The sequence below is a fragment of the Erigeron canadensis genome, chromosome 9, assembly GCF_010389155.1.
Source record: "Erigeron canadensis isolate Cc75 chromosome 9, C_canadensis_v1, whole genome shotgun sequence".
NCBI lineage: Eukaryota > Viridiplantae > Streptophyta > Magnoliopsida > Asterales > Asteraceae > Erigeron > Erigeron canadensis.
In genome coordinates this window covers 20,244,731-20,316,819 of record NC_057769.1, presented here as the reverse complement: position 1 = coordinate 20,316,819, position 72,089 = coordinate 20,244,731, and the positions used below count along the sequence as shown (strand labels likewise).

Here is a 72,089-nt window from a genome sequence, read left to right as displayed (position 1 = left end):
CTGCAAAAATCCGTATAGCCGCATATCAACATCAAGTAACAAAGGCATATAAGAAGAACATAAGGATCAGAAGATTCAAAATTGGAGATTTAGTATTGAGAAAAGCATTCAAAAATACTACAAAGAAGTCTGACGGAAAGCTCGCACCAAAATGGGAAGGTCCTTACTTCATACATTCAGAAGCAGGTAAAGGATCTTATTGGCTTCAAGAGCCAGAAGGTAGATAGCTCCAAAGAGCATGGAATGCAATTCATCTTAAAGCTTATTATTAGTAGGAATTTATTGTTTTCATGTGGTACTAACTCTAGAGTCGGAGTGGCATTAGTCAAATTGATTAATGTCTATTCTTGGTGTGCAAATTATTTTGATTTATTTGGGCAGAATAACGTTCAGGATCCTGGCTAATGAAGATCATGAGTTGCTACCTAAGGTACAAGTCAAGACAACTCCTTACGAAGCTAGAACTCCATAGTTAGGTTACAGTGGGTTGAACATTTCAATCCTGGGTTGAAGAGTACACCTTCCCAAACGCTGAGGTTTAACAGTACACCTCGTTTCGCCCGGTTCGCACGTTAAAAACTCTTAATTGTGGGAAGAACCTCACAATTAGGATGTCAACATAGGGTTGTTGACTTTTCAGTCAGCGCAAACGGGTTCGTGATCTCTACAATCATTCAAACGAGAAAAGGGATAACATCTCTATTAGAAGAAGAAACGATTATTAGGACTAACAAACGATTTAATCAATAAACTTCCTTGTCAATGTTTTTTGTTTTGCAACAGGGAAATGAAGTTCTATAAATTATGGTTTATTGCGAAGGTATGTGATTTTAAAGGTTTTCATATCTTTGTAATTTGCAGGAAATAACTCAAAGCTTGGAAATGAGGTACGATATTTAAAGTTAGAAATTATTATAATTCATTAATGGTTAATTACAAAAGCTATATGTACATATTACTACTAGATTAGAGCCAACTAGACTATGACCATTACATTTTTCCATACTTAATCCTAAAAAACCCTAGAAATAGGAGCCTCCATCAAGAATCTCGTCAGCAAGACTGGCGTTGACGTCAGGGAACTCTTTCTTCAAGGAAACCACCACAAATATCAAAGAGGTGATTTTCTTCTTGGTCTTTAGCAGTTCATCTTGAGCAGTATTGATTTCGACATAAGTTTGAAGCATCTCATCTTTTAGAGCTTGAAGATCATTGCCCCATTTGTCAATAATCTTTGTGGTGAGATCTTGTTGAAGTATGCAGAGGGATTTGGATGATAGATAGCATGAGATGATGTCTTGAAGCAGTTTGCTATGAAGCCTTGACTGTTCATCGCAGCAGGTGGAAGTTTCATCGAGATGCTACAAAATAAAGGAAAAGAATAAGTAAAATAAAAGAAAAATGAAAAATGGAAAGAAGAATTAATTTTTACCTTGTCCATCCAGATCGGCGAAGAAGATGAAGATGCCATTTTTTGAAACTAAAGAATATTTGGAGAAAAGTAAAACTTTGAAGATTGTATGAGATAAGATTGATGAGGAACGGTTGAAAATAAAAGGGAATATATATAGGCGGAGTAATAGGAGTCATGGTGACAAAGGGATAGGTTAAACGTCTCGTTGCCAAGTAAATTAAAGGTTTTTCCATGATTACGTTACTGTAGCTCTGCAACGCGCCTTTTAGATAATTAATGGGAATAAATCATTTGGATTCTAGAAACAATAATAAATAAGATATATCTAAGTTAAGAAATTTATATTTACTTAGGAACAAAGTTAAATATAAGTTTGGGTACAATTGTTTAGGGTCAGATTTTCTATAACTATGATCCTGAACAATTATATCACTAACATAATTTTCTATTGTACACGATAATATCTTGATGTTTTGCAGGATATTCAGGAAATGGCTAATGGTCAAAAATGTATCAACACTTATGCAACAGACTTAACAAGAGAGTCAATATGCAATCCCTTGAATATCGGAACAGAATGGAAGAATAAACGTGTCAAAGAAGACTCAACGTCTATTTTCCACTTCAACACGTTGATTAAACAAGACACGGAAGATCCCGGATACTTCGGATAGTTAGTTAGCTTTTTACATTATAAATATCGAGTGATTGATCGAAGTCTAGGCACTTAGCATTCAGTAGTCACACTTGTATTCACACACACTTTCTCACTGCTTTATTTTCATAACTTCGATCAAATCACTTACTCATCCATTGTATTGTAATCAATGAAAATAATAAAAGAACATAGGAAGGGTCAATTGCATCCTCCTGGGGTTTTTGTACCTAAGATCACTTAACTGGATCAAGGGTTTTTCTTCGTCAACAAAATTCTGGTGTCTTTACTTCTATTTGCAATTTCATTAAGCTTTTACGTTATTTTATTCTATTTTATATTCAACTGTTTTCTCATTTACTCAAAGTATTTCGATCTCAAAGATCTTCTCAAACTTGTTTTTAGTACAAACTCTTAGTTTATTTATTTTTGATAACAAAACTTTCCTTTTTATTTGAAGATCCTTGAACACCAAACCCCACTTACAAATTTTTGGTTGATTATTAATCCAAAATCCTTTCTAAAATTATCTTAGGTAATTTTTGACCGAAACACATACTCAACAACATTACCTTCATTTCCTTTTCATAAGATTCATGCAATAAATACATTCGACTACCATCATATCTTAACTTATATATAGCACTTTCATCACACCTTAAGCATTACCTATAGGGTATTCACATATAACACATCAAAATGAAACTATAAGTACGACTTTCATCGCCATGAGTAAACAATTCCACACATCTCAGGCATCCCTATCACTAGAGTTATAACACGGTGTTTGTTTTGGTCAAAAATTACCTAAGATAATTTCCTTAAAAGACTTAGATCAATTGTGTAACCAAACTTTCATTCGTAAGGTTAAGGACTTGTAAAATATGCTTAAAGTTCAAAGATGCGTTTAATAAGAAAGATTTGATGAACGATTATGTCGACTAAACAAGAAATAAGATGTGAAGCAACAAAGGTCAGAATAACTAATATCAAAATAGATAAAATCACGATGAATGATGCTAATGAAAGTAAAGAATTAATAAATAATGTGAGTAAAGTAAAGAGTAAAGAACAAGATCACCGAGATTTGTTAACGAGGAAAAGCCCTTAATCCTTTATGGATTGCCGGCATAAAAACACCTGGAGGAAGCAATCGTCCCTGCCTTTGTTCTCTTATTAATGATTATTGAATGTTTACAAATGGTGGAATTTGGTTGATCGATGTATCTAAGTGTATAAAAGAAATACGAGTAGTGTGTGTGTGAATACAAGTGAGTTGAGAGCAGAAGATAGAGTAAGATTAGATGCCTAGATCGATCAGCCTCATTCGTTTATATAGACCTAGGATCTAACTAACTATCCGAAGTTGTAGGGATCTTCCAGGTCTTCGATTATTGAACGTTGGAGCGTATCTTGACTGATCTTGTGGACGTTGAAGATATTCTCCTCATGCTGAAATCAACTTGAAGTCCGATTATCTTGGCAGACCAAGTCTTCTTTGCGTGTTGAAGATTTGTTCCATGTGTGTAATCTTCTTTTTACCATTAGAGGTATTTTCCTTAGCCTTATATCGAATATTCCAGAACCTGCATGCTTATCTCACATGGAAATAACAATAATACTAAAAACATATCGTTAGCAAAGTATTAATAAGTAATCAGAATATCATACTATGTCAAGATCCTGGGACGTCAAGATCTTGGACCTTCTGGATATTGACACCTGAACTTTTACCCATAACAATTATCCCCAAAGTTATTTAAATAAAATTCATTTTGTTAAAATAACTTTAATTCTTCTAGAGAAAGCTTTGACCGAAGTCAACTAGTAAATTTTGAAACTTCCCTGAGGATAAGACGCGTGTAAGTAGGATAACCAAGAGTCTCGATTTGATAGGTAACTATTTGACAGTTCATTTCTATAGTTTCACCCCTCTTTATAAGGCAATAGTTTTTCATTTCGAAAATCACAAATCTCTTTCATTTTTCATGCTTAAAAAGATATTCATTATTTTTTCAATTTCCATAAACTCCCATAATATCTAAATGTCTGAAGTTACAAGCGGCGAATCTCATCTACAAATCCAAGATCCTCCCAGGGTCGACTGGGGGTCAAAAAATTTGAGAAGAGACTTCTTCATGTAAGATAAAAATTTTTGAATTAATTTTCATTTTATAAAAACTGAATTTTATCTTTTTCTACAGTGTTTTTCCCAAATGCGATATGCACACATGGAAATCGCAAGGATCAAGGATGAAGAACTGAAGAGCCGGAATCAATACATTCAGTGGCTCCTTGAATCAAGGAAAGCTCAAGCGTCAAGAATAAAAGAGTTAGAATCAGAGTTGGCTAAAACCAAGGAAGAACTCCAAACAGCGAAAGTTGACTTGATCTACTCAAAGGTCGCCAAAAATTTGAAGCCTAGTATCTTTGAATAAAAAGTCTTATATGGGCGATGAAGGATAAGATGTAAAGGCCAGAGCCCATGAATTTTGACTCTTGTGTTATTTAGGATGATGAAACTACTTACGAGTAGTTATTTATGTAAATATATTTCGAATGAATGAAAAATCTTTCTTTTGATCTTTTTTATTTCAAATTCGAGAATCAAAAGTGTTATTAGGGGTAAAAACGGAAAATGACTAATCAATTTAATAACGTCATATGTCAGTTAATAATTACACTTGACTTATTCGACTACATCAACATTAATTAATCAAATCGAAGCAGTAATTAAAAAGTAAGATACATGCACCTTATACGCAATTAAGATCCCACTTGTAGGCTGTGATCTCTAGTTTGCTGCATCTTTAATTATTGTCAGCCTCCACTTATTCCTATAAAAAATAATATGTGTGGGACTAAATAGATTTTTGGAGGTTATTAAACTTAAGAAGGGAATTCTTAATTTTAAGATTCTCGTAGGGACATTGGTGTTCAAGATATAGGGGGGTCTCAATATCTTGAACTTGCTTGGGAGGCATGGTTAGCCTTTTTCGTATGTTTTGTGTAATGGGTGGCGTGGTTAGCCAATTCGGGAGATCGATGGTAACACCGATAACCAACAGAGTTAATTTCAACGACCTTAGAATTTAACCCTTCAACCGTGAAATTAATTAACGTGCGACACGGGCGAATTTAATAGAAGGTGAAAACCTTCAACCAGAAGTTGACGTGAAAGCCAAAAGGTGAAGACCTTGTTCCACGATGTAATGCGTATGATTGATGATGCTGATCATCCTTTGAGATCTACAAAGCAGAATTATTTGAAATTGACGGTAGCCATTTGGCTAACGCCACTCTAACGCTCAAGTTAATATCATTATTGTGAAAAATGAAATAAGAAATAGAAATAAAAGTAAAAGTAAAAATAAGAAATCATACCTGATTTTGTCAAAAGACAAAATAAATTACACGTGATACGTTTTAAGATGAATAACGTTCGAAGCTCTTGGAACTAGTCTACCTTGTAAATCTTGGAGCCAATAAGGACCTTCCATTTTGGATTTAACTTGCCATCTGGCTTGATTAAAGCTTTCTTGAGAACCAAATCACCAACTTGGAATCGCCTTAATCTTAAATTTTTGTTGTAAGACCTAGCGATTCGTTGTTGATAAGCTGCTATGCTTATCTTGGTTCTTTCTCGTAATCCCGTCACAGCTTCCAAATCTTCAAGTAGCAATTATTTATTCTTCTCATAAGTCAATAAACTAATTCTAGCAGTAGGTAAATCCATTTCAGTGGGTAGAACCGCCTCAGTTCCAAAGAAAAGCGTGAACAGTGTTTGTCCAGTAGCAGTCTTTGAGGTTGTTCGATCAGCCCATAAGACAAATGGCAACTCTTCAGCCCATTTTCCTTTGGCTTGTTCCAGTCTTTTCTTCAAATTGTTCATTATAATTTTGTTGCTCGATTTTGCTTGACCATTAGCTTGTGGATGAACTGGAGTAGAAGTAATCATCTTGATACCCATCTTTCACAAAAGTTTGTGGTCTTTTTTCCAATAAATTGTAACCCATTTCACAAATTATCTCCGCTGGAACTCCAAATCTTGTCAATATATTTCTCTTGATGAAAGATATGACAAGTGATTCCTGAATCTTGGCATATGCTTCAGCTTCAATCCATTTTGAAAACTAATCTGTCATAGCTAAAAAGTATTTCTTTCCAGCTGAAGATTCCGTCATTGGCCCAACAATATCCATTCCCCATTTCATAAATGGCCATGGTGACAGAACTGGATACATAGGTCCTGCTGGTTGATGATGAATGTTGCTATGTCGTTGACAAGCATCACATTTCTTTGCATATTCTTCAGCATCTTGTTTCATTATTGGCCAATAATAACCTGTCCTCGAGATCTTTGAATATAAAGATCTTCCAGCTGTGTGATTTCCACATTCTCCTTCATGTATATCCTTAAGGACATCATTGGTCTCAGGACGTTCTAAGCACCTAAGATATGGTCCCCCAAGAGATTTTCTATACAAAATACCATTTATCATAGAGTAATGTGCTATTTTCATCTTTAGGGATTGTCCCAGTATTTAAATATTCTATTATTGGTGTAGTCCAAAAAATTTTATTATCCTTAGAGCTTTCAACTTCTGTATCTTGAACTGCTAAGATATTAGTTGATTCTTTTTCTATAGTTGGATGTAATACATGAATTATAGGAATCCTAGTTTCTTGTGACATCTTAAGTGTTGATCCTAGATTTGCTAAAGCATCAGCCTCAGTGTTTTCTTCTCTAGGTACTTGTTCTATATCAAATAAATCAAAGTTTTCGGTTAATTTTTTCACTATTTCTAAATATTGCGTCAGTTTTTCACCTTTTGCAGCATATGTCCCATTAAAATGATTAGCTAAGAGCAATGAATCTACATATACCTTAAGATTTCTAATGTTCATATCTTTAGCTAATTGCATACTAGAAATTAAAGCTTCGTATTCTGCCTCATTATTAGTAGCTACAAAATGATAATTCATTGCTTGGGGTATAATATCCCCCTGTGGCGATTTTAGTACGATACCTAATCTTATTCCTTTAACATTAGCTGCACCATCAGTATATAAAATCCATTTTTCAGTAGCTTCTTCTAACATTTTTACCTCTAAGTCTACTTCCGGTTGGGAGTCAGTACTAAAATCAGCCACAAAGTCGGCTAAAGCTTGAGATTTTATAGCAGTCCTAGGTTCATAAATTAAATTAAAAGCACTTAGTTTTACAGACCATTTAGCCATTCTACCAGATACTTCAGGTTTTCTAAGCACACATTTTATAGGATAATTAGTTTTGACATATATAGCATGCATTTTGAAATAATATCTAAGCTTAGTAGATGCCATAACTAATGCAAGTATAAGTTTTTCGAGATGAGAGTACCTGGTTTCCGCATCAATTAAACTTTTACTTACATAGTAAACAGGATGTTGCTTACCTTCTTCTTCCATTACCAAGACAGCACTTACTGCATCTGATAATACTGCCATGTAAAGCTATAAAAGCTCAGCATCTTCAGGCTTGGCCAGCGATGGTGGAGTAGAAAGATATTTTTTGAATTCTTGGAAAGCTACTTCCTGTCTTTCTCCCCATTCAAACCTTTTATTCGTCTTCGAGATGTCGTAAAATTCTTTGCACCTATCAGAAGATCTTGATATAAATCTGTTCAAAGCTGCCAATCTTCCTGTTAATCTTTGAACGTCTTTAGCATTTGATGGAGATTTTAGGTCTAAGATAGCCTTGATATGTTCTGGACTTGCTTCTATTCCTCTTTTAGTGACCATACATCCTAGAAATTTTCTAGCTCCTACTCCAAAAGTGCATTTTACAGGATTTAACTTCATCTTGTATTTATCCAGGATGTTGAAGGCCACTTCAAGATCTTTCAAGTGATCTTTAGCTTTCTTTGACTTCACAACCATATCGTCTATGTAGACTTCCATCGTATCCCCCTGTTGGTCTTTGAACATCATATTAACCAACCTCTGATATGTTGCACCTGTATTTTTAAGACCAAAAGGCATAGCAATATAACAATAAATACCTGTCACAGTCATAAAAGCGGTGGCTTCCTGATCTTCAGGTTCCATCTGAATTTGATGAAATCCAGAAGAAGCATCCATAAATGTGAGCATCTCATGTCCAGAAGTTGCATCTACCATTGCATCAATATGTGGCAGTGCAAATGGATCTTTTGGGCAGGCTGTGTTGAGATCAGTGAAGTCCATACAAACTCTAAATTTTCCATTTTTCTTTTGCACCACCACCACGTTCGCTAGCCGTTCAGGAAATTTTACTTCCCTAATCATATTTGCCTTTAATAATCTCTCCACATCTTCTTGGATAATTGCATTTCTTTCTAGAGCGAATTTTCTTCTTTTTTGTTGAATTGGCTTGAAACTTTTATCAATTCCAAGCTTGTGTGTAATCACGTCTTTAGATATTCCAGTCATATCTTCTTGATTCCAAGCAAAAGGCTTCATTTTTCTTTTGAGGAAATCAGTGAGTTTGACCTCCAAATCTTTAGATATCTTTGCGCCTAACAATACTTTAATATTAGGATCTTCAGGAATCAGAATGACTTCTTTAACATCTTGCTCCTCTAGTTCATCGACATCGAATATCCTTTTCTGTTATTGCTATTGTGAAGTTGGCTTTGCTGCTGACTTCATGGTGGATGTATAGCACTCCTTAGCTTCTTGTTGATCTCCTTTAACAGTGATCACTCCCCAAGGTGTTGGCATCTTAACACATTGGTGATATGTTGATGGCATTGCCTTCATTTCATGAATCCATGGCCTTCCTAAAATGATATTGCAACTCGGAAGAGTATCGACCACATAAAATTTTTGCATGGAATTTACCCCTCCAACATATACCAGTAGCTTAATTTCACCAACTGTATTTTTGGTTTTGCCACTGAATCCAATTAGTGGAGAGGCTTTGCCAATGATATTATCTTCAGAAATGTCCATTCTTCTCGGGGTCTCCAGCTTGATTATATTTACTGAGCTTCCATTATCTATCAAGATTCTGTGAACATAATGGTTAGCAATAAGAGAGTAACGACCAGACCGTCATGGTGAGGCTCCAGTATGCTGTCGAAGTCATCGTCTTCAAAAGAGACAATATCAACATCTGAAATTGAAGCTTTTTTAACGCCTTTTCTCCTTTTTCTGTTTTGCTTTGTTTTGCAAATCTCTTGGCTGCTGAATATGTTGTTCCACATACTTCTGATCCACCAGAAATAGTGTTAATTACTCTTGCGTCTAGAGATGGAGAACCTGATTTTTGAGTTGAATTAGGCCTTGCAAATTCTACGCCTTCAAGATCCTTAGCTTTCTTCCTTCTGAGAAGTTCCTTAAGATATCCTTTGGCCAGAAGAGTAGAAATCTCCTTTCCCAACATCTTGCAATCTTCAGTAAGATGGCCAAAATCTTCATGATAAGCTCACCATTGGCTAGGATCTTTCTTTTTGAAATAAGAATCACTTTTATTTTGTGGCCATCTCACTTTGTCTCCAAGATCTCTGAGCGCCTTTATAATGCCAGGGGTTCTTACCGAGAAGCAGTATGTTGAAAGGGCAGGATATTCAACCCCATCATCTTCTTAGACCGCATTCACTTGGTTATCAACATGTCTTGTGTAAGGTTTATTCCTTGGCTTAAACACTGGAGTTTCTGCTTTCCTAATTGGACGGTCATACGATAAAGCCTGTTTTGAATATGTCAGCTCATTGTCTTCAAGTCTTATAAATCTTGCCGCCCTTGCAACCTCATCCAGATTTCTACATGGCGTCATTATGAGATCCTCCTGAAATTTGGATCCTTTGTGGAGACCTCTCTGCAAAGCTTGTATAGCAGTTAACATATCTAATTTAGGAATATTAAGAGATTCTTAAGTAAATCTAGTCATAAAGTCCCTAAGTGATTCGTGTGGTTTTTAAATAATTTTATAAAGATCATCGGTCAATTTTTCAAAGTTCTACTGCATGAAAATTGACTATAAAATAAATTTGTTAAATCAGCAAAAGAGTTAATAGTTAATGGAGGCAAACTCTGCAGCCATTTTAAGGTTGATCCTGAAAGTGTAGATCCAATGCTACGACATAAGCAAGCTTCCTTCAGATTGGATGGAATAGGTACAGTTTCCATCTTCTCCAAATATAATGCTATATGCTCTTGTGGATCAGTGGTCCCTTCATATGGCTTCATATTTGGAACTTGAAACTTCTTTGGGATCTCTACATTCGCGATCCTGTCACCATATCTATTAATAAGATAGGACGCATGATTGACCTCTGGAATTGGATTACAAAATCCAGGAACACTGGAGATCATATCTTAATTCTCTGAAACTCCCCTTGCGATATATTCGTTTGGTCCTTGTCCCTGTGACGAATTAGCAAAAGCTAATGATCCATTATAATTATTAGAATTATGTAAACCTGCGCCCATAGTGGCAGATGTCCCAGCAGCATGAGTATTTTGTGGAATATTGCTCCCAAAATTTGGAGTTGCAGTTGGGAATGACGTGTTTGAACTCGTTACTTTGATCAGCAAGTCCTTTGTCTTTGCTTTGATTCTGGATTCGAACAGAATTATTCTTGTTTCTTCGATTTCCTGGAGGAGGAGGCATCATAGAAGAAGAAAGAGCAGGAATATTTTGTGAAGAGTTAGTTGGTTGAGTCGACATTATCGGAATTAATTTCGAAAAATTAGTTTTAATAAAAAATCAAAAGAAATTTAATCGATTGAAAGCACCTTTTGCCCCACGGTGGGAGCCATATTGTTTTGGTCAAAAATTACCTAAGATAATTTCCTTAAAAGACTTAGATCAATTATGTAGCCAAACTTTCGTTCGTGAGGTTAATGACTTGTAAAATATGCTTAAACTTCAAAGATGCGTTTAATAAGAAAGATTTAATGAACGATTATGTCGACTAAACAAGAAATAAGATGTTAAGCAAAAAAGGTCAGAATAACTAATATAAAAATAGATAAAATCACGATGAATGATGCTAATGAAAGTAAAGAATTAGAAAATAATGCGAGTAAAGTAAAGAGTAAAGAACAAGAACACCGAGATTTGTTAACGAGGAAAAGCCCTTAATCCTTTATGGATTGCCGGCATAAAAAGCCCGGGAGGAAGCAATCGTTCTTGCTTTTGTTCTCTTATTAATGATTATTGAATGTTTACAAATGGTGAAATTTGGTTGATCGATGTATCTAAGTGTATAAAAGAAATACGAGTAATGTGTGTGTGAATACAAGTGAGTTGAGAGCAGAAGATAGAGTGAGATTAGATTCCTAGATCGACCAACCTCATTTGTTTATTGTAACACCCGTCGTTTAAAAACTTAGATTTTTAAAAACTTTGCTAAACGGCGTTTAAAATAAGCGGAAAGGATCACTTTTGCAATCTGCCCTATCCGTAATGGATGATACCTTTAAAATTGGTGTTACTATTAAGAATCGTCAAAACAATTAAAGTAAATCCAAGTATGGCACTAACACAAATTCCCATTATTACAAGTCTTAACATAATCAAAATATCCGAAAACATAAGGCTATAAGGAAGTCTATGCATTAAAAGTCTTTGCTAAGCTTCTTTATTCTTTCTACCCAAGTCTCACCAAGCTAACTTTCGCCTAGCTCAATCTTGAATATCCTGAAGGCACAATATTTTCAAATAACAAGTGTTAGCTAATAAAATTAGCTAAGTAAGATAACATAGATTTGAAAACATTTTCCAATTAAATATATTAACGAAATATGTGTTTTAAGTTAATATCACATACATACATACATAACAACATAACATACACTTTAGGTTCATCATGTCCTAAAATGTGCCTACACTTTCTTTCTTTATCTTTTTTTCTTTATTTCTTTGTCAAGACATAGGCTAAGTGTTAGAGATACAAAAATAGTGCTTAGTTGTATTTAACTTTATGAACTTTTATGTAGTAATTGTAAGGTTGAGGGGGAGCTTTTGAAAGTGTCCTTAGGATATATAAACCCCTCAATCCTTTATTCCAAATAACCTTTTGTAAGATACAAAATCATTTTGGAAGTAATACAGAAAATATATCATTTCTCTCACACACCTTTCTCTCTCAAGAACACACACTAACACACCATAACCACCATTGTTGATCACATAACTTCCGCATCAAAACATGAATATTTCTACAATTATCATTTGGTATTAGAGCAAAACAACAATCTGTTGAAGATCCAGAACAAATTCTGTACAGATTTGTGTTGATTTTGTTCAAAAATTCAAATTTCGTGTTCAAACAAAACCGTCTCTGCTCTTCATCATTTATACATCAATATTCACTCAATTTTCTTGTTTTTGTTCACAGATTCATTCTAAGTCATCTCAGAAAACATCCTGTTAAATTTCAGAATCCAATTCAAAGTTTTCAGTGAAATCCGAAATTTGTGGAAAATAGACTAGATTTTGGGTTTGAGTTTGAGTTGATTAGAGCTATAATTTTGTTTCTAGGGTTGTGCGCGATCGAATTCTGAGCATTTCTGCTTTTGAATCAAGTTCTAACTCTCAGAATTGAGTGAAAAAAGAGCAAATTTCAGTTCTGAACGACTATTTTGTCGTTTTCTGGTGTTCTTGAAGAAAGTACCTTGAAACGATCTTCTTTTAGACCATTTTTATTAAGTTGCTTCTGAAACGATCTCCCAAGATCGTCCTAGTGGTTTTCCTGGCATCAGTTGTTAAGACGATCTTCTCAAGATCGTCCTAGCATCTTTTGGTTCTATGTGAACTGTGTGTGTGGTGATTTGAATATTTGAAGTTGTTGTGATTGGGAATCACACATTTCATGGGTAACTAATCTCATTGAGATTGGGTTTGCTCAACTTTCCTGAAATCATAACCATATTCTGTCCAAATTTCCAAGATTTTCTGTACTTAGAAAATTTAACCCAAGTTCTTCTGAGACGATCTTCTCTCAAGACCGTCTTATTTCCCTTAACAAATTTTTCTAAGACGATCTTCACCAAGACTGTTTTACCTTCCTGTCTTTCATACTTAGTATTTTTTCTACTTCTTTTTCTAACACGATCTTACCCAAGATCGTCCTACCTTTCATTCCTCAATACAATCTACATCAAGATCGTTTCATCCTCCAAATCTCAAAATCAACAAACACAATTCTTTGTTCATTCATTTCAATGACAACAACCAATTCTTCTCAAACTACTTCACAAACTACAACAAGTGTGGTAGATTTCATTTCTAAATATGATTTCCTGTTTGTCCAAACAACTGCTGATACCTTGACAAAGGAAAACCTTACTTTGAAAAACAATTTGAAAATGGCTAAACAAGAGTTTGATAAAATCAATGAAAATTTTTCAGAACTCTCAATAACTCATGAAGCCCTCAAAGTGAATTATGATTCTTTAAAAGAAATGCATTTGTCAAGTACCAGTTCTCAAGTTGTTTCTCCCAATGCTCATTTAACTAACAAATGTCAAGACCTTGAAGAGACTGTCCATTCACTCAAGCAGACCATTGAGACCCTAAAGCTTGAGAAAACAAATGAATGGAGAAGAGCAAATGCAAGACAAGTTGATGTTGAGTTTCTCACCAATAAAATGAAAGATTTTTGACCCAACTGTGAAAAACATGAACGACAAATTTCTGATCTAAACAGTACTTGTTTTCTCAAAGGAGTTGAAATTGAGACTCTCAAAAACAGATTGAGGAGTTGAAAGAAAATATTTTGTTCTATTAAGAAAAAATCTATAAAATTGAACAAAATCCTCTTCTGAATTTCACTGCTTATTATAACAAGTCATAGATTGATAAATCAGAACTTCTTCTTGGTTTGGGTTATGAGAACCTAGCACACTTGGAAAAAGTCCAAAAAGAAGACCTTGGTCCACTTTATGATGAAAAATGTCTTAGACTTGGCATGATTCAAGAATTCATTAGACCATCTGAGAATGATTTTGAGTCAGATGATGTTGAAAGACCAATAACAAATCAGATTGGAATTGATTATGTTGCTCTAAATGATACATACAAGAAAACTCATAAAAAATCCATCTATGAGTTAGAAGAAATAGACAACATTTCAATTCCTGAAAATGATTCTCAAAAAGATTGTTTAAAACCAATTTCACAAAGAACTTATATTCCAACTACCATATTGGAAAAAGAAATTGAAGGTTTAAAACAAAAAATTGAATCTCAACAAAAGGTCATTGAACATCTGAAAACTCAAGATCATACTCCAAAGGTAAGTGAGACCACCCCTACCAAAATGTTGCATATGTTTAATTTTCCTGATTGCTCCACTCAGTCCAAAGAGTGTGAAATTTCTAATAAAGTTGTGCAGGCTGAGAAAATCTCTCCTCAAGAGATTCATGATATGTCTACTTCAATGCTATCATCATTCTTCCAAATTGAAGAGAAAGTTCAAGCTTTGAAAGCTAAACATCTTGCTTCTGTCAAGAAGATACTTTCCTTTGATACCCCTGTGACTATCCCTGTTGACAAAAAGAAAGTGAACTTAGAGCAAAAGATTGAGACTCCTAAAGATCTTAAGGCTAAAGCAAAAACATTAATTGAAAAGTTGACAAACAGAACTGTTTTCAAGCCAGAAGTTCAAATAAAAGTTCCAAATTTTACTGTTGAAAAACTTGATACGTTTTTGGAAACTGATCATGTTTTTGTACCAAAAGTTGAACAAGAACTTGGAAAAATGTCACACAAAAAGCCTAAGGTTGTACCAAAGAAGGAATATCAATCAAAGATTGCTCCAACTTCATTTTATTCACCCAAAGGTCGGCATGCACCAGCTGTCAAAGGTAAGAAGCCCATTCCAAATACCAAGGTTGATACTTCAACTGTATCTAGAACCATTGCTCCTAAAGTTGACTCACAATCTAGTTTTTTACCTAAGATGTCAAAGTCTAACAAAGATTTTCTAATTACAGATACATCTAATGGTAAAACCATATATAGAGATCAGTATGGTTGGTTCACTGTTGGTAACCCAAAGAAACAGAACATCAAATCTTCCAAGAAAACCAACAATCAAAATGTGTTTTTAACTCCTAGAACGAATTCTAAGAATTTATTTGTTGCAGGAGAAAAGAGTTTAGCTAGTAACCATAAGTGGATTCCTAAATCTTCATTGATGAAAACTACTAACTATGCTAAAACACAAGTGGCTATTAAATCACCAGTTAGCAGAAGTTGGATAGCTAATGATTACAAGAATAAAGTTCCTAATAGGAAATTTGATTCAAATTTGAGTAATTAAGCTAAACTATGGTCTGTAATAAATTCCCAATCTTCTACTAAGATTTCTAAACCAATGAATTGTTGATTTTAAGGGGATTGTGATGAATTTTAAGAATAAACCTCTTGTTTGAAAACCCCATTTGTATACCTTGAATGTTTCCACTAACCTAAAAGGACCCATTCAAAAGTGGATACCTAAAAAGACTTGATTGTGTTTTTGCAGGTAATAAAGGTCTGTGTTTAGCATTTCAAACCAAGATGCTTTTCAACACATGATCCTGGAATGAGTTTCTTTTCAAAGAAACAATCTCAAATAAGTGCTAATTACCAATGCACTTACTTGCCTATGCATGTTTTGTACAAATCCTTCATCTCTTTCTCTTTCATTCATTATCTGTCAAACATTCATGCTATGTTTATGTGCAATGTACTTAAATATCATGCAATGTTTAAGGGGGAGAAAAAGGATAAATCATGTATCTAGGGGGAGTTGGTGTAATTGTATTTGCACTATTAGAAGAGAAACTTATTGATAAGCAATTAGAAAAACAAATAAAAAATTGAAAAATGAAAAATACATAAAAAAATAATAATAAAACAACAAAACAAAAACCAAAATTTGTCTTTGATTATGTTAATTCGTTATTTGTTTTGATATTTCTGTTTAATTGTTTAGTACTTGTTTTATTATGTGTTTTGTTATGTTAACTCCATTTTTTTTTTAAAAAAAAGAAGAATTTTCAAAAAGCCCAGTACTGAAGCCCATTAACAAAATGTTTAGTCCAAACCAATTTCAATCCGGGTCAATACCCAGTGGACCTGACCCGACCTACTTTCTTCATCAAGAAGAAGGAGGGAAAGTTTTTTCTTCTTTCTTTATCCAATTTCATTTTCCCATAAACACACAAATACACATAGTCAGACACACACTCAAATCACTTTAAAAATCTTTTGGTCTGATCATTGAATCAAAACAAGGGTTGTGTTTCTTTTTCAACGCTGATCATTTCATTCCATATCATCATCATCTGAAAATTCCATCTTCAAGTAACAATTCGACTTTGAATGTAGATCTCATCTTTTTCATTTTATTCGAATTCCAAGCATCTGTTAATGTTTCTGTGTTTTTGGAATAATTTAGAAGCATGTTTAGGTTATGTGTGAATGATTTTTACTTGTTTAAATGCTTGAAGTTGTGTTTTTGAAAATTCAAATATAAAAACCTTTGTTTCAGTGAAGACGATGACCTAGAACGGTCTTGATTTGGTCTAGGTTGTTTTTGATAGTTTTTGTGATTTATGTTAGTGATAAGTGTTTGTTATGAGTTTTGACGTTAGTTTGAATCATTTTGTGATATATTCGTTGTATGTTAACTGATTGGAGTTAAAACAATTTAGGCAAAATCTTCGCATTTTCTTGTTTGGGTTGGTTCTGAGACGATCTTGTTCAAGATCGTCTTGGTTCCAAAATGACTTGGAAATGAGACGATCTTGTCAAGACCGTCTTAGTTCCATCTATTTGTTTTTCCCTTTGTAAACCCCTGAGACCAAGACCAAATCGTCTTAGAGTCTGTACGCTGTGTGGTTTGTAAGAATTTGATGAAATCAATTGAATGGGTAACTGATTTTGTAACATCCCAAACGTTTTATGTTTGACTATTTGACTTTCCGTTAGTTAACGTTAGGCCCGTTATGTTTATGTGCCCTATATGGAATTATGTGATTGAATGCCTATGTGTTTAATATTAAATGACTATTATGAGTTAATTAAAAGCAATCAAAAGTAAAGTATGAAAGTCAAGTGCTTGCTAGGTTGTTAAGTGTCCCAATTAATAAGTTAAGCTAAATATACGATGTTTAGGAAGTTGAGGGACCTAAGATGATTAAAAGAAAGTGATGGCCATGGGGTTTAAGGGTTAATTAGGTTTTTTTAATTCCCTTAATCTGCATTCTTACATGACAAAGAACCCTAAGCCACTCCCTTCCCTTTTCCTTAGCAATTCTTCATCAAATCACTCCTTTTCTAGGTGTTTCGAGCAAGTTTTGTTAAGATCTCTCATCCTCTTGATTAAATAACAGGTAATATAGGATATTTTCTCTTTGATTTGTGATCATATGAATCAATTATTCCTGGTCTTAGGGTTTGGGTTGGATTCAATTACGTTTATAATCGATTTTAGGTCATTACGGGTTTTAAATCGATTGTATAAGGTTGGTATATGATTCATGGATCAATTGGTATTTTGGAGGTGTCAAATGGGTCTTATTTTAAGTGTACTTGATGTTCATAAGACCTGGAGATTTGTTAAAGTCTTTTGGAATGTGTTTGGTTAGGTTTTGGAGTTGTTTTTCACGTCTAGTCGTTGTAACTCCCGTTACGATTGTGTAACTCCCGTTAGCTGGGTAACTGTGATAACACCTCCACTGTAACTCCCGTTACAAATTTTCGTAACCCCCGTTAGGCTTGTAACTCCCGTTACAAATATTCGTAACTCCCGTTAGGGACTGATTTTGTTAACATTTTTAAAAGGACATAACTTTTGAACCGTAACTCAGTTTTTGACAAATAAGCTATCCACGAAATCGTGAGAGAGTCTAATTTCTAATAGTAATGCTTTCAAAATATGATTATGATGTCAAGTTTCCTGAATGGTTCATTTAGTGAGGGAATGTCAAGTTCCTTCGGGTTATGTAAGCTCTTAAGTATTAAACGAACCTCCGATGCATCAAGTCTTGTCATGGGTCATGTTTATAGGCATCTAGTCTTGAGTCATGACCATAAGTAGCAGGTAATTGATAACTCATTATTTTGTTCATTGATTATAGGTAGTCGGGAGCACTTAGCAAGCACTCTAAGATACTCTTAACTGGTTGGTAAGCTGTACCGAGGTAAGACAACATCTTTTGTCACCTGGTGGTACAACAAAATACGTTTTCATAAGTAAAACCTTCTAAACATTTATGTATGATGGAAAGTAAAGTAAAGGGGATTATGGGAGGTTGATATGGGATATGACACTTACATTTCTATGATGAATGACATGTATATGCAGGTTGCAAAGGCATAAGGTAAGTTCTCATATCATGGATTGATGATATGCTTATAAAATGTGAATAAGATATGATGCCATGTTTATGTTAATATGATCATGAAGTGATGATATGTTTATGATAAGATTTAATGTGTGGCTTGATCACCTAGTCACTAGTCCTTTGATTAGGATTGTCATGTTCACGTGCACGTTAAGGGCCCTAAAGTAAAAGATGATTTGTGATTAGCTTAGGTGAAAGTGTAACCTAAACTAATATAAAGATTAAAGTCTTGAGCATTATGTAAAGTTTTGTGTTAAGCTTAACCCGTGCTAGCTCCTCGGGGTTGGTGCGCACGTGGTCACTTGAGTTGCTCCTTGTGACATAGTTATGTTTGTTTATTCCGCGTGGAGTAACTAACCACCAATGCGTAAAGGCATAAACGGTTTATTCAGTTGGATTGACATTGTCTTTCCTTAACGACGCCGATGGACCACCTTATGGTTTACCCATCATGTCGGGTGTGAGGACTCCATGTATGGTCTATGACCGCCTACACACAACCCCACATCCCTATGTACGTGGCATAAGTCACTTAGCCTATGTCTTGGCAAAGAAACAAAGTAAAGAAAGAAAGAAAGTTATGAAAGTAAAGATAGGCACATTCAGGTGTATGATGATCCTAATGTGATATGTTAAAGTGTGTTATGATGTTTATGTGATATTAACAAGTAATGATGATTTTGTTAATATATTTAATTGGCAAATGTTTTCAAATCTATGTTATCTAACTTAGCTAATTTTATTAGCTAACACTTGTTCTTTGAAAATGTTGTGCCTTCAGGATAATCAAAATTGAGCTAGGCGAAGATTAGCTTGGTGAGACTTGGGTAGAATGAATAAAGAAGACTAGCAAAGACATTTGAATGCTTAGACTTCCCATTAGCCTTCCGAAATTGATCGAGCAAACCCGGTTGTTGAGCAGATTCCAACTCAAGCTCAAATGTTTAAAGAAATAAGGGCTATCTGGGCACAACTTCTAAGAGCTGAACAAGAACTTGCCCAAGTGAGAGCCGAAAGGGAAGCTAGCTTGCAACGGGATGAGCATACTGATGGAAATTATTCAAATCACTCAAACCGTGCTGAGCCATCTAGTGTAAGGTCACAGGTTGCTCCTGAAAATGTTGTTGCTGAAGTGAATGGTGCGGGAAATGTAGGGGAGCCTCGTGCTATGGTTGCTCCTCGTGTCCATAACTTCAAATATGAAAGCTTTAAGAAGTGTGGTGCCAAGGAGTTTGATGGCACACTTGATGCAGTGGGTACCATGGAATGGCTTGTTGATACTAAAGTGGTTTTTGCTTCATGCTACTGTCCCGATGATATGAAGGTATTATGTGCTACTCGGGTGTTGACAAAGAATGCCAGGAATTGGTGGAGATCTGCTACTGTATCATTGACTCCCGAGGTACTTGCTGCTATGCCTTGGGGTACATTCAAGGAAAAGTTTTTGGAAGAATATGTGGGTACTCGTGAGTTGAGATTGATTGCATAAGGAATTCAGAGCTTTGACCGCTAAACCAGGTGCCATAGGCGAGTATGCTCGCTCTTTTACAGAAAAGCTCCAGTTTGTAGGTCGTATGGTACCCAGGATGAGTGATCAGATTGAAGCATATTGTGATGGTCTCCCTGCTAGTTATCGTGGCCTTTGTAGGCAACATACTACATTGTCTGCTGTGATTAAGGAGTCCAAGAGGCTGGATGATGACTTCAAGAGTGAAAAGGTTGCAGTAAAAGCTAATGATGATAAGCAATCACGTTCAAAAAGGAAGCATGATGGATCAAATGGATCAAATAGGAAGTTCAAGAAAGGTTCATCTTCAAGGGGCGGGGGTAGCAACAATGCAAAGCCGAAGAATTGGTGTGGTACTTGTAAAGCACCCCATTCGGGTCCATGTTCAGATAAAACCCGAAGGTGTGATACTTGTGGTGGTACAGGTCATCCTGCTTCAGAATGCAAAGACAAGCCAAAGTGTTACCGGTGTCATCAAACTGGTCATTTCATCAAGGACTGTCCACAAGGAAAAGATGATGGAAAGAAGACGGCTGCCCAAAAGCCTAAAGCCCGAGCCTTTCAGATGACAGTTGAAGCTGCCAAGGAGAATGATGAGGTAGTAAGTGGTACTTTTCTTGTTAATTCAAAACCTGCTTCTGTTCTTTTTGATTCAGGTGCAAATAGGTCTTTTGTGTCTACTTTATTTGCTCCTAAGCTCGAAAGAGTTACTACTCCCTTGATTGTTCTTTAGAGGTTGAAATTGCTAACGGTACTATTAGTGACATCCGTGTGGGTTATGATGACTGTTCTATTGAGATTGAGGGTCGTTCTTTTCTGGTCCAGTTGTTGCCTACTACTCTTGCTGGTTTTGATATAGTGATAGGCATGGATTGGTTGTCTCAAAATGATGCTACTATTATATGTTCTCAAAAGGTCGTGCGTTTATCTTCTCCGGATGGTAAGATCATTTCAGTTTATGGAGATAAGAAGAAAGGGAGCATAAAGATCATTAATTTGATGAAGGCTCTCAGTTGCATACGACATGATAAGAATCATTTCCTTGCTTATGTTATTGATACACGAAAGGAGAAGTCTTCCATTGCTAATGTTGATGTGGTTTCTGAATTTTCTGATGTATTCCCGGAGGATCTTCCCGGTATTCCTCCCGACCGTGAGGTCACTTTTCAGATTGATCTTGTACCCGGTGCTACGCCTATTGCAAAAGCACCATATCGTTTGGCTCCTACAGAAATGAAGGAGTTAATGTCTCAGCTTCAAGAGCTACTTGACAAGGGTTTCATACGACCAAGTTCCTCGCCATGGGGAGCTCCAGTACTCTTTGTCAAGAAGAAAGATGGTTCTATGCGCATGTGCATAGACTACCGTGAGCTGAATAAGCGAACAGTTAAGAACAAGTATCCTCTCCCGCGTATTAATGATCTCTTTGATCAGCTCCATGGTGCTTCTCACTTCTCAAAGATCGATTTGCGGTCCGGCTACCATCAGTTAAAAGTTGATGAAAAAGATGTAGCCAAAACAGCTTTTCGTACACGTTAGGGGCACTATGAGTTCCTTGTCATGCCATTTGGGTTGACAAATGCTCCTACCACTTTTATGGATCTAATGAATCGGGTATGTCGTCCATTCTTAGATCATTTCGTGATTGTCTTCATTGACGATATTCTTATCTATTCAAAGTCTGAAGTTGAGCACCGTGAGCACTTAAGAGCTGTCCTTGAGGTTCTTAGGGAGAAAAAGCTATATGCAAAGTTCTCAAAGTGTGAATTCTGGCTTCGAGAAGTTCAATTTCTCGGGCATGTCATCTCTTCTGAAGGTATTAAAGTTGATCCCGCCAAGATTGAAGCTGTCTCTAAGTGGGATCAGCCAAAGACACCCACGGAGATCAAGAGTTTTCTCGGTGCTAGGCTATTATAGAAGGTTTATTCAAGATTTCTCCCGAATAGCTAAGCCAATGACTGAATTGACGAAAAAAGGGGTGAAGTTTGTATGGACGGAAGCTCAAGAAAAGGCCTTTCAAACGCTTAAGACAAAGTTATGTAAAGCTCCTGTCCTAGCCTTGCCCGAAGGTACTGATGATCTTGTTGTATATAGTGATGCTTCTATTTCAGGTTTGGGTTGTGTACTTATGCAAAGGGACAAAGTTATTGCATATGCTTCACGTCAGTTGAAGCCTCATGAAAAAATTACCCGACCCATGATCTTGAATTGGCTGCAGTAGTGTTTGCTCTGAAGCTATGGAGGCATTATCTATATGCCATAAAGTGTACCCTGTACACTGATCATAAAAGTTTGCAATATGTGTTCTCACAAAAGGAAATGAATGTAAGACAAAGGAGATGGATGGAACTTCTGAAAGATTATGATTGTGAGATTAAGTATCATCCCGGTAAAGCTAATGTGGTGGCGGATGCACTGAGTAGAAAGGTGCAGAATTTTTCTTGTAGATTGATGAGCATGGTTGTTCAAGCCAAGTCGGGGTTACTTGATCGCATCAAGGAAGCCCAAGTTAAGGCTTTATGGAAGGAGAACATTGACAACGAAAGTATCGGAAAGAAGAAACGCCTTGAGATGGAAACGAACAGCCGTGGTTTCCGGACATATAAGGGTCGAATTTGGGTACCATTGCTTGATGGTAACCGAGAATTGATCCTAGAAGAATCCAACAAAACAGCTGCATGGTTGCAGACTCAGAAAAATGGGAGGATTCTGATGTGTCTTCTGATGATGAAGAAGAAGTGAGGGACATGTGTTTCATGGCTCGTGAAGATCAAGGATTCTGATGTGGAATCTGGTCGCTGGGTGGATATCATCATGAAAAAGGTTAGTAGCTTTGGTTTTGAAAAAGATGAAGAACAAAAATTGGACCTTCTAGTTCTTATTGAAGCTGATATTTCTTATGTTGAAACTGTGCGTTCAGAAAGTTTGAAAATGTTTGAAACTATTACTTCTGAACTGAACGCCAGTCAGGTAAGGCTAAAAGAACTAAAAGATGTTCAATTGGCTTTAAAAAGTTACCAATCTCTGGTCTCCAAACTTGAATTAGAAAAGGAAGAATTAAGGATTATACTTGAAAAAGAACAAAAAATAATTAAATCCTTGATGAAATCACCTTTTCCTAAAGCTGCCATTAAAAAAACTTTTGAAAATCAAAGAATTGCATATGGCACTGGTGATCTTCATCTTGCATTTGTTATAACCGATTTAGATGCACTTCCAAAAGAAATGAGACCAGAGATCATTTTTAAAGATCTTGGAAAAACAAAAGAAGTAACTAAGAAAGCCCAGGAACAACCTGAGGGAAAATCTGAAGCACGTCAGACCAGTTCTTCAGACAAGAAAGCTAAAACCAAAAAGCCTTCTCCTCAGTCTTCATCCAAGGCTTCTAAAAACCAAAAGAAGAAGAAAAATGTCTCCCCTAATGAGCCTTCTACTTCAGATTCTGGTAGGGCTCGTGTGTCTAATGAATATCTGTTTTGATGAGGATTGAAAATCAATTTCAAATGTTGGCTAGACAAGTGCAGAGTTGCAATGCACGTTTAAAAAATGTTGAAAGCACTCCCATGAATCCTAAACAAAACCCAAAACCTTTTTCAAAGAAAATCAAGCAAAATAAAGAAAAATTCGAGAAGAAAAAGGTTGAAGAACCCATCAAACCAACTATTTTTATCTCATCTGTAATCATGACTGACATCCCCTTTGATCCTTCTGTTCCTTATGTACCAAAGAAATCTGAGGCTGCTAAGGGAGAGCCCAGTGGACCCATCAAAAGATGGGTTCCCAAGAAGAACTAATCTTTGTGTATGTGTAGGGAGACCGAAAGAAGTATATATGGTATCTGGACAGTGCTGCTGGCAGAACCATGACTGGTAACAAAACCCTGCGGGAGGAATATAGGGTGCAAGAGGGGCCCTCAATAACTTTTGGGAATGATGGCAATGGACAAACTGAGGGATATGGTGTTTTGAATAATGGACAAGTCAAATTATAAAAGTTGCATATGTCAATGGTTTGAAATATAACCTGATCAGTGTCAGCCAACTTTGTGATGATGGCTTCAAGGTTTTATTTGATGTAAGTCAAGGCACTATATTCAACAGAGATTGGAAGGTAGTATTGGTTGCACCAAGAAAAGGCAACATTTATGTCATTGATATGGAAAGTTCACCCAGTGAACAATGTTTCTATACAAAGGCAGATGAGGACACAAATTGGTTGTGGCATAAAAGATTATCCCATCTGAACTTCAAAAATATAAATAAGTTGTCAAGAAAACAACTGGTTGATGGGATACCTCCAATGTCTTTCAATAAAGACAAGCCATGTCCAGGTTGTGAAATGGGAAAGAAGAAGAGAGCATCCTTCAAGACCAAGCAAAATTTCAGTATCACTGAACCACTTCATATGGATCTATTTGGTCCTGTGAACGTTCAGACGAGAGCTGGGAAGAAATACACCCTTGTGGTAGTAGATGAATATTCAAGATATTGCTGGGTGATCTTCCTTAGAACCAAAAGTGAAGCTGTTGCTGAAATTATTGCCCTCATCAAACAAATTGAACTCAAGCATAAGCAAAAGTACGTCAGCTCAGAAGTGACAATGGCACTAAATTCAGAAATTCCACTCTGGAAACTTTCTGCACTGACATTGCCATATCTCAGAACATCTCCTCAGCACACACACCAGAACAGAATGGTGTTGTAGAAAGAAAGAAGCGAACGCTGATAGAAGCTGCCAGAAGTATGTTGAATGAATCAGCTCTTCCAAAATGTTTTTGGGCTGAAGCTGTTGCAACTGCTTGCTATACTCAGAACCGATCAATTTATGTCAAGAGACATAAGAAGACTGCCTATGAAGTACACAGAAAAAGAAAACCTAATATTGGATATTTTCATGTATTTGGATGTCCAATATATATTCTGAACGATTCCAGCAAGTTAGGCAAGTTTGATGCCAAGACTGATGAAGGATACTTCTTAGGATATTCAACAACTCGCAAAACCTTTAGAGTCTATAACAAAAGACTTGAAAAGGTTGATGAGTCAATTCATGTTACCTTTGATAAATCAAATTCTGCAATCTTTAATAAACCAATTTCTGAACCACCCTCAGAAAGTCCTATCAGTTTTGGTGAATCTGATCACAATGTTCAATCTGATCAGTCACCTGAACGTGTTTCTGATCATCTCAATTCAGAACCAGAAAATTAACAGCAAAGCAACACTCCATTTTATCCTTCAGTCACTTTCAAACAACCTTCTGAAATGACTATTGGATTAGATGTGCGTGCTGCTACTCCCCAAATGTCAGTCTCCACTGAAATACCTCAAAATGAAGAATTTCATGATGCAAATCGTGATTTACAAGATGATGAAGAGACTGAAGTAGTCTGTTCTGAAGCATCCACTGAAGTAAGCCAGAGAATTTCTTGAACTGATATCATTGTTTATCCTGGTCATTACTCTAAATGGACTCGATCACATCCAATTGATCAAGTGATTGGAGATCCAAGTATAGGGGTTCAAACCAGAAGAGCCACGAGCGATCAATGCTTAAATGTCAGCTTCTTATCATTGATAGAACTGAAGAAGATTGACGAGGCTATGAAAGATCCAAGTTGGGTTAAAGTCATGCAAGAAGAGCTTAACCAATTTGAAAGGAACAATGTATGGGAACTTGTTCCATGTCCCAGCAATCTGAAGAAAGAACCAATTGGGACAAGATGGGTCTTTCAAAACAAGGTGGATGAAGATGGCCATGTAATCAGAAACAAGACAAGGCTAGTTGCCAAGGGTTATGCTCAAGAAGAAGGAGTTGATTTTGATGAGACTTTTGCACCAGTTGCTAGACTAGAAGCTATCAGAATATTCTTAGCTTTCACAGCTCATCATGAGTTTAAAGTCTATCAAATGGACGTTAAAAGTGCATTTATTAATGGAGAATTGGAAGAAGTCGTGTATGTTTATCAACCACCAGGATTTGAAAGCAAAGATAAACCTCACTGGGTGTATAGGCTGAACAAAGCTTTATATGGTCTGAGACAAGCACCTAGAGCCTGGTATGATACTCTAACTCGACATCTTTTAGATAATGGTTTTAAACGGGGTGCAATAGATAACACTTTATTCATCTTGCATGATAAAGGTGATATCTTACTTGTACAAGTTTATGTTGATGATATTGTGTTTAGTTCTACAAATAAAAAATTGTGTAATAAGTTTTCTAAAATTATGTCTTCTGAGTATGAAATGAGTATGATGGGTGAATTGACATATTTCTTGGGTCTTCAAGTTAAACAAACCAAAGATGGTATTTTTATAAATCAAGAAAAATATGTCAGAGATTTATTAAAGAAATATCAATTTGATTATGTTTCATCCAAAGATACTCCAATTTCTGCACCATTAACTTTGGACTCAGATCCTAATGGAAAACCTGTTGATCCCACAAAATATCGTGGTATGGTGGGATCACTCATGTACTTAACTGCAAGTAGACCAGACATAATGTTTGCAACATGCCTTTATGCAAGATTTCAATCTGATCCCAGGGAAGCACATCAGAATGTTGTGAAACGTATATTGAGATACCTTAAAGGTGTCCCCAGACTAGGTCTTCGGTATCCCAAAGGCTCAGGTCTAGATCTCATGGGCTATTTAGGTTCTAATCATGCAGGTTGTAAGATAGATAGGAAAAGTACCACTGGTGGTTGTCATTTCCTTGGTGGCAAGTTAGTTAGTTGGACAAGCAAGAAGCAGAATGCAGTTTCTTTATCCACAGCTGAGGCTGAATACATTTCTGCAGCAAGTTGTTGTGCTCAGATTTTATGGATGAAGAACCAACTAACTGATTATGGTGTTAAGTATACAAGAACTCCAATCTTTTGTGATAACACAAGTGCCATCGCAATATCTCAAAATCCTGTCATGCACTCCAAAACCAAGCATATCGACCTCAGGTATCATTTCATTCGTGATCATATTATAAAAAGTGATATTGAAATACATTTCCCACTGATAAACAACTAGCTGACGTATTTACAAAACCCTTAGATGTTAAAACTTTTAAACATCTCATCAGCGAGTTAGGAATGCTAAATCCTGTGTAGCATTTAAGGGGGAGTTGACAAAAAAAATTTTGCAAGTAAAGGAAATTTTTCTCTGAGGGGGAATTTTTGCCTCAGAAAATATTTTGTCTGAAATGGCTCAGAATTTGAAATACTTCAGAATATTTGAAAATGAGATGGCTCAGATTGCACTTCCTGACCATCCTCATAATTTATTGAGCAAAATCTGAAGTCAATCAGAACCTTTTATTACTTAGTTGATACTTGGTTAGTATGTGGACACGTGATTTTACTATATAACGATACCTTTTTGCTGACGTGTCACACAAGTTGTGCCGTAAAGAAAAATGATCATTGCTTTTGCATTAAAAACGGTTGAATACTTTTGGAAAATGTGGGGTCATGGCCGTTGTTGCATTAAATGCGGATGTGTAAACAAAATTATTTCGGATTTCAAACCCGATCAAAATTATCTTTTCTTAAAATATCATTATATTTTATTTGGTTTGAAATTCAGAATTCTTTTTATTTATTTTCATTGGAAATCCTTTCGTATTCCTTTCGAAAATATAAATACCTATTTTCCAAAAATATTCCTTCATTTACTTCATTTTTCATCTACTCCCTAATCATTCATTCTCTCTCACTCTCTCTTCCGTCAAAACTCACAAACCCTAAATCACACTTTCTTTTTCCATCTTCATCAAATCAAATCAAATGGCAAAACAACTATCCCAAGCAAAATCTCTCATTAATTTTGAATACAATCCTCCAAAGCCTGCAGTCAAGGCCAGTTCAAATTGGCCAGAAAAGTTTGAAACCAAGGCCATTCGATTCAACATGAATAATTTTAAAGCCGCCCTTAATGCCAAAAATAAACTCTCATGGTTCGAATCAATAAATATCTTGAGGAATGTCCTCTTTCTTTTGCCTTGACTGTAGATCCAGAGATTCTCTTCCATAGGTACCTCTTAGAATTCTGGTATACAACCGAAGTGAGCAAGGATGATAAATCCATTGCTTTCACTCTCAAGGATGGCACAAAGAAATGTGTCATCACTTTGGATGGATTCAGAGAGGCCCTCCATCTGAATTATCTACAAGAACCTGCTGCATTTGCAAAAAGGTTAAAAGGTGTAAATTTTAGAAAAGTGTTGGTGGAGATGGGGCATGATAACATGGTGGATGGTGATGGTAATCTGAAAACCTCGGGGCACATTTTTATTTTGGGGTTTAAAAATTGTTGGAGGTTTTTCTGGACTCACATAGTTGAGTGCCAAGGTGGTAATTATGGTGGCTTGGACCAGATCTCATTGGTCCAAGTGGAGATGGGTTATTATTTATGGAATGGGATAAATGTGGACTATGCTGAGATGCTTTTCTCTCAGCTGGTGGCTAAATTGAAAGGAAAAAGAAGTCCACATATCTCATTTCCCAAAATTCTGAGCGTCTGCTTTATGCATATTCTGGGAGACGCATATTCTAAAGGGGGACCTGAGCAATCAGCCACAGAGTTCAGCAAGGATCTTTCAAGGCTTTCCACATCTGATCCAGAACCTGAACTTTCTGCTTCCATGGCTCAAGTATTAAATAAAACTAAAACAACACGACCGGCTGACTCAGAAAGATCACTGGGCGGGTCGCAAAAGAATGCGAGACCCACCGGTGCATCTAGTGACAAATTATTGAGGTTGTTCAAACCCAAAACAACCTCAACCTTCCAGTCACACGATCCCCCATCCAATGACCAACCTGAGGATCTCCCAAAAGATCCTTCAGGATCTCCAAAGGGCGTTTTAAAACGATGAAAATTTAAGAAGTCCTCATAGCCCAAGGACATTAGCACCAAGGCACACCCTTCTGGTACCTTCCAAAAGGAACCAGAAGAACCGAGTCAAAGGGAAAACCTACAAGCAACCATCTCCAAAACTTCTTTAGGAGGAGATGGTGAAGAACAAAGTGTGTCAGCCCAACACACATTAGAAGTTGAGTCTATACGTGCACTCCCTGTAACTTCACAAATCTTACACTTTTCTTTTGCACAAACTATTATTATTTCTCAGGTGACACCAAGAGAGATTGAAGTTTCAACTTCTACGGCCGATGAAGAGGTTCTTGATGACGGTACAAGGATCACTGAGGCAACTCGTGTCTGCTGTTACTGGCAAAGACGCTTCGGCTGAGCCAACTATTACTGAAGCTGGTAACGATGCATCTACTCTTGAAGTAGTTGTTGAACCAGCATCTGGAACTGGCACCAGTGGTCAGGACCAGGGCATATCTGATCAGGGTGAGGTCTTGACTTCATTCTGGGATGAAGATGAGCCAACTCAGGGGAATCTTGATTCCCTTGCTGACTTTGAGTTTGACAAGGACTTATTGAAGGAGAATCAGTCGCCTGATTCTGAGCCAACCTTTAACCTCGCAAACGTCCAACCTCCCCCTGAAAATCCAAATATACTTGTTGAACAACCATTTCGCCCACCACCTATTTCACATAAACATCCTTTGTTTCCTAAAGACTCAACACCATCATATATCACCTCTCCAACTTTTTAACCACAACTACAATATCTTCACCCTCAGTTTCACCAAGTCCCAGAGCCCATTAATTATGATAAAGAAGCTGAGAAGGAGTTGGACTCTAAAACAGAATCTGAGAGTCCAACTGAAATGCAAATTGATAATGTTTTACATGGGCTTGGGAAAATTACATTTGTTGCTTCTGCTTCTGCACAACCACCTCCTCCTTTGAGTGTGGAAGCACAGTTAGAGAAACAAAACGCCGAAGTCCAAAGCCTACTTCTCAAGGTAGAGGACTTAACAAAATCTTTAACTGCCAACACTAGCTCCATTGCTGATATGAAGGGTGCTCAGATCTTCCTTGGAACTGAGTTGACCAAAGTTGCTAGAAATTAGGGGCTAGTTAGTGGGAAGCTGAATGAATTGGTGATGGCTTGTAATAACATCAACTCAGCCATCAGAGAAGCCTTTAAACTGACCAAGAGGGGTGTGCAGAATTCTGTTGTTGCCAATCTGACATCCAGTGTTGAATTGATGAAAAAAGAAGTCTTGGCAGTTGCAAAAGAGGTGAATGAGCTGGTTAAGAAGCCTGGGGTTGATGATGTTATAGAGAAGGTGCACTTGGAGTTGTCTCAAAATCTGGGGGCACAATTGACAACTGCCATTGCATCCGGATTTGAAGAAAGGGTTAAGGAGATGGTTGATGACTTGACAACAAAAGCAAATGCAAGGGTGGACAAAGTTGTTGAAGAGATTTAATTTTGTGTCCATCCTTGACAAATCTGTCAAGGACCAGTCTCAGAAGTTGGATGAGATTTTGGTGTTGCTGAGGAAAGAGCCTGCAGCTGTTGTTCCTCCTCCCCCCTCATTTTCTGAAGATGATAGAAAGGTGATGAAGGAATTACTGGAGCATGAGAAGCTGAACTTGAACTCCTCATTCAGATTAAGGGATCAGTTTTCTACCATATCAAAGGGATTTTCTGATAGCCTTACACAACAAAGTTGGGAACCTCTTAAAGGCATGCAATCTGCAATTGAATTGTATTCGAAAATGTTTGCAGAGGTCCCCAAAGGGGGAAGTGGAGTGCCCATTGGCTTGATTACAAGTTCCCAAGAACTAATTGAAGCAACAAAGAAGCAATTTGAAGCTGAGGGGGAACTTTAGAAGAAAAAGGAATATGAGATTGCCAAGGTTGATAAAGGCAAGGCTCATATGGTAGAAGAACCCAAGTCCAAGGGAAAGAATGATTCTGGACTTGTGGTTGGTGAAACGGTTGATTAGCAAGGCTTTCTGCTAACTGACCCAAAAGCTGATGAAAACAAATTGAAAGCCTTGCAAAAACAAGTGTCTAATCAGTTCATTGAAGGAAATCAAGCAGAAAGAAAGAGAACAACATCAGAAGATGGGGACTCCTGATCACATTGATGTTGCAGCTCTAGGTCTTTCATTAGAAAGATATCAGAAAATTAAAGAAGATGCAAGAGTGCAGAAGGCGTTGGCTGATATGACTGAGTATGAATATGGGGTTAATTACTCTCCTCTGGAACTAAAGCTAGACCATCTCACCTTTCAGATGTCTAAGGAAGACTTAGTGAAAAATAGAGAAAAGGAGATGGCAAATAAAAAGAAGGAAATTCTGGCTGGCGTTCTGAAGGTTGAGAAAGAATTATCAAGGCCACCATCAAAGCCCAAGGTGACTGGACCAAGGACTTCAAGGAAAAGTACTCGTGATGAAGATCTTTCAACCTTTGTGCCACTTTCTGAAGATGCTGTTGCAGCTCAAAAGAAAGCTGAAATTGCTCAGTATGAGCATTATCTGAAGCATCGATCTCATCCTGCCAAGATCACTGATGTAGAAATAACAAAGGAGGATGGATTGAGGCTTTTTGATATGGTGGTTTCAAGGGAAGGAAGGGTCCCATCAGACTACAATCAGGTTTCAGTGCACGAGTTCGGGATCTCAGAACACAAGGAAATGATCCTAATTGTGAGGGCTAAGCCAAAGTCTCATTTGATAGGAGCTTTCTTGTCAAAGATTCAGTAGAAGCTGCAAGCAAAGAATGAGATGGAGGCAAGATTGTTTGGGAAGAAGGATTCCCCACTGAAGAGGAAAGCTACTGATGCACCTTCTGTCTCAAAGGCTGCAAAGAAGTAGTTTACTCTGAAATTTTCATGTACTTATAAATACTTTAAACTTTTATGTACTTGTAACAAATTTTGAGATTCTGTACTGTATATATGTTACAAGTCTTTCATTACAAGTAGATGATAAGGCTAAGTTAGAAATCACAAGGCAAAATTCTGAGACATCAATGATATATAAGATGATCTCAGAAAACTTTTATAACTTAAACAAAACTTGTATTTTAGACTTACAAATTTGTATAGATAGAAGTCTAAACATGGATGTAATATTTCAGAACAAATAGGGGGAATTTGTTAGGTCGAAAATCGACCAAGTATAATTTGTTCAGAAATATCTGAAGTTCAGAGAAGATACTTGTACAGAAATTCTGAGGAGTCTCTCAGAATTAGTTCTCTGAAACTTCGCTTAGATCAAGATCAATACATCTGAAGACACTCATTCTGAAGTCAAAGACTGAAGATTGAAGAAGAGAAACTTCTGAGAAGCAGAGCTCTGAGAAGATTCTATCTGATTGAAGATCTGAAGCCGCTCAGTGAAAAAGTATTTACAACACTTTTTCACTGATTACGAGGAAGTCTTTTTGCAACACTTTAACTACCTTTACCTGGTTAATAACATTATACCTAGTATCATGCTAGTTTAAGTAAAAGGTTGGGAATAAAGTATGTAATGTCACATCAAAAGAAACTTACACACTTTACTCAAAACAAATGTCCTACAAATCCATAAATGCACCCAACCATATTTGTACGGTTATTCGCCATGTCATCAGACAGCTTGGCCTATAAATATAAGACTTCTCACACTTGCAAAAATGCTTGGAACTTTGGCATTGCAACGTGTGATATATACTCTAAGTAAACTTACGAGTATTTCCTTGTTGTTTAGATCATTTGTATTTTAAGGTTGTTTAGATATTATCACTAGTGTGATTATCATTGTTCCGCAACAACCTTTGTATTTTGTTTATAGAAATAAATAAAATACATTGAAAAATACATCTTGACTCCTTGCCTTAATACTTGATTATATTTAGTATTTATATAGTTTCAAGCACTTGTTCTTTATCTTACTTGTTCATATCCATTATCTGGATCGTAATTCTAAATTAGTCGTTATCTAGATTAGAATTACTTGCCAGTCGGGTTACTTGATATACTTGTTATTATTGTTATATATTTGTTATATCTTGTATTCGATCATCTTGTGTAGGTGGACTCACATAAGAAACCTGATGACATCATCATTGATTCTGACAAGATTAGAATCAATATGCATAACTGGATGGCAAAGCTTGCCGGAAACCATGGTGCCCAAACAATCATCGGACGATTAAATTCTTTCTTTCTTAGTTGCCCATTATATAGGGCTCTCACCATGAACCCAGGAAAGATGTACCATGGATATTTGTGTGAATTCTGGTATACGGCTCATTTCAAAGTTGGTGATGAAAACACCATTCACTATACTCTCAAAAAGGGAACTCGCCCTCTTCGATTAACTGTCGATTCTTTACGAGAGGCCCTTCGTTTAAATTATTTCGCTGAAAACGAGTTGCCTCTACAACTTCCATCTGGCATTAATCACAGGGAAGTGTGTAGAGAAATGGGTCATTCTGACATTCTTGATGAACAGGGTGTTTTAAAAAGAAAAGGGACAATTTACATGTCAAAACTCACTGACTCCTGGAGATTTTTCTTCACTCATATTGTTGAGTGCCTTGGGAGTGGATCTGGAGAGCTGGACCAGATCAATCAGACTCAACTGCTGATTGCTTACTGTTTATGGTATGGTCTTAGAGTTGATTTTGCTGAAACTTTGTGGAATGATCTCGCTGAAAGAATTAAGACTCATAAAAGGAAAGCTCATGTTCCTTTTATTCGATTTTTGTCTTTAAATTTTAAAAGAGCTTTGGGCGACCAGTATGATTACAATACCAGTCATTATTCTATGGCTGAATATTAGAGGGATCTCACCAATTTGGTGTCCAGTGAGAATGAAGTTGAGATCCTAGAAGCCATGATCCACAATTTTAGAAGAGAATTAACTAATGCAAATGTACAAGTTGATTCTGAAGAAACTCAAGCTGGGCCTCAATACAATGAGGGACCCCATGGAGCTTTCATTACTGAAGGGCAGTCACCAGAAACTAAGGTGATCTCTGACCAACAACAGGCTATTCAAACAAGACCAAGAAACACCAGATGTTTTCGAAGAGAAGGATTACTGGTCAATCCTATCAGTGCTGTACATAGCCAACTGGATAGTGGTGCAAAAACTGTAACTGCTGGTGACATTATGAATGAAGATGGGTCTTTGATCTTTGAACAAGTTGTTGCTCAGGGACAAAATATTGTGCAGGAGAGTGTTTATTCTGAGCAGATGAGTGAGCAGATTGGGCAGGAGGCCCAGATTGATTTAAATGGTGAGGCTGGTCAGCAGTTGGTTGAAAATGTGCTAGTGTGGGATATTGAATCTCCCATTGCAGAAGAAGATTTCAATACTTCCATGGATTTTCTAAATGATGATGTACATATGGAAGAACAACCAGCAGAAACTCTTGTTGCATCTGTCACCCCTCTTCCTGAAAATTCAGAAATGCCACCACCACCAGAATCCTCACCTCCACCACCACCGGAATCTTCAAGTCCACCACCTTCATCCGATCAACCACCACCACTTGAAATAAGTTATGAACACCATCTACTGGACCCAACTGTTGTCACATCTGAAGGGGTCCATACACAAATATCGTTGGTGGTCAGAATGGCTTCAGATCTGGCACCGCCCAGTGGTCTCTCCACTTCTTCTTCCACCAAGGTCCAAGACCTTTTTAATAAGGTAGCGAACCTGGAGAGATCACTTCAGTCTTCTTACCAGGTTGATGCAGATTTTAAATCTTTGTTATCTAACAACCTTGCTTCAGAGATGAATTTGTTTGTTGGGAATGAAAAGCTAGTATTTGAAAAATTGAATGAGCTGGTACTGGCCACCAATAAAAATTCTGAAAATATCAAAGTGGCAGTCTAGGGTTTGGAAGAAAGACTGGTGACTTCTGTTCAGTCTGCTATACAATCAAACATTGCTCAACCTTTGGCAGGACTGACAGAAGAACTTCAGAGGTTGACCACCCGAGTTAGTAGTTTGGAGAGCAGGCCAACCCTTGACCAGAATTCGGTTGTCAGCAGTATCAGTGATGAGGTTACCAGAAAATTTAGAGCTGATATGCTGAAGACAATTACTGAGGAAATTCTGGTTCCGTTCTCAGATGTTTACAAGATGGGTTGTTTCCACATGTGGTCAAAATCATTAAAGGAGAGCTGCCCAAACACTTGCCACAAGAACTGGAAATTGTTAAGAAGGAAGTTGTGGCTCTAAGAAAAACTGTCAATATTACAACTCCAATAGCAGGCAGAACCTTCGGTCTTCAGATAGACATACTCTTTACCAGATATGGAATCATCTCTCGTCCCAGACTGGAGATCATTCCAAAGGGGGAAAATCTGGTGATCTTCAAAGAAAACTTGAAGTATGGATAAAGGTGGTTGAAAAGAATGTGCCTGGTACTGATGCCAGTGCACAAGAAGCCCAGAAAGCACTTGGTACTGAAGCCACTGTGCAAAGTGAAGAGGTTATCAGTACTGATACCAGTGCCTAGGTTGTTGTACAAGAAGAAGAGGCTGCTGGTACTGATGCCAGTGAGCCAGTTTTTGAGGACTTCCCAGACATCCCAACCACATTGAAAAGTTTCAGACGTAAACATGTGGTGTCTGGTGAAGAGACTGAAGAGATGGACAGCACACTGCCAAATGTTGATAATGACAACTCTAAAAGACTGGAGCAAGAGTGCATCATGATAGAGATTTTCAAGAAAAATCAAAAAGATGAACTCTTACAACGCTGGTAGATTGGGGATTCAAGTTGATATACAAAATGATGAAGGAAGACCCCAGAGTTCACAAATGTCTTGATGCACTGGATGATGTGCATATTCGCTCCAGGTATTCCCAAGAAAAACAAATGTATGATTCTGAAACATATGGTGTAAGTGTGCTGGAGCTCATTGCTCAGAGGAAGGAGGAGTTAGTTGAACTCCAGAATCGTGTGAGGAAGAATGCTGCAGCTTTAGAAAATGAATACCGAAAGAAAATAAAAGGTTTGTCCAAGGCACCTGCCAGACAAACCAAGTCCTCCAAAGATGCAGACATCAGTAATTTCATTCCCTTGGATACTTCCAGAACTATAAATAGGGCTCAAGTTAGAAAGGTCATTGAACAAACCAAAGTATCCAGGGAAATTGAAGAAATAATCCAGCTGGCCAAACAAAAAGAGAAGTACAATGAACTAATGGCGTTCAGGGCAAATGCCAGAAAGATCACGAGTGCTGAAATTAAGTTGGCTGAGAATGATGAAGGAATGAGCAAGTTTGAAGTGAGGCTGACCAGGGAAGGAAATTTTGTTGATGAAAGGAAGAATGCCTCAGTCAAGTCATTTGGATGGTTAGAACTGAAGGAAATTGGCTTAACATTCAGGGGGGAGACTGATGTGTCTCCAGATGTTAAAGCATTCTTGAAAAGAATTAAGAAGGTCTGGAAGCTTAAGCAACAAATGAAAGTGTCTCTTGGAATACGCGTTCTAGAGTCTTCTCCATCTGCACTTGCTGCAAAGAGAAAGGCCACTGAAGAAGCTTCAGGACATGCTAAAAAGAGAAGGGCCTAACTCTTTATTATGTACTTGTATTTATTTTATGTAAAGTTGTAACTTCTCACCAGTTGATGTATGTATATATAAGTTGCAAGCTTTATTTCCACAAGTATTTGATCAGATTAAGTCTAGCAAAAGTTAAAATATATAAACTGGAAACACTGATGATCTATAAAGTGTTTTCCAGTAACTTAAATCAGACTTAGTCAAAAGTTCAAGGATTTTTCAAGCACAAACTTGTATAGATAGAAGCTTGAGAATCCTTGCATAATTTCTGAACAAATAGGGGGAATTTGTTAGGTCCAGACGTGAAGACTGGAGCTCTACTAAAGATTTGTCCAGAAATAATAGAAGGCCAGTGAACTTCTTACTTGTACAGGAATCTGGATTCCACCAGATTGGTTAACTGGACTTCACTCCAATCAAGATCATCCCACTGAAGAACATTCTCACTGAAGTCAAAGACTGAAGTCTGAAGAAAGAAGACTGACAAATGGCGGAGCCTACTGGTAGTCTTACCAAATCTCCTGACAGGAGTCCTTGTTAGTGTTCTAGACCTTACAAGTCTGAACACTGATTACAAGGAATTGACTTGCTTACCTTTACACGCTTCTATCCGGATAATATATTTGTCCCTTGTTAAAAGTCTTACATGCGTGTAAAGGTGGTTGGTTAAAGTATGAAAGGTCACATCAATGTGACTTTATTCTTGTACTTTAATCAATACATTTAAGGAATAAATATTATATTCTTAAATGTATGAAACTTTATTTGTACGGAAAAAATAATTAATATTAATTCTTTTGCCTATAAATACCAAGTCATTTCCCTTGTCCAAATTACTTTTTGCAATTTGGTGAATTTGCCTAAATACTCTCGATCTTTCGGTTAGACTTCACAACTTTAAGTATTTCGATCAAAGAGATTATTTAGCAAATATAGATCACTTGTAATTCATAGATTGTTTAGATACTTTCATTTGTATTATCTAGGTTCCACAACAATCTTGTATTTTATTTAACATCAATAAATAAAATACACTTGAAAATTACATTGTGTCTTACCATTGACTTATTTACTTATTTATTGCTTTAAGTCTCGTATTACTTTATTTATCTACTTGCATTATATTTAAAGTGATACTAGTCCTTTCTAGTTCAATACTTGACTTATCATTCTACACTCGTGGATTAAACCATCGTGTGAGGGGACTTCACAACTATTATTATCCTTCCTCTTATTGGAATTAAAAGTGATAGTTAGGTAAACAACTTCATGGTTGGCCTACCTTGAGGCGACATTTTTCTTGTACACACATTGAGATTAGTTCACTCATTGACGATTTATCCTTCATAGAGTTATAGTTAATTTTGAAGGTGTCGAAATGAGTAAGCAATGAGGTTATTATAAAGTGCGCAAGAAAACTGTCAGAGACTTCCATTTTTAGGACTCTTAGACTTATGAGTCATGTCAGTCATATTCATTATGTGTTCACAAACACTGCTATTTCCTCTTAGACGTTTACTTGAACTGGTAGCTTATCGGATACTGAGATTACTGGAGTTCTTGACTGTTGTTAGTGACAAGCGATTCGCCTTATCGCACTTTTCAATATTCGCTTTCTGAGCTGCGAAAGAGTTAGCAGTAATAGCAGTGAGTTCATTATGGCGAATGACACAGTCAAGGTCTAGCATCTCCAAAGTTAGAGATAATTAATCTTTTCATGAAGCAAAATTTGCACCGATAAGGGATTCAATGCCTAAGTTAGGTACTATAGTAGATATAAGGAGGATATAAATTTATGATACAAGTGATAGAAGATTATTATAGTAATGCCTATAATAAGTAGGCCTAATAGTAATGTTCTTATAGTGACATGATTAGCTATCTAAAGCAGACTAAGTAATGTATCTTAAAGTAATGGAACTAAAGTAATACCTAAAATAAGTAGGCCTAATATTAATGTTCCTTATAATAATGAGACTATGACCATTATTATAGTAATGAAGCTAGTGATAGGTAAGCGTATTGTAAACACCAAAACAATATGCTTATAAGGCTCTACTTAGATGTTACATCACCTTTGGGCAGAAATAACTAATATCTAAGTGAATATGAACATTAAGGTCATGCAACACAACGCTTATCTTTTGACCTTTGGGCACAAAACTAAAAATCGTGGATACTATGCATGAAAATAGTCCTTTTGACACACAAAGCATATTAAATCACCTTTGGGCAGAATTAATATACTTAATGTTCATTATGCATAAGGAACAAAAACGCAACGTGAGAATCACATTTGACCTTTGGGCACAAATAATGAGACTACGTACATTAGTGCGAAGCCCCTAAGTTACGGGGGTCTGGGACGGCAGCCCCTGGCGACTAAATCAGATTTCATTATTGAATTATTTTGTGCTGACGTCATCCCGGACAAATGTTCACTTCGTGCTGACGTCATCATGCCTTCTGCTTATGTTCGCGCTTACGTCATCTTCGTGCTTATGTCCTCTTCGCGCTTATGTCATCTCACGAACTTCAGCTTAATTTCATACACGACTTACTAAAAACCCGTGCTTACGTCATCACGAGTTTATGACTTCATCGTGCTGACATCATCACGGATTTATGACATCTTCGTGCTTACTATTCACGATTTAGATGATGTTTTCGTGCCTATGTCATCACGACTTACTGATGTCTTCGTGCTTACATTATCACGAACTATTACTTAACTTCGTACTTACTTTATCATACGTTATTACTTAAGTTCGTATTATACTTAAGACGATCTTAGCTGATGAATGTGTTCGTGCTTACTATTTTACCCTATAATTTTGTGGCTGAATTTGTTTCTAATTTTTCAAAAATAATTTTTTCTGAGACATTTTTACCATAGCACTTTAAGGGTAAAAATTTTTGGTTGCGCTGACCTGGCAGCTCGACCCCAGCCAGGGGCTGCCGCCCCTTGGACCTTGGACCCCGCTCCCAGGGGCGCTGCCCCCGGACCCCCGTAATGTGTGGGGGCTTCGCACTAATGTACATGGTTTCATCATTTGTGCCCAAAGGTCAAATATGATTCTCATGGTGCACTCTTTTCCTTTTGGATAATGAACACTAAGTATATTGATTCTGCCCAAAGGTGATTTAATACACTTTGTGTGCTAAAAGGAATATTTTTTCATGCATAAGATACACGATTCTTAATTTTGTGCCCAAAGGTCAAAAGATAAGCGTTGTGCCGCATGACCCTAATGCTCATGTGTACTTAGATATTAGTTACTTCTGCCCAAAGGTGATGTAAATCTAAGTAGAGCCTTATGTCAACTTATTGTTTTGGTGTTTACAATAGGTTACCTATCACTGGCTTTATTAGTATAATGGTCTTAGTCTCATTACTTTAAGGAACATTACTAGCCTCTTACGTATTTAGGCATTACGTTAGTTCTATTACTTTTAGAGACATTATTTAATAAGCCTTAGATATCTAATTATGTTATTATAAGGAACATTATTATTAGCCCTTAGTTAAGTTTAGGCATTACTTTAGTTCCATTAGTTTTATAGATATTGCTTAGTCTGCCTTAGATAGCTAATTATGTCACTATAATCTTATTGCCTTTAGTTTTAGGCATTACTTCAATAATCTTCTATTACTTGTATCATAAATTGATATCCTCCTTATTTCCACTCTAGTACCTAACTTAGGCATTAAGTCGCCTATTGATGCAAACTTTGCTTTATGAAAGGATTAATTACCTCTAACTCTGGAGATGCTAGACCTTGACTATGTCATTCGCCATAATGAACCCACTGCTATTACTGCTAACTTTTTCGCAGCTCATAAAGCGAATTTTTAAGAAAGTGGGAAAGGCAAATCACTAGTCACTAATGATGATCAGGAACTTCATCAATCATAGTATCTGAGGGAATGTATAAGGCGTATGCAAGTAGCTTAAATACAAAGGAAATAGCAGTATTTGTGAACACAAAATGAATATGACTGACATGACTCATAAGTTTAAAAGTCCTAAAATGGAAGTCTCTGACAATTTTCTTATGCGTTTTATAATGACCTCATTGCTTGCTCATTCCGACACCTTCAAAAATTAGATATAATGCTATGAAGGATAAATAGTTGATGAGTGAACGAATAGCAATGTGTGTGTAAGAAAATGGTCGCCTTAAGTTGGGCCAACCTAAAGTGTTCACCTTACTACCACTGCTAATTCCATTAAGAGGAAAGATATAACAATAATAAGACTGCAAATTAAAGTTCAAAAGGCTAATCATGGTGCTTATACCTCTAGTTTGAGTCCTTGACGAGCAATCCTAACTACAAATTTTAATTGTGTCCAGATTGCCCTAAAATCAAGGAGTAGCTAGCTAAGAAAGGTTACTTATTTCATGTAATATTTGATTCTTTTATGTTTAATGTATCTTCTAATACATGTGTGAGTGATTCTAGTTCTATGGTTCATGTGATTAACTCAACATAAGGATTCCATACAATTCAAAAGCTATCACATGAACAAAGAAAGCTTAGAGTTGGAAGGATTGATCTCTTATATGTTGAAACCATGGAGACTTATGATTTACATATAAACACTTGAAAGTGTATTAGACTAGTGGATACCTTATGTGTACGGAGAATTTCTCGGAACCTTGTATCTATTTCTCTAGTTTAAGACCTTGAAAGTTATGTAATTATTCATGGTTACGACGAGATTGTCATTACTCATAATAATGAATTCCTTGGTCCTAGTTTCTTGGGTGGATTGTTGTAAAAGTTAGAAGTAGATCATATTTTTTCTCACAGTCTTTGTTGTCTCCTAATATTGATGACATAACTAAAACAAAGACAAAATCACCTAACTAATTAAGAGAATTACTCCATGTAGTGGCATAAATACCTTAGCCACATCTCACGAGTTTGCATGATACGACTCATAAAGGATGGAATATTACATTCTCTTGACTTTTGTGATTTTAAAACATATATTCAATGGCTTAAGGGATTAAGAAAGGAGCCAATAGAAGTTCCAACTTGTTGGAAATAATTCACTCTAATGTTAGTGGCCCCTATCCCGCAACCATCTTAGAACATATATCACTTATTACATTCATTAACGATTATTCATGTTATATGCACCTATATCTGATCTGAACCCTGAGAGACTTTTATTGATCTAATAACTTTGGTTTTAAACCAACTTGATCATAAAAATAAAAGTTGTGAGATCGGATAGAGAAGGTGAGTATTATGGTTGACATATTGATGTTGGTTAAGCTCTTAATCCTTTCCATAACTTTTTTTGGTGGCTCAGTCCTTTTTGGTTGGGAGTTTTTATCGTTTCTCCTTTTAGTAGAAGGCATGAATTTTTTCACTCATTTTGAAGCTCTTGCAGTCAATGTTTCGGGTTAAGTTTAGAGACTGTTGTATTGGTTTCGTTTCTAGATTGTATGTGTAATTGTAATTGTACCTTTAGCGACTAGCTACTTGCTAGTTTGCAATTTATTTAATAATTCTTCATGATCTTTACTCCTTTCTTTAACTTCTAGTCCATCTATATTAGTATAATAAAAACTTATCAAACTCTTCACAATCCCATTAATATCGACTCCTTTCAACATCTTGTCTAATCCAAACTTTACACCTTCTGTACCTAGGGATTGAAATACGGGAACTTCCTTATTCACCAAATCACCACCCGTAGCCACCTTAATGACACAAATATCCAATACATCTCCATCTAATCCATCACCTTCTTCAACAATTACAGCAAATTCGAACAACCATAACTCTTTGTAGAAAACTCCAACTGAATATCCCAACAGTCACATCCCGCTTCGATGAGTCGTGGATCACATATCCAAAAATCAGAGAGATCCAAGGGAGAACGAATCCGTGCCACTAGTTTTCCCGCAACTGCGCAAATCTGGACGAACATAAACGGATATTTGGGTATTTTTCAAATTGGCATGTAATCTTCTTCATCGATCTTCTCGCCATATGGACAATCATGAGATCCAAACCAAAGATACCAATCCTCATCCTTGTATTCATCATACATGGGTGGATAATTACATATTATATCATCACCAGAAGGCATATTCGTCAGGATTTTCGGCTCTGTTACCAATTGACGTAGAGAGGAAAATGGATACCAAATGATGTAGAGAGAAAAAAGAGATAAATAATTGAATCCTTTTGATTCTAAAAATACCTAGGAACAATTATTCTAAAATTCGTTGATTCAAATAGATTCCAAAAATTAGGAATTTTACACTCACCAACACACACACTTGTGTATAGGGTGGAAGGAACTTTTCATTTTATTAAAAACTAATTTTCTAACAAAAGTTACATCCTATTTATAGAGGATATTTATGACAAGGTAACTCAAATAATTAATAAACTAAATTAAATATGTAGGAAACTAAAGAGTTATAACGAATGAAAACAATATCGAAAATGGTTCCGCATCATTTCCGATTATTCCATGCAGGTATCGGTCAGACTGAGTCCAAGTCCAAATGCTACCGCATCATTCTCCCTCTCTTCGAAAAGAACTAGACCTCGAGTCTTGTCTTCAACTCGAAGCCACTTGAGTCGAAAGCCACCTGGGTCAAAGGAAACATTAGATCGTTTCCAGTTTACTTGTGTCTTGGTTTGGACATGACAACACGCTTGTGATACTTAAGTGAGATGAACCAAAATTGAATTTGGTGATCCACTGTTTTAGCCGGTTGAATTACTACTACATAAATGTAAATAAAACTCCCTAAATAGAACCCGCTTTTCTTATTGACTGTGATATATTAAAGCCATCTAAATAAAACCTCCTAGATAGAACCCATTTTTCTTATTGACCGGAAAATATCAAGACCATTTAGATAGAACACCCAAACTGGAACCCGCTCCCTCTAAAAACCGGATCATATACCAAACAGAACATGCCTTCGTGTTGATAACGCGATTTATTATCCCGCCTCAATTTCGTCCCAAAATATTTGAACATTGGCTTTTCCCTCTCTCAAATTAGATTTCCCCAATTTCAAAATCATACAAACTATATGTGCTTTCATCAATCTTTATTATCTCGTTCCCTACTTCCCTGGCCCCTTTCAACCCCCATGAATTCACATGCCTTGTTCAGCGCTCTCTCTCACAATCATGTATGTTTCTCTTTAGCAATTTTAAACTCCGTCAATTTTTAGGGCTTATAAACGGCAGGTTCTCTAATATTTTTACATAATTAATAGGTAAATTTAATGTATTTGTTTTTTGGGGTTTTTCTTTATCAGGATTATAATCTGCAATCGCTTTAGTTTCCATTGGTTTCGAACCCACTCCTTTAAAATACCCATAGAGTTTGATTTAGAATACTAGAATCCTAATTTAAACGCATTTCATTCTAGTATTTGAATAACCAATACCCATCTATAGAATCATGAGCAAATTATTGTTCTATTTGTACTAATGTTGGAATGTCTTGTGTTACCTTTATATTCATAAAATGATTATCAATGAACCACATGAATTAGCTTTATACCTTTTACAATGATTAGCTTGAAAACAAATTGTAAGAGGGATATAATTTATTATACATTCATTTATTTTTGTTGGTTTTTAAAATCATGTAATCGTTTACTGTTATGTGCTAGAACCACATTTTTCATTGTATTTGTCTAGGATGACGTGTGTTGGATTTTACGATACAAAATTGTATTCTTTGCTTTCATTAGATAGAACTACATTTTTCTGATTTTTTTGAGTCGCTAAATGAAATGGGCAACTGTTCTCATGGATGAAGCAGTACAAAACACAAGTAAAACAAGTTCTTATGTACTAGTTTGATACTTTTATAGCTTATGATGAAATACATATGGATACCTCTAGTAAGTTACTGAAATGATTTCTTGACTCATACTTGTTGGCAACATATTGTTTCTAGTTGCATTGTAGTTAATAAGAAGCAATAATTGCTCTTACCATGTTGCAGGTTGCTATTTTACCTTAAAGGCATGAAATCACTGAAAGCCAGATTGCAGCCATTCTTGTTTAAGTAAGTGAGCGTGGTTTTTTTTATGTCAAGTTCTTTTAAGTGACGAGAATTAGATATGTTATATATCGTATTTCTATTGCCCCATGTGTGCATGATAAATTAGGGGTGTTTGCTTGTGTGTTTAGAAACTGATTACTAGTTACGTACATAATTAGTAGTAATAGGCATGTTGCTGGAGATGTTATCTAGGTGTGCTTTAAGTGAGTAAATAATCAATAAATGAGTAGAAACGACATTCCTCTTTATTGCTAAAGTAAGTTTTTAGATTATGTCATTTATCTTTAATTATTTTTCTAATTAGTGAATTGGTAATATTTCCACATTTAACTCAATCAAGTATGTTGCAGCTACAACAATGATAATTGAAAGTTGATAATGTGAACCATATATAATTCTAAGACCAAGTGGTAATTTTATAATTTGTAGCTTTGTATTTCATGTCTTTTCATATTTGACATTTTCTTTTAGAAGGCATTGCTATACGACATTACTTTTAAATTGTTCAACAGGTGATTAGAGATCCGGTGTCAAGTGAAATGTTAAAGATGCTTCAACAACTGGAATGCTTGCAAGTAGAACTTTGTACTCGTGTTGAGGTAACTCTTTAGGTCATTAGTCTATTTTCAATTGTTATTGAATTACTTTATCTATCGATTATGTTTATGTAACTTATGATTAACATGTTCTTGTTAGTCATATATGAAAGAGGGGACCATTATAAGGCTAATTTGAAGTTTTTTAATAGTATTAATATAGAACTTGTATCACTAGGATTCTTTTTCTCTATTGGTAGAGGGAGTGGCAGCTGAGTATAATTATCACAAACCTCCAGAAAATCAATTGTCTAAGACTGCTCTCGCTTGCTATAAAATCGCAGAAGCAAGGCTGTTGGACGGCTAGGTTGAAACGTTCGGAGGTAAAAAGTCTATTAAGTGTTCTTTCACTTCATTGAAGCCTACTAATGTAGTTTGTTTATAATATGTTTACAGCATTACAAAAAAGTTCTTTTGTGGGATTGCTTTGGTTGCCAATGCTAAGTTAAAGGAAAGGAAGAAGATGGTGGTTTAAGAACTCACATCTTACGGTATAAAGTATATTAAGTATGCATACACAACTGTAATTTTCTTCTATTCATACATCGCTTTGTTTACTTTCTAGGACTATATCAAGGTATATCGATGGTGTTGACTCAAATGGGTGTATAGTTTGAACAATGGTTGAGGTACATTATCCAATTTATATATGTGTATATGTATTGCCATTAATATATCAATAGTTATTCGTCTAATGTATACTTATTGTTACCACTATTTAGAGCACTCGCCAAAATGGTTGGTGGGCGTAATAGTTATCGCATCTTGTGATGGTTATATGCAACGTTGCTTCAAGGTCCCAATGTGAGTACATGGTTTAATCGTTTTTCAACTTGTTAATTTCACAAAACCATCTCATTGCGTATAGATTCTTTATCAGGTTTGTTCCTGCATTTACACAAGGTTTAACATACATGGGTTAACAAATCTGCTCTGTTAAAAAATGTACTTCAGCTCCCTTGATTTTGGAATGAAAGATAATGCGTTATTGAAGTACAAAGACTGTCCATGACTCCGTCGAGTATATGAAGGGATGTTTTATGTTTAGCGAAACACCACGGTGACTTGACTTATTAGACTATATCTAGTATGATAGTTAAGGATATTTTACTTTCGTGCAGTAGGAATACTTCATTTGTCTTTTTTTTCCCTTCTACCTTTGAATGTTACTTGTTGTAAACTTGTTGGTGTTATTGAAGTTTTTTCTATAAATTATGTGTGGTTTTATAGTGTTTTGATTTAAGTTGCTATTGATATTTTGCATTATTAATTATGTAATGTATACTGTAAAGATGATGGTAAAAGCATAAGCAGCAAAGCTAAATAATATAGAATCCGGTTCTGAATGGAAAAGGCGAGTTCTATAACAAATTTGGCGGGCAAGAAAAAGCGGGTTCTAATATGTTTAATAGGTCCCGGTTGTTTCATAGCGGGTCTTATTATCGACCTAATAGGACTCCGCCGCATATGATTCGGTTGTTATGCGGGTTTTAATATGCTTTTTAACCGAGCTTAATTAAGGGCTGTGTAGTAGTTTGTAGAAGACGACAAACCATCAAGCTTATTCTCCATTATTGACTCAGCCACTACACTTTAATGAGGCCGTGAGACTAAATACTTTCTTAATTGGCACATAGATTCCACCGACCCAACCTTTGATCTGCATCATGGGGCCCCAAAAGGTACCGTCTAGTCCAACCATACTATAGACCCGACCATGCTGGTATAAGGGTTAGTATTATTAGCACCGAGACCTTAAAAAATAGAACCAAATACCAAATAATACCGGCATTCAATACCGATGATTTTCTGATTTTTGTCTGGGAGGATATTAAAAAGAATATGATGGGGTCATTCGCAAAAGTTGGCATATATACATGACGAAAACGTTTTAACAAAGGGGTGATATTTGTATCACAAATTTTGATTAATCTATCACAAATATATTTTATTGACTAGTACATTATGCTTTAATAATTGTATTGTTTGATAAATGTATCAACTTTTGAGGTACGAATATCAATTATCTTTTAACAAAGATAGGGGTGTTGTTGCAACTCAGAGAAAGATAGGGGTTTGTTATGTAAGTTACGCCGAAAGACATACACCGAGCTTTAATCCGTTGATTCCGGGCCTTTTACAGTTATAAAAATCAAATGTGATGATAGAATGAGTTGTCAGGTCATGTCCCAAGTGGCCAAAGTGCCAAGTTACAAAAAATCGGCGTTGCAAAAATATTATGAACAGCAAAAAAAATAAAATAAAATAAACTATGTAATGTGCCTAATGGGTCATTTTTATACATACAGGACTACAGTAGCCAAATTTGCACACATTTAGTCCCTTTACTAGTTTACTATTTTTCTTCTTCACATAGAATAAGATACGTTAAATTCTTGCATCAAGAAGTCCTATCTTCACTTTGACTTTCACACTTTGACACTTGCTACCCAATTTGCACACATTACTTTATCTACAATCTTGCAACAAAATCTCTAACATGTAGAATTGGAGCATAGTGCAATGAGAGTCAAAGTTATGATAGAATGATGTGTAATTACATATAATTTAACAAATAGGTATAGGCCGAAAACAAACTTCAAATATTGAGGTTTTACTCTTTACTGTCAAAAGTTTTATTATTTTAATATTATATAGGTAAAAATGAATGTGGTGTTGTTTCGCCCATAATTTGAACGAAATTCCCCACATCGCAATTTTTTTAAATATATTTCAACCCCACTTAGTTTTTTTTGTCAAGGCATTGATATTCATATCTTTGAAATGAGGATATCTCAATACTTGATCGTATAATCCCTCACGCATATATAGCACATCAAAGCTTCTTCCATAAAAAAAAAAAAAAAAAAAAAAAGTTTCTTTTTGAAAACTTGGGTTTATGTTCAAAGCTTATTATAGTACTTAAATTTGGACAATTTTATAGAAGATTATTGTCCCAGATTCATAATTTATACAATGAATATGGAATTTTATATGTGGAGTCGTGGAGAGTGGTCGGACAAAGGTTAGGAACCGAGGACTATTATAATAACTTGATTGTATTGTATACAGTTAAATACTTAAAGAAGTATTAAATCAAGCTTTGTATTGTCAGATAGCTTCAACAACAGAAACTCTTTTCTTCTTTTTCTTTTTTAAAAGAAAAAAAAAATGTAGAGTAAGACTTAAATAGTGGAAGTACTAAGATATTTTCTTTTTTCAAGAAACAAATTATTCTATAAGTTTCAAGTATAGCCTTAATTAGAGACATGCCTAAAATATTCATTAGATAATACATGAATCTCACTTATTTCTTCTCTCAATTTTATTTTTATTATTACTAGCTAAGCAATCCGGGTTCAACCCGAACATTGTAATCAAAATTTTAAAACCAAAAAAATGTAAAAGAATGTATGTAATTTTTGTTATCAATATATTATAACTTGATATGAAGACAGTGAATCGACTGACACAATGATACGTAAAATAAGAGTACCTGTTACGTTAACATAGTATAATTTCATAATATTTGTTTCAGATAGAAGATTAGGAATTTTAAATAAGCATTAAGTGAGGGTTTTTTTTTTATCAAATATGACTTCATAAATGAAAGAAAAACATTTTAAAAAATGTGATGTTAACACATCATAATCTTTTTAAAAATATTTCTTAAAAAAATCTTTCTTTATTATATATTAAAAATAAATCATGTTATGCCATTTCCTTCTTATCTTATAATATATATATATATATATAGATATATGATATATGAAAAACGACATCACAGTGGTTGCTTTTGTCTTGTAGACCATTCTTCTCTTCATAGGCTACTAATGATTACTCATCAATCAACAATAGCGTGGGCATTGTGTGTATAATTTGAGCATGGACTAGCTTTCGATAATCCCAAGGATTTCATCGATACAAAATAAATAATGGTAAACAACTTTATCAAATAGATAAGTCAAAATGTTTGACTTTAATGCATAGGACATATTTTACGGTTAAGGGTGTAGTCGGCTATTTATATCGGCAAAAACTATTGGCTATTATCGGCTTTTTGGCAACCCTATAGCACATATATCGACTAGTTTTCGCAAGTTTAATCGGCTAGTTTTGGCTATATATATCGGCATGTTTTGGTTGATCCTTGTAAACGTTGGGAGCGTGCCTTTGTGACCCTTTTTTTTCTTCTTTTTGCCAAAATCATTTGTATCACCGGAAACCTAAAAAATTGATTTGGGGGTTTTCGATTTTGAGGCTAGATCTATGTTTTTCTTGCCTTCTATTGCTGGAATACATGCCGATAAAACTTGCCGATGCTCCTAACGTTATATTACACCCTTTCCGGTGAGATTAGAAACTCCTTTTTGGGGTTTCCGGCCAGAAAGGTTCACTTTTTTAACGGCCAAAACTTTGTTTAGCTTGCGTAAGGGTGTAGTTGGCTATTTGACTACTTGTTTGGTTTTTCGGCGACCCATTTTTTGGGGTTTCCGGTTTAATCCATTAGGGTTTTGTTGCTTTGTTGGTTCGGTTTTCCAACGAGCCCTTTCTTGGGTTTCCGGTGAACTGTTGCATGTTGCATCGGTTTTCCGGCGAGCCCTTTCTTAGGTTTTCTGGTTAACTACTGTTGCTGCTGCTTACGGCGGCTAGTTTTTCGGTGAGCCCTTTCTTGGGTTTTACAGTGAACGACTGCTTCTTATATGTGTGTGTGTGTGTGTGTGTGTGTGTGTGTGTGTGTGTATTTATCTTTTTACATTGCCATTAATTGCATGTTTGTGATTAGCTTGGTAGTGTTAACTTAGCGGTAGCGTTGCCAGATTTTTCCTTGGTAGCATTTGTAAGTGCACGTCTATGTCAATAGCATTCTAGATTGTTTAGGCTTATATTGTAATATGTCTTTGTAATGTGATTGTCATTAATGAACTTTGTATTATGCATAGAATACTAGATTAAGTTTAATTATTGAATGTGTAATATTCTGCTAAGTGTGAAATGCGACCTCGCATTTCACATGGGAAATACGACCCCGTATTTGCAGGGACAAATACGAGGCTAGAGCACAATTACGACCTCGTAGTTGAGTCGAGCTGGGCTCTGAAATACGAGGCCGACATGCTGAAGCCTTTTGGGTGTTTTCCTATAAATACCGAACCCTAACAGAGATTAGGGTTGAACATTTGTCGAAATATCAAGCATATTGTGCAGGTTATATCCGTCAAAGGTTGTTCTGCTAGCTTAGAGAAGATCTGCGAGACAACTGATTATCTAGAGGCTTTATTGTGAATCACCTAGTTATAGAGAGGGATTCCACACCTCTAAATAACCGGAGCAAACTATTAACGATCCGTTTCAAGGGGACTTACAAGTGGTATCAGAGCCTCTTGGTTTCATACCGGAAGGTTATAGTTTGTTGTGATAGACAACATCGATTTAGGGTCGTTTAGACGTGATTCTTTCACGAGTTTACGACCGGAAATCTTGTTCGTGACATATTTTGGTGTTTGTCGCAGTCGAAAGTGTGTTTTTGGGCTTTAGGCTTTCGAATTTAAGAGAATTAAAGGAGTCAACATCGTTTTCTACCTCGCGGGCTCGTATTACCTCATCCAGCTCGATTTATGACCTAGGTAGCTAATTACGACCTCGCCAGCTCAATTGCAACCTCGTATTTCGTTTGCAACCTCGTGAGCTCAATTACGATCTCACTAGTTCAATTACGACCTCGAGTGTAATTGTGACCTCGTATTTCTTATGACCTAATGAACTTTGCGACCTCATTTATTTTAAACAGTTCGTGCACTTTGCCAGCTCAGAGAAAATGACGTCTCAATTGCCCGCAAACTATCAAGCTTTGCTGAATCAATTGATTCTGATGGTTCATGAGAGCGGAAAGGCCAACTCACCGCCCAAGTTGATAAGCCTTGACAGATATTTCAATTGGAAGGGCAGATTCGAGTCATACTGTAGATTGATGGATGTCCAAATGTGGATTTGTATTGTCAACGGTTATGTTCATTCAACAGTGCCAGGTGAGAAAGAACCTGCAGGTTTGAGTGGTGGAAAGCTAGCCACGTATGAGCAAATAGACGTTGATAAAAAGAAGGATTACGAGGCTGAAAGTAAGGCTTTAGGATCACTCTGAATGGCTCTCTAAGGGGAATTCTTGCATCTATTTGAAAAGTATCAAACTGCAAAAGGCTTATGGGATGCTCTGTGACAACCTCATCTGAGCGCATTTCTCGAAGTACTTTTCCAGTAACTTTAAGTTCGTTCCGTTTATGTACGACATTAGTCTTTAAGCCTTTATCATGGAATTAATGGATTTATGTTTTATTCGGGCGTTATGAACGTTTAGACTTTGAAAAAATTGTGCAATTAAGTAAGTACTTAATGGTGACTTTTGGACAATGTAGGACCTTTGGACAGATAGTGTGCGTGTTTCAGGTGTATCTAATTGTTCCTGTTCTTGTTCGTTGATCTAGGGTATTTGTACTTGTGCTGCGTTCAGGTGAGTTTCGTAGCCCCTCGTTTTACATGTTTTGGGGTGGAAAGTATACTTATTTTTTAAACAGTTTTGTCGATTTCTATTTTATGTTCAATATTGAGCATGTGCATATAGAGTTGCTTGTGCCATTTGACGTGCTTGTTCTTGATTGTATGTGTGTGATTATGTTATTGATAGTTGTGCTTAATTGACGTGCTTTTTGTGTGTATTGGAGACTTGAGACTTTGAGACATTGGACTAAGGCAAGTACCGTTAGGCCGGACTTTGAGACATTGAGACTTGAGACTTTTGGACTTATTATGGCGTAACTCTGCTCGTTATATATTGAACTATTACTTGTTTAGACTTAAAAGAATCGACAAAAGACTTATTTCTTTGACTAGACTTTTGACATAAAACCTACGAACGTTGACACATTTTAGTATACTTTTCAGGTACTCCGGCTAATCAGGGATAATGACTTGCATGCTAGGACTGGACTTTGGAGATTAATGCTCCTTAACGTTGTCAGACCTTAAGGCTGCATGCCTTGGCTTATTTATTTTTCAGCTTTCTTAGCATTGTTCTGACTTCGAACTCATGTTTTGGGGATAGATTTATTATATTCTATTTCATTTTAGCAGTATCTATGTAATTCCATGTCGTGTTGTACTTTTCATGACACCTCATATATCCGCCAACGGTGGGGTGTTACAGAATGATATCAGAGCGAGATGAAGTGATGACGTTGATGTGCGTTTTGTTTTTGTCTTTAAATTTATAATGTTGTACAAGTAACTATCTTAAGCTAAAGCATACTAATGAGCAGAGAACCCGGTCTATGCAGTATAGTCTAGTGATAAGCTACAGGATCGTTCGCAAGGACGCGTTGCGTTACCTAATCTAGTAATATGTGTAATTCTAGTTTGTTTTTGGGGTTTGTCACTAACTCCAAATAAACTATTACCTAACAATAACTACCCGGTATTACCGGTGCAGGCCATGTCGGAAGACACAATGTAAATCAAACTAGGAAAAGAAAAGCAAATAACAGTAATAAAATTAAAATACTTGTTTGGCATCTCCGATCTCATTGTACGACCAAATGCTATCCTACTGGTTTGCTAGTCTGTTGGAAACTTCATCATGGCTCAGATTCTCGTTAGATTCACTTTGCGTAATTAATAGTGTTGTCGCTAGACTCACACTACCCTATAAACAAATTCTCGCTAGATTCATTGTTTAAGCATTAATGACCTAAAGTTTGTGTTACTAATTCATCTTTTAATTACCCAGCTCTTAAGCCATGGCTGGATATAATTCTCTCTGGTGACCACAGTGCTATTGTTAAGATTCATGTTCAATTCATCCTAGTTACTATGGTTCTGGATTCCTCGGTTACAAGTGAATCACTTTTTACTTCTAGTTATAGTCCGACTAGTCGTTTTCTGTCCTAGCATATTAGTCCTAGTGTATAATCATAGATAACCATCAAAACTAAACTAATATGTTCAGATATAAAACCAATAGCAACATGATTTACTAATAAACATGGATCTACGATAAACAGTAAAACACACTCCAACAGAATTTAAACAAACACAGTAAAACAATAAGCGTCTACATGATCACATTGCTCCAAACAAGTATTAAGTCTACTAGCCTAGCATTATTAAAGGAATAACAAAGTCTGAAAAGATGAAAGACACTGTTTGATAATATAAATAAATAAAAGATGAAAGATCTAGACCAAGAATGAAGATCGGAAGGTGTTAGAAGCTCCAAAACCTCCTTAGAATCTGCAAAGTCGATCTTGTTGTTGGGCTGCTAGGGCTGCTGAATCGGCTCTTCTTTAGGGTTTTGAGGGTTAGTTCTACTTAAACAGGTGTTTAAGTCGGAATCTGCTGTGGGCCGACCAGTGGTGCTGGTAGGCTTTCAAGCGGCGCTGGTTCTGGGCTGAAGTGGGCCAGCGACGCTGATCTTCCGCGAGCGGCGTTGGTGGCTTGCCAGCGGCGCTGGTGGCTGCTGTTCGTGCTTTAGCGTCTTCGTTTGACTACCGAATCACTTCTTTGTGTCTTGTAACTTCACAGGCTTCCTTCTTGAGTCACTTGATGTTATATACCCTCTCTCGCATATTCCGTGAACCTTCATAATTATACGATTCATTAAGTACCGATAGTTCCGGAATAATAACTCATTTAAGCATTGAAATGAAGCCTTTAGATAATAAATCAAATGGGTTCGAATGCTTACCTATTTCACGCTCCGTTTGTTGTAGAAAAATCTCCCGGATCTGATTGGAAATCCATTTCGGGGTCAAAACAAACTTAGAATGCGTATTTGTCTGAAACAGGGCTATCAGCGGCGCTGGCTGGGCTGCCCAGCGGCGCTGGCTGATAATCTGAAGCCACCAGCGATGCTCCCCATGTGTGGGAGCGGCGCTGGATTTGTTTGGGTCAGGTTCCGGTTCTTCGATCTTTTTCTTGACTTTTAAGCTTTCAATCTCTGGGACCTGCCAATTATTCTCAGGTAAAAATGTAAAATCAAAGAATGGTATAGAGAACTTACCTGAATAAGTGAATATATGATTCACTTTGTCTCAAGTTGGCAGGATCATGGACTCCCCCACACTTAGAGTGTTGGGTAGTCTACGTTTGAAAGGTGAGAAATCCTCACATTCAACGTGATCTGTGACCCGATCTGCAACTTTTGTATCTCCTACGGGTGGTTGGGTAGCACGTATCATTGTCGTCCCATGATGAGGTAAAGGAATGATATCCGCGTCAACAAGAGTGATCTTGTTTTGTTCCGGACGCGGGTGAGAAGGTTTCGATTCTGATTGTGATGCTATAATCCTTTCCCAATGATTCTTCAGCCTCGAAATGGTTCCCATCTTGACTTTATGAACATTCGTCTCTACCTTTTCTTCAAGTTCCTCGGTGCTTGTTGGAGTTTCATCATCTTTTGCATCATTTCTGGGAACTCCTTTGCTCGATTCAGATTCAAGTATATTGATTTCTTGATTATAAGCATGTTGGGCGTCATCAGCATTCAACGGTTGAGAAAGGAACGATTCTTCGCGCGAACTGGGACTGCAAGTACTACCAGGGGCGCTGGCAGTCTTCCAGCGGCACTGGTCACTCCCAGCGGTGCTGGTGGTGGTTACCAGCAGTGCTGGCTCTTCAGTATCAGCATCTGATTTATCAATTTCTTCCATTCCTTCTTCGATTGGCTCCCATGTGACTTGCACTTCCCCATCAGTTGACGAAACGGTATCTATATCAACAAGCTTCATCTTGTTTGGTTCCGGATGTGGTGATTCACCTTGATTCAACTCCTCTTGTTTCTGGATTACATGCTCTTCTTCCTCCTAGACTCCTTGAATGATCATCCCATTCTCGGTGCTTGAAGTAGCCTCATCTTTCTTGGTTTTGCGTATACTAGCGATTTGGTCTTCGTCGGCACCTTGAAAATGAGCTAAAAATGAACTTTCGTGCAAATTTGAACTGCTGTCGGGGCTCCCAGCGGCGCTGGGATGTGCTGAGCGGCGTTGGACTTCTCCTGGAGGGTTGCCAGCGGTGCTGGTGTGTGTGGCCAGCGGCGCTGGTGATGCTTGGATAGATTCCAGAATTGCGTTTTTACTTTGCTTTTGCTTCTCGGCGTTTATCCTCCTTTCCAATAGCTTCCAAATTTCTTGAGGATTATTGCTTTTAAAGATCGCTTCTTTATAAAACGCCTCTCTGACTGGTTCTTTTAGCCCCATGTAATAGTGGTTTAGAAGGGCGCGTGTAGGGGGGCAAAACCTTCCCATCTTTCGAGCTATGGTCTTCAACCTTTCCAAGGCTTCTACAAAATCCTCATCTTCCCTTTGTTTGAATCCTTGAAATTGGTCTATTACCTCCTCTAAACCTCGATGTGCCTGAAAGTCTAATATACCCGTGAAACATTCCATTTTATTGATAAAACTAGAAAGACGAAAACGAAAAGACAAAACCTAAAACTAACCTAGACAGATAGCTTGAGTTACTTAGTGATTTGAATATGAGGCAAAGGAGATAGCTTGAGTTACTTAGTGATTACCATTGTGACATTCGTTAATGATGTGCATATTTTGTTAACTTGAATTCCTAACAAGTTTTAAATTTATATTACAAGGTTAACTTCTCTACTTCACTCACTCACAGGCAGTGGACCCGTTCGTTTATAGTATAGCAAATTGGTAAGAACAGGATCGTTCTCAGGGACTATGTTCTAAGAATGCAGATAGGTTTAATTCTAAGATTGTTGGGGGTTTTGTCACTACTTAATTAAATAAAACTAGTAAAAGCTTCCAACCGCTTGGTCTAGCGAGGAAGCACTGAAAGATTTGATTTGTGAAAGACTATAATAATAATGAAAACGATACATCTACTTGGAACTAGTTCACATGCCGCCTAGATCATATACCATGTTACTTATAATTGTTGAATGACTAATCACGACTAGGTTTCCTATCAAGTCCCCTGGTCTAAGTGGTCAAGATTCATGTCAAGTCACCTAACCCTTTAATTAAGCTTCTTATCAAGTCCCCTAATTAAGATGATAAACTAAGTCTGTTTTTATGACATAACCTTTATAGTCTAACGGATTCCTGTCAAGTCACCTAAGCAGTTTGGCTTCCGATCAAGTCCCCAACCTACTTTAACTATATTAAGCATAAAAACGGTTCAACAATACAAGCACACAATATCACTATAAAGGCATGATCATGTTATCCAAGCAGATGCAAAACTATCTAGTTACTCATAGCAAAACGGGTAACACTAACAATTATCAATAGAAAAGAATTCATAGTAACAATTGTAAAGTAAACAAGTCTTGCAATAGTGTAACCCTAAAACAATAATGAAAGTAAAGAAAAGAAAGATCAAACAAAAGAGGTGAAGAATTGATGATGCCGGATTCTTGTTGATCACGCCACTGTGACTTACGCATGCGCCACCACCGAACACACTCCTGGATGAAGCCTCCTAATTATTGAATGCGGCTGCTAATAATTAAATTGAGATTGATAATTGATTGATTGTTTGTGCTTGATCTTCTAGATGATATGGAGGTGTTAAGAAGGTTTAGATCTGGTAGAAATACCCTAAAAACGTCCCCCAAGTCGACTGGAGGAAGCAAGCTACGGCCCTAGGGTTTTAGAGGGGTATTTATAGGTTTTTGAATAAAACCTAGCTGAACTGGGCTGACCAGCGGCGTTGGCTTGTTGCCAGCGGTGCTGGTGGTTCCTTGCCAGCGGATTAGGTTGTGTACTCATGCAAAAAGGCAAAGTGATCATGTACGCTTCTCGACAATTAAAGGTCATGAGAAGAACTACACAACCCATGACTTGGAGTTAAGAGGAGTAGTATTTGCATTAAAGTATTGGAGACATTATTTGTTTGGAACCAAGTGTGTAATTTATACAGACGACAAAAGTCTGCAACATATCTTCACGCAGCAAGATTTGAATATGAGGCAAAGGAGATAGTTTGAGTTACTTAGTGATTACCATTGTGACATTCGTTATTGATGTGCAGATTTTGTTAACTTAAATTCCTAACAAGTTTTAAATTGATATTACAAGGTTAACTTCTCTACTACACTCACTCACGGGCAGTGGACCCGATCGTTTATAGTATAGCAAATTGGTAAGACTAGGATCGTTCTTAGGGACTATGTTCTAAGAATGCAGCTAGGTTTAATTCTAAGATTGTTGGGGGTTTTGTCACTACTTAATTAAATAAAACTAGTAAAAGCTTCCAACCGCTTGGTCTAGCGAGGAAGCACTGAAAGATTTGATTTGTGAAAGACTATAATAATAATGAAAACGATACATCTACTTGGAACTAGTTCACATGCCACCTAGATCATATACCATGTTACTTATAGTTGTTGAATGACTAATCACGAACCAGGTTTCCTATCAAGTCCCCTGGTCTAAGTGGTCAAGATTCTTGTCAAGTCACCTAACCGTTTAATTAAGCTTCCTATCAAGTCCCCTAATTAAGATGATAAACTAAGTCTGTTTTTATGACATAACCTTTATAGTTTAACGGATTCCTGTCAAGTCACCCAAGCAGTTTGGCTTCCGATCGAGTCCCCAACCTACTTTAACTAGATTAAGCATAAAAACGGTTCAACAATACAAGCACACAATATCACTATAAAGGCATGATCACATTATCCAAGCAGATGCAAAACTATCTAGCTACTCATAGCAAAACTGGTAACACTAACAATCATCAATAGAAAAGAATTCATAGTAACAATTGCAAAGTAAACAAGTCTTGCAATAGTGTAACCCTAAAACAATAATGAAAGTAAAGAAAAGAAAGATCAAACAAAAGAGGTGAAGAATTGATGATGTCGGATTACTGTTGATCACGCCACTGTGACTTATGCATGCGCCACCACCGAACACACTCCTGGATGAAGCCTCCTAATTATTGAATGCGGCTGCTAATAATTAAATTGAGATTGATAATTGATTGATTGTTTGTGCTGGATCTTCTAGATGATATGGAGGTGTTAAGAAGGTTTAGATCTGGTAGAAATACCCTAAAAACGTGCCCCAAGTCGACTGGAGAAAGCAAGCTACGGCCTTAGGGTTTTAGATGGGTATTTATAGGTTTTCAGATAAAACCTAGCTGAACTGGGCTGACCAGCGGCGCTGGCTTTGGCTCCTGCTGCAGCTCTCGTGTCTTTATTTGGCTCTGAATCACTTCCTTGTGTCTTGTAATCTTCATAGGCTACCTTCTTGAGTTACTTGATGCCATTTACCCTCTGTCGCATCTTCCGTGAACCTACATAAACATACGATTCATTAAGTACCAATAGTTCCGGAATAATAACTCATTTAGACATAGAAATGAAGCCTTTCACTAGGGGTTTTTGATGACACACCCTGCCTAAGTCACGAAGCGAGTCACGAAGATCGTGCGTAACAAAGGGCGCACGAAAGATTAAAAAGGATAAGAATTGTTTCCCTACAAAATAGAGATTTGATCTTATCAAAAGGCCGACATTTATGGAAACGATATCCCGTAAAGAAAACCTCAGATCTTGACCTATTTTGCAAGCCAAGGTCGTCCCTATAAAATGAGACCTCACGAAGGCGCCATTTGATATACACATAGACATGATAAACTAATCAGATCAAAACTCGTCCAAACAACGCAATCACACATACAATTGGCGTAAAGAGATTCACTATACCTTCGGCAAATAGCCGACAAACAATCAAAAACACCCATCATCCCTTTTTCTTAACCTAATCTCGGTTTGGTGTACAAACATTTGGCGCCATCCGTGGGACCCCAGCCAGAACCAAAAACCCACGACAAAGATTTTTGTGCACTCACGCCGCAAAAATGGTAAAGAAAAACAAGAGCAGGCCCCTAAAGGACAAAAGGGTAGCCTTGGCCATCAACCAAGGAATCGCCAGTCGCCCAGACATACCTCGGGCTGAGACGGAAGGTTTTTATTTCCCCCTTTTGGGAAAGGACGAACCGTCCAATGACCCTCTCATTATTCAAACCACGGTGTTTAACATCGAGGTGAGAAAGGTCTACTTAGATAGTGGAAGTGAGTGTGACATGATCTTTGAACACTGCTTCCTCAAACTACCAGACCCCCTACGAGCCCGGAAAGTAGACCCCCAGGGTCCGTTAATTGGCTTTTCGGGGGAACACGCATGGCCATTAGGGGAAATCGATCTAGACATAACCATCAGCGACGGAACGCATGAAAGAACCGAGATGCTGGACCTTTCAATAGTGCACTCCCCATCACCTTACAATATTCTCCTAGGGAGAACCACGATGCAAAAGCTGGAGATGGTACGCTCAGTGATTCACAGGCTTGTAAAATTCCGATCCGAGACGGGGATAGGAATGATCCCCTCCGCCTACGAGGCAGCAAAGCAGGTCTTTTTCGGTAAAGGCCGTCACCCCTTGCTAACTTTTATATCATCACAAATAAGAACAGGCAACTTGGTTGAATACCAAGTTGGCTTTACAGTCAATCCACGCATAAAGCAATTACAGAAAGAAAAAACATGCCAAAACCCAAAGCCTAACTAGACATAAGATCACTATCAGCTAGAAAACAAAATAACACATCAGTGAATTAACGAGAAAGGTAAATCCCAAGCTGTTAAGAACCGCTCAACACGCCTTGTCCTCTTGAATCTGCACGTAAGGAGTTTGAGCCTTACTGTCTGAACAATAACACCAATTAATTGATCCCTCGTTCTTTTTTGTTGACGAAATAATCTTGCATTACGTTCATCACATATAAAGTATGTAGATGCAGCCAAAACAAGTTTTGCAACAACGCTTTGCACAGAGGACTTGTTTGCTATAGGAATAATTGTAGCAACAATAGACATCCAATCTGGAGCAACATTATTCAACTCCGCTCTAGACTTGACAGAATTCCAAACCTGTGAAGAAAAAGGGCATTCAAAAAACAGGTGGTTATGAGAATCCGGTTGTAGCTCGCACAACGAGCAGCAAAGAGAAAGAGATCTATTCACATCCCAATGTGCCATCATGTCTTGAGTCTTCAACTTTTGTTTAAAAATCAGCCATAAGATAAAAGCATGCTTCGGTACATTCTGATTAAACCAAACAATCGGGAACCAATCCACTATAGCAGCTTGAGGACGCAGATCCTCCCACACCACATTGACCGAAAAATCCAGCAGATATTGGTTAGAATCTTTCCACATAAGTCGATCCAATTCCAAAGTATTCAAAACAGGGATCTGAATATTTGGGAATCTATCCGTCCATTCACTTGGCCATTTCCAGGTATTATAAACAATAATATCCGCTACCTTTTCATTGAGAGAAAATCCAGCACTAGTGATCATTCTAGGAGATAAGTGATCTGATAGAGGACACAGAGAATTCCAGGAATCATACCATGTCGAAGCAGTCATGCCGTTACCAAGAACAAACCACAAATGTTTACGAATTAACCATCTCACCTGTAGTATCTTCCGCCAACTCCAAGACAAGGAGCCACGAGCAGGCACATCCCATATCGATTGTCCTTTTAACTTGTAAGAATGAATCCACCGAACCTAAAGAGATTCCTTATGAGCTACAATATTCCTTATATGGACCGAAATTAGAGCATTATTGAAAGCTTCAATACGTCGTATACCTAATCCTCCTTCAGTCTTTGGAAGACACACAACCTCCCAAGCAACTTTGGACTGACCCCGTTTATATTCACCACTACTCCATAGGAAATTTCTCATCATTTGTTCAATTTCGTGGATAACTTGAGAGGGAAGAATGAAAGCCGAAGACCAATACACATGCATAGAAGCAATAACAGAGTTGATCAACTGAAGGCGACCTGCAAATGATAAAAATCTGTTCTTCCAATCATTAAAAGTTGTTGCACTCTTTCCAACAGCCCCTTACAGTCACGATATCGCAGTCTTGAAGACACCAAAGGGACACCCAAGTACTTAACCGGTAAAGTGCCTTCATCGAAAGATAAAACATTTAGAATAGCAACCTTTACATGATTAAGAACATTGCAGAAAAATGCAGTGCTCTTTGGGAGACTGGGTGTCAAGCCCGACACTTGTTTAAACTCATTCAAAGCTCTACTTACAACCCTTGCTGATTCGACATCTCCATGCAAGAAGATAAACAAATCATCCGCAAAACAAAGATTAATGATCTTGTGTTTATCACACTGTCGATGATAGTTAAATCCATTAGAGTTTCAAACCTGTCTCTTCAGGATCAAATTCAAAACTTCCATAACCAAAGTAAATAAATACGGAGACAGCGGGTCACCCTGCCGAAGACCTCTCTTGCCTTGAAAATAACCATGAGTAGTACCATTAATAGACACCGAAAAAGTAGTAGTAGTCGCACATTCCATGATCCAAGAAACCATACGAGGGTGAAAACCAAAACCTAGAAGAATGCGCTTAAGAAAACCCCAATCAACCGTATCATATGCCTTTTGAATATCGACTTTAAGAGCGCATCAAGGGGGACCCCGGTCGAGATGATAGTTGTGCGTCAACTCTTAAGTTAAAAGGATATTATCAGTAATCCTTCTGCCCGGTACAAACGCTAGTTGATTATCACTAACCAAATCCTTCAAAGAATTCTTTATTCTGTTCGACAAAATCTTCGTAATGCATTTGAACAACACGTTACAAAGAGAGATTGGTCGAAAATCTGTGACAAAAGTAGGAGTCTTAACTTTGGGAAGTAATGCAATAACCGTATGATTGAGTTCCTTGAGTAAATTGCTTGATGAAAAAAATTCTTTAATCGCCTTAATAACATCAACACCAATAATACTCCAAGTTGCTTTAAAAAAACCAGCTGAAAATCCATCCGGTCCTGGAGATTTATCATCTCCCATAGAAAACATGGCCCTTTTCACTTCGTCATCAGTAACCTCAGAAATCATTAGCAAAGCTTGCTCCTGAGATAATCTGTTATCAAATAAATGCAAAGAATTTAGTCTTAAAACCGGCGCACTTTGACCCAAAAATTGGGTATAATGCGCGATAAAAGCATTCTTTACATCATCACCATCAAGAAGCCTTCAATTAGAGTCAGAAATCATATCAATCCGATTACAAGCTGTTTTACCTTTGACAACCTGATGAAAGTAAGTCGAGTTAGAGTCACCAACCCTTAACCATTCAACCTTAGCTTTCTGTTTCAAAAACCGTTCCTCATCCAGAAGTGCTTCATTAAAAGCATTGAGGCAGGTAGCATGGTCCTCTCTAATCACAGAATTAAATGGATCCGAATCAAGCAACTTTTGCACCTCATCCAAATCCTTTCTACACAGTTCTACCTTACGATGCAGATTTCCTTTATCATACAGAAGTTTACGTAAAGGTTTCTTCAAACTTTTTAACATCTTTACCACACGATACATTTGGAATCCTTGCACGTCAGTTTTCCAAGCCGAAGCAACCACTTGGCTAAATCCTGGATCCTGAATAAGAACATTGGAAAACTTAAACGGCCGAGGCACAAACTTAACTTTCCTTGGCAAACGCAAAATAGCCGGAGAATGATCAGATATTCTATAAGGTTGGAAAATAGCCACAACACCCATAAAACTATCTAGAAATTTATCATTAGCCATAATACGATCAATCTTTTTAAGCAAACCATCACTACCTTTACATTAGAGCTTCCAAAAGATTTGTCTTCCAAGTTTAAACCTGCATTAAAATCGCCTAAAATACACCATGCATTATTATGAACATAAACCTTATGCATATCTAGATTACGCCACAGCTCACGCCTTTGAGAATAACGATTGTGGGCATAAACAAATGAACACAACAGATCCTTCTTTTCATCCTTGAAAATAATCTGTGTGTGTAAAACCTGATCAGTTTGAGATACAATTATAACATCAACAACATTAATATCCCACCCCAAAATAATACGAGGCGTTTTAACACAAGAACTAGCGTTTGAAGCCAATTCCATCTAGGCAACACCTTAGAACATAAGCTCTGAAGATTATTAGAAAGAACATGGGATTCTAAAATTGCACAAACACATAATTGATTTTCAGCAACAATCTGACGAACCTCTTTTTGTTTGGGGGTCTGGTTCATCCCCCTTATATTCCAAGATGCGATGTTATACATGGGAAACCGGCTGTTTAGGAGTGCTTGCCCCTATATTGTTCTTAACAAAATCAGCCTGCTCATCATACACGTCTTCCACTTCATTATCATCACTACCAAATGAGATATTCGAATCCCGAGCATTGTTCTTCAACTTTTCAGAATTCTACATTTTGAAACCATCCATTGAAAGCTCCTTATCACCATACTCATCTAACACCGAGTAAGGATTTCTCGTACTAACTTCAGCATTTGATGGCTTTTTAGAGGAAGTCGATGAATTAGAGACAGGTTTACTAGGAACCTGTTTATGAGAATTCGACTCACCTTTTGTCGACTGTCCAGCTTGTTTCTCTCGATATATAATCTTCGGTTTAGGCTTAGAGAATTTGATCCCCCCCACTTTCTTCCACTATTTCAATTCTTCTTCCTACTAACCTCGATAAAATCATCCTCCTTTTGATTTTTCAGAAACCACCTTAACTTGCATCGGGCAGTTATTATCCTTGTGGCCAAAAACATTACAATGAGTGCAATGTGGTGGTCGCCATTCATATTCAATGGACACCGTTTCCTTAGAAAATCCCTCCCCATTTACATTAGGAATGCCAATTACCAAGTTCTCTTTAAAACCTCGTGTAGCATCAATTTCAATCAACGCCCTTGCATATGAGTGCCTACCCCAAGAGTTCACACACATATGACTAGTATAAGTATCAAGTAAAATTGGTTGACCTAATTTGGATGCCAACATGCTGAGACCATCCTCCGTATAAGCTGCCAATGGAACATCATACAATTTAACCCGCACCGGAACATTGGTCATGTCCACTTTAGCCAGTGAAACATTAGGATTCCATTCATTTAGGAATATAGGTATAGACCGTATCATCCATGGTCCTTTTTCTAAAACTTGAAGCATTCCTTCCTTTGACTCAAACTGAAAGAAAAAGAACCCCGACGTATTCATCATGACCTTTTTTAAGCCAAATTTCGCCCAAGCATTCTTAACGTACATTTCAACAACAGGAAAAGCCATCCTATCCCCCAAGAAATATCCATAGAGAGAATTTGAAAATCGACTATTAACCTCAATAACAAAAGCAAGAGGGATCAATCAATTGACACCTTCTGTAACAGATTCCACATCGATCAAACGAAAAGTTACCTTTTTAACGGTCTCATTCTTCTTCACTGCAGCTGCATACGACCCACTAGTCTTTTTCTCACCATGCAAGTATTCATTCGATTTCTCCTTGTTTGCATTAACATTGTCAGGATGAGAATCATGCCCATGCAAATCCTTATTAAACGATTCATCATCACCATTTTTAGACGAAGTAGCTGCCCCAGCTTTAGTACTATTACTCTTGTCCTCCATAATATTAGAACTCACCTGCGAAGCAGTCGTTGAAAGAACCCTAATTGGCTTTCTACTACTCAAATTATTTAATTTATTCAGCGAGTTGCAAAAATTTGATAAATTAAAACTATAATCTCTCATTCAAACACCACGAAACCAAGAAAACTACCCCATCATACCGCACAGCCACAGAAAGTATGACAAACAGCAAACAAATAAAACCCTAACCCTAAACGACAATTCAAACTGACAGCCAACAAAATCAATTAGAAAACCAGGTTAATTCAAAGATATGCTACGTCGAAAGCAATCCAAAAGAACCCAGTTTGCTAACCAATCAGTCGAACCAGCAGAGAAACGTCGGGCGAAAAAAGAAGAGAAAGAAAACCCTAAAACAAGAAGACACCTTAAACACGCACGTCAACAAACCCTCAAACTCAAGAGAATTCAAGGATCTATGATAGGGACATATTTACAAGATGATCAAATCGAAATAGGGTAAGCAGGGAAAAATCGCCATATCAGGGAGAGAGAACGGGTTTTTCAACTTCAATCCCTTTCGATATTCATACTATTGAATATTGTTTTTGTCACCGGCAGCAAAGCAGGTCAGTGATGTAAAAAGGGGCGACGACGCAAGTCCGTCCATCCGAAAGGATATGCAGGAGGAAGAAAATACTATAAAGGTCATAATCAACCCTGGATACCCTGATCAAACGATCTCTATTGGTGTGAACCTTTCGGACGGATGTAAACACAAGCTCCGAAAATACTAGTGAAGCCGGAAAAATCAGGGCGAGTGGCTAAGTGGGCCATCGAGTTAGGAGAACACGACATAGGATTTAGGGAGAGAAATGCAGTTAAGGGACAGGTGTTGGGCTGACTTCATCACCGAAGTCCATGAAGGAAAAAACTCCATGACGCAGCCTGTATCGTTAGAGGTAACAGGAAGTGTCGAACATGACACCTGGAAGTTGTATACCGACGGGGCTGCTAGTTCGGACGGATGTGGGGTAGGCCTCATGTTGATTAGCCCAGAGGGCAAAGAATTTACTTACGCACTGAGGTTTGAGTTCGAAGTAACCAACAACGAGGCCAAGTATGAAGCACTGCTAGCAGGATTGCAAATGGCCAGGGACATGAAGATCCGCAATATCCATTCATATGTCGACTCCCAGCTAGTGGCGTGCCAAGTGAAAGGAGAGTACGATGCGAAGCAAGGAACGACAAAGCTATACCTGCAAAAGGTACGAGAATTAATTGAATGCTTCAATCACTTCGAGATAGAGCATATCCGAAGAAATCAGAACAAAAAAGCAGATGCCTTGAGCAAGTTAGCCTCGCTCATATTTGGACATTTAGGAAAACAAGTACTAGTGGAAGTTCTGAAGGAAAGATCGATAGAAGAAAAACAGGTTTCGGACCTAGTAGAGGAAGAAGGAAAGAATTGGATGACCGCCATTTACGAATTCTTACTAAGCGGGATGCTTCCGGCCGATAAAGATGAGGCCCGAAAGATAAGAGTCAAAGCCCCGCAATACAAAATATTAGATAAGAAATTATATAAAAAAGGCTTTGTCACGCTGTGGCTTCGTTGTGTAGGGCCTAAGCAAGCAGAGATGATAATCAGAGAATACACGAGGGAATCTGCGGAGCCCATTCGGGGGCAGGGTCTGTCGCAACAAAGGCCATGAGGCTAGGGTATTTCTGGCCAACTATGCACCAAGACTCTACAGCATTACTAAAAAGCTGCGAGGCGTGCCAGCTACGAGCCAACGTCTCGAGACTACCAAAAAATGACATGACCTCAATTATCTCAGCCTGGCCCTTCATACAGTGAGGAATCAACCTCGTAGGACCACTTCCCGAAGCGCAAAACAAGAAAAATTTCCTGGTGGTTGCAATCGACTATTTTATGAAGTGGGTCGAAGCAAAGCCGCTCGCCTCGACAAATGGGGACCAAATGAAAAAATTTGTGTGGGAACATATTATATGCAGATTCGGGATACCACAAGTGATAGTATCTGATAATGGACCTCAATTTGCAAAAGGAGTTTTCCCTGAGTTTTGTAAACAATTACAGATTAAACAGTCATTCACATCAGTTTATCACCCCCAAGGAAACGGACAAGTAGAGGCGACCAACAACGAAATAATCAAAGGAATAGAGAAGCGTTTGGGACGAAGCCATAAAGGGTGGATAGACGAATTGCCTTTGGTACTTTGGGCAAACAGGACGACACCAAAAAGGAGCAACAGAGAAACCCCGTTTAGTCTGGCATTCGGAACGGAGGCCGTAGCTCCGGCAGAGCTCCAAGTCTCGACTCATCGAATGTTAAACACGGAAGAAAATGATGAGGAACTACGAATAGATTTGGATCTGCTTGAAGAACGAAGGGAGATAGCAGCCATTCAGGAAGCCGCTTTCAAAAAGAAAATAGAAGGATACTACAACAAAAGGGTGAACCCCAAAAGTTTTAAGACTGGAGACTATGTGCTATGACTAAAAAGCGCTAGTGAAAAGGAGTACAAGGGTAAACTGGGACCAACGTGGGAAGGCCCATACCAAGTACAGACGTCCTTCGGAAATGGGGCATACAAGCTCGAGACACCCGAAGGGGTTCCGGTCAATAGAACATGGAATAGTTCGAATTTATGAAAATTTTACTGTTAAGTTTCTCTCACTACCATTGATATTTTTTACATCAAACACAAATGACAATTTCAAAGCATGTTGAATTACCACAACTAGCAAAAATAAATAATAAAAACAAAAACAATGCAAGGCTACGAGCCTTGAAACTACAGCCCCAGAAGGGGCAGACCACACAAAAAGGCTAAATTGCCTTCAAAGTTGAGGGTCACAACCTCCAATGGGAACAAACTGGCAGGGACGCCTGAACAGATAGCCCAAAAACAACATGGAATAAAATAAAGGACGATACAAAGTCTAATATATAAATATTCCATCATATAAAGTTCCACAAGACAAAATAAAAAGTTTAGTCCAAACGAGGTTTCACGGCCAGAAAATCATGCACATCAGGATCAGACAAGTGAGTAACATCCTAAATAAAATTACTTTGGTAGGCAGCCAAGTTCTTGATAGCTTGATCAAATGACTCCTTCACCTTCACATAGCCGGGATCATGTTCAGAGTGAGTAGCAGAAAGCACGCCTTTTTTCTTTGATTTGTTCACCACAAGATCAACCAGTTTCACCGCCTCGGGACCTGTCACAAGTGTTTCACAGATATAAGGGATCACCCGGTTTACTAGACCATCAACCTTCTCCAAAAGGTCTCCATTCTCGAGATCCCTCTGCAGCAACTCATCATGACGTTTCGCCAAACCACCACGCAAAGCCCTAACAACAACATCTTGCTCCGATAAATGTTTCTCCAGATCTGATATCCTGTCAAATAGGTTACTAACAATAAACTGAGATTCCTTCAACATATCCTGAGAATATTCATACTTTCGACACAAACCGCTAATCAACAAGTTTTCCCGATCGACAAGATTTTTCGACAAAAGCTCCTCCTCCATAAATTTGCGAGCCACCGTCGGAAAAAGTAACAGGCAACACATCTGCAACGTCCTTCCCTTTATTCACAACGGCATCAATTAAGTCAAATGGCAAAACAGAAGGACCAACATCAGCAACCTTCCTCTTCGAAGACATTATGAAAGATCTGCAAGACAAATATATATTATTATAAGAGAAAAGGCGAAGAACAGTAAATGACGGCGGAAAAAGAAGAGACTCACAGGGAAGTTAATGGAAAGATGGCAGGAAAATAAAAGAAGTGTTGAATGAAAAAGAGCTTTATAGAAAGAAAGAAGAAATCCTACCCGTCGATTTAGCTTTTTGGGATATGTGCAAGACTTCTTGAATGGCAGCACGTCCTAACTGATTTATGGTTCAACAAAAATAGTCCAAGACAATGTTTGGTTTGCAAAACACCCCTTGGACTGGGGGGCTTGATGACACAACCTGCCTAAGTCATGAAGCGAGTCACGAAGATCGTGTGTAACAAAGGACGCACGAAAGATTAAAAAGGAAAAGAATTGTTTCTCTACAAAATAGAGATTTGTTCTTATCAAAAGGCCGGCATTTATGGAAACGATATCCCGTAAAGAAAACCTCAGATCTTGACCTATTTTGCAAGCCAAGGTCATTCCTATAAAAGGAGACCTCACGAAGGCACCATTTGATATACACATAGACATGATAAACTAGTCAGATCAAAACTCGTCCAAACAACGCAATCACACATACAATTGGCGTAAAGAGATTCACTCTACCTTCGGGGAATCGCCGACAAACAATCAAAAACACCCATCATCCCTTTTTCTTAACCTAATCTCGGTTTGGTGTATAAACAGTTTTTATCACAAAATGGACGCTCATCAGTTATGACCCGGGAAAAACCAATGTAGTGGCCGACGCCCTAAGCCAGGAAAGGGTTAAGCCTAAACGAGTACGTGTTATGAGTATTATAGTGGAAAAAAGTGTTACATATCAAACTATAGAAGCACAAACAGTGGTTATTGGTGATGAAGAACTTCTCAAGAAGGAATTTCGAGGTATGGAACAACATTTAGATATAAGAGACGATGGTGGATTGTATTTTGTAGACAAACTATGGGTTCCTTTCACTGGTGATTTAAGGACATTGATTATGAACGAAGATCATAATATAATGTATACGACACCTCTGGGCACTGACAAGATGTACTACGACTTGCGTGAGTTGTATAGGCATCCTGGCATGAAGAAGGATGTTTCTGAGTTTGTAAGTCGACGCTTGACGCGTTTACGGGTGAAAGCGGAACATCAAAAGCCTACTCGATTGCTCAAACAACCAGAAATTCCTAAATGAAAGTAGGTTTGTGTGACTATGGATTTCATTAAAAAACTTCCTATAACGAAGGAGGGTCATAATATGATTTGGGTAATTGTCGATAGATTGACAAAGTCTGCTCATTTCTTGGCTATTCGCGAGAAAGACTCCACAGAGAATTTGGTAAAAAATGTATGTAAGGAAGTTGTGTCGAAACATGGCATACAGGTTTTGATTATTTCAAACAGAGATACTCATTTCAATTTTCAATGTTGGCAAGGGTTTCAGAAGGACTTGGAACTAGAATACACAAGAGTACGACGTATCATCCTTAGACTGATGGTCAGAGTGAACATACAACTTTGACGTTAAAAGACATGTTGAGAGCATGTGTCTTAGATTTTGGAGGTAACTGGGATGACAATCTATATTTGATAGAATTCTCTTACAACATTAGTTATCACGCGAGTATTAATAAGGCACCTTTTAAGGCATTGTATGAACGAAAGTGCAGATCACCTGTCGTGTGGGCTGATTTTGGTGATAGTTAATTGGTTGGGCCTGAACTTATAGAATAGGTGATGATATACCCTATACGGAGCTTTAGCTCCGTATCCGAAGTAGAAGCAGAATACGAAGTCATCTTCGTAAGCAGGTAAAATTACTTGTCTACTTACCCAAAATGGAGATCGACCTCCATTCAATATGATTAATCTGGAACTCAAGGTAGTAAATACCCAGCTCCGAGAGAAGATATGCCAAGAAGACTGGATATAGATCTTTTCCATGATTATCCGATTAAAACATATATCTAGCTCCGATTTACTCGGATGCGGCTTGGTAACAAGGTTTCCACGAATCTCCTCAAGAAGGAAACAAGATATTCACAAAGGAGGAAGAGATTTACCATAATTCTCTTACCCTCCTCCCCAAGTTTTCTACCCTTTATATAAATAGAGGATGAAGCCACACGACACATTTATCATCATCTATCATACACACGATACGCAATATACTAAAACCCCACAATCATCTATCGTTCGTTCAACCTCCGAATAAACCCTAAATAATCCCTTAAACCCTAAGTCGAGCGAATCGACTTAGATCACCAACAATAAGGCGTAAAGCGGTTGAGGCTCCTTTTGTCCTCAAAACCGAGCCTAGCCACGATAAAAAAAAAGCATTATGTCAAACCTAGATTCCCTACCAAAGCAGTATAGACCCAAGATCGCTTAAAGCAAAGACGAAGGTAATGATAAAGACTTTCCCACCGAAACCTCTCATGATATACAGGAACGCGACAATCCCTTACTTTCTCCCAATCGGAGGTCGGACCAATCGACATGCCAAAAAGAGGTAGTAGAAAAAATAACCAACACCAATCGCCAAGAAGGGGGAGGCATCGGCGAAAGGAGCGTGACTTCAGGAGCAGGAGAAGATATCACGCAGATTCTTGAATGTATGAATCAGGACACTCCCCTGCATCCGATGCAGGGACCTTCGAAAGAAAATAAGACCCGAGACCTGAGCCAAGGAATCGACTTAGTAAAAACAAGGGGAGTCGACCAGTGATCGCCTAGAAAGATCCCAGGTGAAAAAAAATCAAACTTAAGGACAAGCACGACGACAACTTCGGTGCAACAAATGGTCTGGGGGTCAGCTACCCTACCTACCCAACCTACCCAACGTGCCAAGGGACCCCAATAGGGATTACGACGCAGCAACATCAACTAATATATCCGTCATACTATTACAGAGGGTGCTTTTACCCGAACGGAGCACTGCAGGCCCAGCTCGTAGGGATGCGACCCTTGGCCGGAGGTTACCTGGTGCAAATACATGGATCATGGTATTACCCATATGTTTTTATTGCACCACAATACCCCCAGGTAGATCCCATGGTTAAAGTCACAAAAGACGAAGCCACTCAGGAAATACCAGGGCCTAAGTACAAGGAATCATGTGTGCAGTTCGCAAAGAAGTTGCGCCAACACGTGCCCCGATAAAGCTGTTAGACACGCAAGAGCTCTCCTGGTTTGACGGCACCTCCTAGATCAATACCTTCCTCCAGGAAATCGACAATGTAGCCCAGGCCGAAGGATGGAGCGGCCCAGAATCTGTCATGTTATCCTCTATCTCCTATACAGAAAGGTTAGGAACTGGCTCGAAAACCTACCAGAGGAAGGCATACATGACGTTAAAAGCTTCAAAGCAAAATTAATAGGAGAGTTCGGTTCCCACCTTTGGGCACACGAGATAAAACAGGAGGAGGACGAAGAAACAGGAGATTTTCTGAAGCGATACTGAGATAGTACGCAAAACCTGGTGCGTCTATCTGAGCAAGGAAGAATATTTGGTGCTATACACGGGCTCCGATCGAAAGAACTAATAGGACATCTGTGCCTCAGCAAACCAGCCAGTTATTCAGACCTGGTCAGCAAGTTTCATGACTGGAAAAGTGCAGAAGAAATAGCAAAAAAAGCTATGATTAAATGGAAGACCACGGTCCAAAGGATTCGGAAAAAGATAGAAACATAAGAGGACACACCAGTGGAGGAACCATCCCCCGTTTACAGAATCAACAGCTACAAAAGAACAATTGCTAACCTCCGTAAAACTCCATCGGAAATCCTGTCAACAGAGGAGATAGCAAAAACGTTCGTAAGGCCAGTACCGTTA

At 37.5% G+C, this 72,089-nt stretch overlaps 3 protein-coding genes and 1 long non-coding RNA gene across 4 annotated transcripts; 2 read left to right on the top strand and 2 right to left on the bottom strand.

The window, feature by feature from the left end:
- The first annotated feature begins 43,516 nt into the window (after window positions 1-43,516).
- On the top strand, window positions 43,517-46,264 carry LOC122583976. The gene is made up of 8 exons (XR_006321367.1): window positions 43,517-43,569; window positions 44,397-44,459; window positions 44,969-45,055; window positions 45,231-45,375; window positions 45,449-45,543; window positions 45,618-45,681; window positions 45,775-45,856; window positions 45,933-46,264. It is a non-coding gene; the product is annotated as an uncharacterized LOC122583976 (long non-coding RNA).
- A 13,415-nt stretch (window positions 46,265-59,679) lies between these two features.
- Window positions 59,680-60,504, bottom strand: LOC122583325. Its single transcript, XM_043755744.1, has one exon. The coding sequence runs from the start codon at window positions 60,502-60,504 to the stop codon at window positions 59,680-59,682; it is 825 nt and encodes a 274-aa protein (XP_043611679.1).
- Window positions 60,505-60,648: 144 nt separating this feature from the next.
- Window positions 60,649-64,240, bottom strand: LOC122583323. The gene is made up of 8 exons (XM_043755742.1): window positions 63,680-64,240; window positions 63,221-63,367; window positions 62,785-62,953; window positions 62,248-62,683; window positions 61,686-62,148; window positions 61,314-61,550; window positions 60,998-61,094; window positions 60,649-60,929 (listed from the first exon to the last, which is right to left on the bottom strand). Exons 1-8 carry the CDS (start codon window positions 64,238-64,240, stop codon window positions 60,649-60,651), a joined length of 2,391 nt encoding a protein of 796 aa, XP_043611677.1.
- A 1,178-nt stretch (window positions 64,241-65,418) lies between these two features.
- Window positions 65,419-66,258, top strand: LOC122583322. The gene has a single exon (XM_043755741.1). The coding sequence runs from the start codon at window positions 65,419-65,421 to the stop codon at window positions 66,256-66,258; it is 840 nt and encodes a 279-aa protein (XP_043611676.1).
- The last annotated feature ends 5,831 nt before the right edge of the window (window positions 66,259-72,089 follow it).

What these genes read in the sequence shown, in the direction of transcription:
- LOC122583325 (XM_043755744.1), bottom strand. Translation starts at nt 60,504, where the DNA reads ATGACTGCTTCGACATGGTATGATTCCTGGAATTCTCTGTGTCCTCTA.
- LOC122583323 (XM_043755742.1), bottom strand. Translation starts at nt 64,240, where the DNA reads ATGGCTTTTCCTGTTGTTGAAATGTACGTTAAGAATGCTTGGGCGAAA. An exon ending in TTTAGGCGATTTTAATGCAG is followed by an intron (nt 62,684 to 62,784) that starts GTTTAAACTTGG and finishes ATAAATTTCTAG; the next exon opens with ATAGTTTTATGGGTGTTGTG. An exon ending in AGAATTCTTTGAAGGATTTG is followed by an intron (nt 61,551 to 61,685) that starts GTTAGTGATAAT and finishes GATATTCAAAAG; the next exon opens with GCATATGATACGGTTGATTG.
- LOC122583322 (XM_043755741.1), top strand. Translation starts at nt 65,419, where the DNA reads ATGCAGTTAAGGGACAGGTGTTGGGCTGACTTCATCACCGAAGTCCAT.